The sequence below is a fragment of the Quercus robur genome, chromosome 3 (genome assembly GCF_932294415.1).
Source record: "Quercus robur chromosome 3, dhQueRobu3.1, whole genome shotgun sequence".
Taxonomy (NCBI): Eukaryota; Viridiplantae; Streptophyta; class Magnoliopsida; order Fagales; family Fagaceae; genus Quercus; species Quercus robur.
This window is the reverse complement of record NC_065536.1, coordinates 25,455,148-25,527,236: the sequence shown is the minus strand read 5'-3', so window position 1 is coordinate 25,527,236 and position 72,089 is coordinate 25,455,148. Positions and strand designations below refer to the sequence as shown.

The following is a 72,089-nucleotide window of genomic DNA, read 5'->3' as shown; positions in this document are numbered from 1 at the left end:
TTGGAGGTGGGATGTGGCAATGGCAGTACTGCTCTTCCAATTTTACGGTAACCTCAAGATGGCCTCAAATTGAATTCAATGTATGCTACTGATTTTTAAATCCTTGACATTTAAAGTAGAATAGTCTAATCCATTTAGAAATTTTCCCGAAATGGATTTCAATATATTAGCTTCTTCTTTTTAAACAATACATTGAATGAACCAGGATTCTCTAACTTGAACCCTTGACTGAAATTCAGGTTTAGAATAAGTTTGAAAATTTGAATGTAGAGATAAACTTGAGGTAGAAGTTGGACCTCTTGGAAGCAAAAAGAGGAAAATGATCTAAAGATGCTTGTTCTTGTTGTGATGGTTACTTATTTATAATTATTAGAAAATTGTGTTACGTTACTTTAATGTCCTACTTGTAATGTAATTAATTTATTACATAATGGTGGGGATAGCAGACTGGAGTAACAAAGTAGATAAGCCAGAAATAATAGTTAGATATACTGAGATGATTGGCTCAGTTAGATTTAATATTTAATGAAATTAGTTATTTGCCACTAGCCTGCCCTGGTCACCTAGTTTTGTTGATAGAGGTGGGGTTGTGACGTAGGACAAAATGAGGAATTTATCAATGCCTTCTCATCACACCCATACTGCCTCCAAAATGCCTTCTCTTCATACCCATAACTCCTAAACTCACTAGAAGAGTGGTACTTTAACTCTATAACCAGCCTCCACAATGCCTTCTCTTCACACCCATACTGCCACAGCCTCTGTCCTAACAAAGCCTGATTAAAAAATACTACCTTCTCGATTCCCAAACCCCCAAGGTGAATAGGAGTGCAGCATGTATTCCAATTTACTAAATGAAGTTTGAAGTCATCACCCCTACCACCCCAAAGAAATCTCTTTGCAAAAAGAACATGAAGCAGCCAAAGGAGAACACCAAAGAATATAAAAAAAGAAAAAGAAAAATTTGTACAAGAAATAAGGGAATCTATAAACATCGGGATGGAATACTAGATGTATGTCCCTGAGCTCGAGACTAATCAAATTAAGTCCTTCTGAAAGACGCAAGGAGCTGCTCCCCAAACACTCCATATCCTTGAATGTGTGCCTATTCCACTCCCTCCAAATACACCACATCAAACCCAATGGTGTCAAGTTCCATATGTTAGATGAGTGTTTCCCCAACCAATTCATCCATCCTATCAAAAGATCAATCACTCTCTCAGGAAGCAGGCAACACCAAAGATTTAAATACAATGCTCCACAACTGATGGGCCCCCCCGCAATGGATCAGAAGATGGTCCACTGATTCCCCATTACACTGGCACATGCAGCACCAATCCACAATGGAATAATTCCTTTTCCTCAAATTATTTGCAGTGGGAATCTTCTCCCATGCTGCTGTCCAAGCAAAGAAGGAAAGTCGGAAACTCTCTAGGGAGCCTAAACCTCCCAAATAGATTTCCAAGGAAAGAAAACAGAAGAAGGCTGCACACTATAAAAAGACCGAATCTTAAAATCCCTGCTCTTCCTAAACTTCCACCTCATCCGGTCCTCACCCTGACTAGGTGGAATATTAGATTCCAAAATATGAGTAAAAGCTGCCACCAATTCCATTTCCCATTCATTAAAATCACAATAGAACCACACATCCCAATTCCTCCTCTCCACTCCTCCCCCTTTTGATAGATAATGAGATAAATTATTTTCCACCCTGATAGTCTCCTAAACGTTCTCTCAACAATGGGGATCCCAAATTGGTTTCGCCTTAAAGGGCACTCCTAACAAGCCCAGATACTTCATTGGAAGAGATGTAATTTGACACCCAAGATTATCCACCAAAATACTTCATAGAACTCCTACTTTGACAAGTAAGCCAAATCCTAATTTAGTTGGACCAAAGCTCACATGCGTAAACCCATAAACAAAATAAAACATACCTATAAATAAAATAAAATTAAGGTCCACAACTATGACTCACCAATGACAATTTTAGATTTATGAGAGTACCCTTGACCCTAGAAAAACCAAATAATGATATTATAAAATACTAAAAACCTAATTAATTACCATGGACTCTTATTGTTTAATATTTTCCTTAATCTTAGGCTTCCAAAGAGGATATTTCTTTCCTTCTTGCCATGCAGTATTTGTGTTATCAGGTTGAGCTGTTGAAGCATTGATACTGTAGAAAAGCCTAATAGTCATTTCACTATAAAGGATGATGAACTATTCAAAGAACTATGCAGGGTGCTGAAAATTTGATTGAAGATATTTGATCATAACTTAATTATACCCATAAAAGAACTTGAAAAATCTTTTGGAATTTAAAAATCAGTGACCAAAGGTTCTCTTTGGTTCAACTTCTTGGGTTTGATTTTGACTAGCAGTTTTATTTTTAAAGTTACTATTCTAGATTTTTTAGGGCTAAGAAAAATTATGCTTGGTAACCCCGGAAAATATTGCCAAAACTCTTAGATTGAGCAGAAATGTTCAGGAATGGCATCTAGAAACAATCCTAAGAACAAGTTTGAAAACTTAGCATGTTTTTTTACTGAGCCTTATGGTTGTATAATTTTTTTAGTTGCTCAAAAGCAAAATTTTTCTTTATTTGCTTTTAAAATTGTACTTTTTCAGCACAGAACTGAGCAGTACTTTTCCCCCGCTGCATTTTTGCTTTCAAATGGAGGAAAGTAATTTCTGCTGACCAAACCGGTGCCTAATTAATTTCCTTGTCCTCAAACTATAGATTTTTATGAGTTTGGCTTCTTGGAAAGTACCATTCTTCATCACTTTGTCAACTTTTCAATATAATGGGTACTGAGATGCAATTTGATAATACCTGCATTTCCTCTAGTGGGGGAACCTACAACCATTTTTTTTCTTCTACAATATGTATGGTAAAACTTGAGAGCTAAAATGGACATTGGGTATTTTAAATAGTAGTTATTTTGAAATTTTATACATGGTACTTTCTTTATATTGATTTTTAAATTGTGAAGATTTTGAAGTGCATGAGTATGCTACACATGATATTATTCATAGATGGGATTGTATATCTGATTATATTGACAGTTGTGCTGTCATGCCTGAAGCCCCAAAGAGGTTCCCCCGTTTTTTAAAAATTTCTCATTTCAAATGGCAAGTTTCAACTCAATGTTTATATGCTACATGGGAAGAATTTCGTCCTGAAGAGATGGTATGATAGAACCTAAAAAAGCATGTTAACATATAAAATGGAAAGGATGCATTTCTTTGAGATACCCCTATTTCAACCCAAATCAATTCTGACTAGTTGCATCTCTAAAATGTACTTCAAATAATTTCTGTTCCTTTGGTTTCCGTGTTCTTGCAGATATTCTGTAATTTATTATTTTTAAATCTTTGCAATGCAACAATTTTTTAAATGGTTAATTACTTGTTTCTTATTATAAAGTTTATGTAGCATCATAAGAACTTTGAATTTTAAGTTTCATCATAAATTAGGGTGGACTATGCAAAGTATTCAGGATTCGGCTGTAAAGTCACTGTTTTAAATAAAACTATTGTTTGAAATATTTTTGGGTCTCTTTATGGAGTTATTTTTGCAATGTCATCATAGAGTATGTCCGGAACAAAGGGAGTTGGGGGGAGGAGAGAAGGTGGAGGGGTGGCTGGGATATACAATTAGTTTATTCTTGTCTCCTTTCCCTCTTCTCTCCTTTCTTTCCCCCATCCATATGTTTAGCTTTCAAAAAACCTGCCAATATTGTTGAAACAGGTAGGAAAGTTCAAAATAGTCATATCCCACAATAAAATTTGCACTATATTTTGTTGATTGGTGAATTGAAAATAAATCTCATTAATTTAATCAAGTTCTTGATCTTTTTCGTATGCTTCGAGCTTTCTACCTGAATCTTAAAGACTGAAACTGAATATTTTTTTGGTGTGTTAATACCTGAGACTATGATTTCTTGTGTAGTGGCAATGAACACATCATTGTTTATGCGTGCGATTGTAGTAGTGAGATTCTTGAGAGGGCTGAAGAGATTATAGATGCCGCTACTGTAGTGTCTGTTAGACATCGTTTCCGTACATTCTGTTGTGATTTCTCTGTCACTGGTCTTCCAAAGTGGTTGGCCTGCCATACTTGCCGTGAAGTTTTCCTTCAAAAGCAGCAAAATTGCCTGTCAGGTTTTGAGCTTACCGTCTCCCCTGCTCTGTACTATTGTTGTTCCCTTATGCAATATGTACTCAAGATTTCTTTTTGGTTCTCCAGATGTTAAAGAGAGTCATGAAAGGCATTATAATGATTCAAATTCATTGAAAGAAAGTACCTGTTGCATTGGCGGTATGGATTTTGTGACCTTGGTATGCATTTTTATTTCTCATTATCCTTCTAAGTTCACATAGCTGTGAGGCCTCTGGATTTACCTTGGAAATGTCAAAAGATAAATGAGTGCCTGGTATCTTAAGACTAGTTGTCTAATAGTTATGACAACTTTTTTTTTTTTTTGAAAACAAGTTATATCAACATTTAAGTGAGTTAAGTTGTTTTTAGCTCACTTGAATGATTATGCATTTCAAATTTCAATACAGCTTCTTTTTATTTTCATTTGATGACTGCAATGATGTCACCACATCTTCCTACCAAATCTTGTGTTCTTATACCATGTAATTTGAAATAGATTAATCTGATATCCATGGACAGAAATATGCCCTTGGTTTTTTGGTTGCAAAAATTTTTTCAATGAAAAACTTCACGTAAACTGCCTTATACTCTGCAGTTCGTTATGTTCAACATAGTAACACATGGAATCTGACGTTTGCATTAAGTTCTTTAAGTGTCATTCTTTTGGGTTTTTGGCTTGTAATTACCCTTCAACTCCAAGGTGTAGCAAAAGTTGGCTGAGGACCGTGCCTTAACACATGCACAAAGATTTATATCAATATCATGCTTGTTTGTGGGCAACAGAATTTCTAATGTAAGGACGAAGATCCTATTGCTAAAGCAAGTGAGCTCTAGCTCAAAGGCACCTCCTCCCATAAAAATGGGGTGGAGGATGGGATCAAGACACTTTGACACTTTGGGTGCATCTGTAACTTTTCAATCTAAGAAAAAAAGAATTAACCTATTGTTAATGGAAAAAAAAGAGTATACTTGTTTATTAGCAAATGTGGATACAACCTATGCTTCTTGTGTTATGAATGTCTTTTATGACTTCAGCAAGGAAGCAATAACTAGAACTATTGATATTGAATGTTAATTGCTATCCATACCTGTTCAGGTTTGTAATGTTAGAAAGAAGGATGCTGGTGATTGTATTGTTCTGTAATATCTTTAGTAATGAAGCTTTATTATGCTTCTTTCTGTTCTGCATAGCTTTCATGATCCACTACCATATCAATCTGTTATCTTGATTGAGACTCATTACTTCTAGTGACAGAGTGGTAATGTACTTTGCATTATGAGCTCATAGTGCAAGGTGATGCTTTGATGATTCATTTTTTGTGTATATGGCCTAACTTATAGATAATTTCCATCATTTTTTCAATTTGTGGATTTTGTAATTATTCTTCAAGTATTGTCTCCCCCCCCCCCCCTCTCTCCCCTTGAGTCTCATCTACTGATGGATTTAACCAATAAATTAAGCTTTCATTTGTTTTGATGTAAAACATTTTCAGGGAAAATGGTTTATTTTGTGTTGTTGGTCAAGTCCCTTAACCCACAAAACTTGGTAGGAAGTGGTGATGGTGGTGGGAGTGAGGGTGATACTTGCCAAGTTGCTAGTTACTACATACATGGGTGATGGTTTTTGGAGGAGTGACACAACATCTATGGGTTATTGAGTGGCTGGATCAGGTACATGCAGGTGTCTATTTGTGTTCATTGTGAATATGTAAAATAATGTGGGAGTGACTGTGTTTAGGAGTCTATTTGTTAGTGGGTTGTTAACATGTAATGGGTCATGTAGTCAGTCCATTTGCCCATGTAAACCACTTAGAAGTTGTTTGAGGTTTTTAGCATTTTGTTATGGAGTTGGTTATGCAGTCCATGTTTATATATTGGTTGTTTATCTATCAATGAACTGAGCAAGTAGTTTGGTCCCTCATATTCCTTTCCCTCAAAGTAAGCCCCTCTTAACAAATATTGTGTGTAAAAGAAGTCACATAATAGAAGGGGAAGTGAGGTTGTGGTGTTGACACTGGATTTTTTTTTTTTTTTTGGGGGGGGGGAGGGGGGGGTGGGGGAGGGATTCGTGGAGAGGTGGAGAGATTTGAAAAATGGCTTTCGTTTCAGAAAAGTATAACCCCTTTGTGATATAGGAAAATATAGAAAACATTTCCCAGAAAATATTTTGTATTGAAACAATATGGAGCCTCAATCAGAAATAAATTTTGTGATATCTACATAATCATCTTTTGTCTGACAGTTCTTTTGGTTAATGCATCCTGCATATGGTTCCATGACAATACCTGCTTCTTTTCTTGATTAAGAATGTCTTTAATCCTGCTTGAATCATTTTCCCTAATCAACACCCTGAACCCTGCATTTTGCATGTCCTACCATTGTATCACATGATTCGGAATTAAAGAAATAATGTCTGAGTTGCTTCTTTTGTTGTGTAATATGTCAGATATTTACACTATCAGCTGTAACATTCCAGAGGATGCCAGCATCCATTAAGGAGTGCTTTTCTGTTTTAAAGCCAGGAGGCATGCTCTTATTTAGGGATTACGGTAATAGATTAAAGAATATGAGATTGCTTTTTGAATTTAGCGTACTCTATTTTTAAATTGGAAGTTTTGGAATCTTTTGTCTTATACCTGCTGACTAACGTTAAGCTGAGGAATTCAGGCCTCTATGATATGACCATGCTTCGATTTGAGCCCAACCAAAGAGTAGGGTTCATGGAGTACATGCGATCAGATGGAACCCGTTCTTATTTCTTCTCTTTAGATACTGTCAGAGATCTCTTTGTGGGTGCAGGCTTCATTGAGGTACACCCTTTTCTGACTTTTGGGTTGACCTAAACTGGTAACAATTGCAGTCTAAAGTTTCATATTGCACTGATTGCTGCTGATTTACAATATCTGAAAGAAAGGAATCTAATTTTTCATATGATTTTTTACTTGTTATTCCATGTACCTTAAATATTTATTTTTACTCCCCAATGTCCCCATAGTTTCCTTCCATTTGTAGTTTCAATCTCCAAATAAACTTTTTCTTTTTAGCTCTGATTATTTTGGATCTCTAATGAACCTGCAGCTTGAGCTTGAATATTGTTGTGTTAAATCTGTGAATCGCCGAAATGAGAAGACCATGCAGAGGGTGTGGGTTCATGGGAAGTTTCAGAAGCCCATGTGAATTATTTATCAAGATACCTTTCTTTTTGAGGTACTATTTGAAGAGATAATGATTTTTTTTAACCCTACAGTTTGCTCCGAAAAACTGTTCTTTAATATTTGGAATTCTAAGGATAGATACCTACATCATTTCAATTGATGCAAATTGCAGGTAAAGTTAAAATGAGGGAAAGATTTATTTTTATAGAATAAAAATGAAGTCCAAATTATAATGCCCCTTGACACGATCTAACTTAATGCATCTTCAAATTGTAGCAAAGATTACATACTGTGTCATCACATGGCGAAGTGGAGATGGAATGGAGTTTGGAAATGTGATTTCATTCCACATTCTTGAATGTGGAATATGTAAGGCGATTATTATTAGTATTTATTTATTTTTGGAATTTGGGTGAAAGCCTTGGCCATTAATTTGTTTCAAATTTCGGATAAGTGCCTTATTTTTGGGGCTGAGATGAATGGGTTCCCTTATTGTAGCAACTCTCTCTCTCTCTCTCACAAAGCTTAGACAAACCTTAGACACCCAAAGCTTGTACTTGCAACCTTTTGTATGGTTGATACTTATGTGTCTTCATTTCATGTGTGGCTTGTAGATGGTTGTTTTAAATCGACTTTGTTGTGCGACAAGATTTTAGTTTTAACCAGTCATAGACTCACGCAATGCGTGGGAAATAAATATTATGTAATAAGGTGTAATATATAAAAAGTAACAATTACTTTAAGTATTGTTTATTTTTTTCAAAAGATTTTTACAAGTAATTATTTTTTAATCTTTTTATCTCTACAAATGTATCATTTTATTATTTTTTGTGTATTTGATTAATATGTTTTAAAGGTGAACCATATTATTCTAACTTCTATTGTGGTATATTATATTTGTCTAATATACAACTAAATTTTATAAAGGGGAAAGAGAAGAGTTTTTAATGAAAAACACACACACACATACAATACCACAACACATATTAAAGAAGAAAGAAAAAAGAACCATCAACTTTAATTAGAGGTATAAGAAAGAACAAAAATTCACCAAGAGTGAGAGAGAGTACTCAGTTTTGTGGGAGAAAAGTATGGACTATATGAAGAAAATGATATCAAATTTATACAAAATGAAATGGAGAGAAGAAGAGTTAAAATATATGAATGAGGAAGAAAGTGTTATTGTAAAGTTGAGAGTAGTGGGGAGATAAAGAGACAAAAAGGAAGAGAAAAGGTTGGAAAAAATGTATAAGTAGGTGTGAATTAATAGGGAGAAGAAGAGTTTATTTTTGTTTATTTATTTTTTGATAATAAGGGAGAAGAAAAGTTTAAATAAAGAAAAGAAAATATAGAAAATAAGTAGATAATGTGGCTGCTGATGTGACTCAACAGGAGCGTAGCAACAATAAATACTACGCTTCAGCTTATATATATATATATATATAAATTCTTTGTACTAATTTGAACGCAGTGTTTCATTTTTGGCTATATACTTTGTTTTGTCTACAAAGTACACATTTTCTTTCAAATCATGGAACAATCAAAGGATTGGAAAAATAGGGAACACCAACACACCCGTGACCGCGAGTGTACAAAACAAGATTATGGAAAATCTAATCTGAATTGTGTCCAATCTTTGCCAACCTATCATGTATTGATCTCAATTATCTACCTTTTATTTTATTATATTTTTTGGTATAACCTAGGGGAACCATTTGACTATATGATGTGAACACATTATTATTATTATTTTTTCTTTTTGAGGGGGCACATTTGTTTTTTTTAATCAATCATTTTGTCAGCAGCCGGATTAGTACTGATATATTATTGTAATAAAATACTCTAAACGCTGAAATAATTATGTTAGGGAAATTTCTCTCATTCATTCATTCTCTCTCTCTCTCTCTCTCTCTCTCTCTCTCTCTCTCTCTCTCTCTCTCTCTCATTTGATTTGCTAGAATATAAAACACAATTGTAAGAAAACCTTTCCCCCAATTCTACAACTTGTATCCACCATTTGGATGGGGATAGCCAAGGCCGACAAGGGTGTTAGCTTCTATCTAGTGCTTCAGAGCATTGGATGCAAGCTATACCCTAACACCGTTACTCACTTTTTTACCGGTTAAGGGAAAAGATTAGATTTGTAAATGATTAAGAGAAGACCCAAGTCACCAACTCCTTCAATATTGCTACATCCACAACATTTTTATAATAAATCACAAGTGGTATGTAATTATTGATTCTAACTAGTAAGTTACCCATGCGATATACAGATAATTTGGTAATATTTTATAGAAGACAATTTTGGATAGTGTTGTATATATATTATAAAGAAAAAGTAAACTAAATTAGAATAAAGAAGCATATACATTTTGAAATATTAAAAATTAGTTTAGTAGTTTCTTTGCATATTTATAGCCTTTTCAAGGTAAGATTATTATTATTTTTTTAAGATCATGAAACCAAAAATAAATGCAAAAGATCGAGTAATGGGACTATGAAAATCAATTAATTTGTGTTGTGTTCACATATTTCATACTATGAAATGAAAATATGTACAATTCTCTCACTATTTTTCACTCATCGATAGTGCAGCATCAAAACATGGTGTGGACAAGTGTGTATGCATTTGTCTTATAGATTATTTAAAACTATTGTAGAATATGACTTTACATTTCGTATCAAATATTCTCTCTACTTATATACCCAAAACAAAAACTATCCAATTATATTACCTAAACCTAAATCATATTTAAGCCCCTAATTTAAAAAGAAAAATTGATGGTAGTGGGAGACAATATGACGAAGGCGACGACCCCTCAAATTTCTCTTTCTCTCTCTTTTAAATGTTATGTCAGTCTCAGGTCTTTTATTTTGGTAATATGTAGTGAAACAATGCGTTTTATTTAACAATTCGCAATATTTTTGTGTCTTTTTATCTCTCTTTAAGGCCTTATCTGGTTAGTTATTACTATTAGTCCTTAATTATTATTATTTTGCTTTTTTAAAATATTAAAATGGTAGGTATGCTAAAAGACATGAAGAAGGGAGAAAACTGTGGTGTAAGCTTAGGCAATTAATGAGAGACTAATGAGATAAAAGTAAAATAAGTTAATGTAAATTTTTGGGTAATAGTAATAAAAATTTAATGAAAGAGTTAAGAAAATGCTAGATACAAAATTAGAATGCCACTTGGCAAGATTTTTTGCACTCCCGCATGATGTTTCTACTTTTGTATATATATTGATGATTTGAACTTATAATTAAAATTACTTTTTTTTCCTACTGGTAACAACCAATAACAATTTTTCATTTAGGATTTGTTACAAAAATATTATGAAAATGTTGTGAACATAATATTGCTAATGATTCAAGTTAATGGTGCCAACCTATGACTTGATTGATTAAATGTGCACTTCTTACACTTGTTGTCGACTAGTAAATAAGTTGAAATTGTTTGGCACTTGTTTATGGCTTAGCAATGGAGTGTCAGACAGGTGGTGATTAATCTTAAACGAGTATTTTTCTAAAAAAAATCTCAAAATCTTAGATCTCATTATATCGGCAATGGAGAGGATCTTGGTCTTAATGTGAACAACCTTTGATAGATAAGGTGAGGAGTTGGGGAGGAAGAGTTTGCGATGATGGCTCATATTTACCGCAGATAAAGTCATGCTCACTCTGCTCTCACCTTTTCTCGTATCCGCAGAACTTCAAAATCTTCAAATTCAATCTTATCACCATGGTTTGTAATCAATACCATAGAAAATGTAATCACGTGAAGTTTGGTGACCTACACAGTCCATGGATCATCGTAAGTCACAATGCAAAAGTTTAGAAAGTGAAAAAGTATTATTAGAAAATTTGATTGACTCTGTGATGTGGGTGGGTGTATGTGATAAGTCCCATATTAGACATATACTGGGTTGAGTTGGGTTGGTTTTTTTTTTTTTTTTTTTTTTTTTTTTTTTGAAATAGATGTGTTTTACTTATTGTGACTATCTCATTATGTTAACAAGGTCACCTATGAAGCACAGGTGCAGATTCGAATTCGGGTGTAGGTGTGGATGTGGGTGCGGGACTCAACAATTTTTTAAAAAGTAGGGTGCAGGTGTGGCAATTAAAAAATTATTAAAAATATTTTTATTTATATTTTCTATATATTACTAAGCATATTTTTTTATATAATAGTAAACATATACCAATTTAAGAGTAATGGTAAACATATATTAATAAATTTAAAAGCATATTTTTATATATTATTATAGTATTTACACAACTCCAATTTTAGTCCAATAATATATTTATAATATTAAATTATTTTCCTTAAAAAAAAATTTAATGATGTGATAAAATCAAAGTATTAAAGAATAATAAAAACTGATGGGTAAAGGTGATAAAATCAAAGAATTAAAACCTATATTTTTACTGTTTTCACAAGTTCCAACCTTTTCTATCTTTTTGACTTTTCAAGTCCCTATCTCTTATACCAATGCACCTATTCAAAAATCTATCCACAGTACACAACTATCTCCCTTGCTCTCTTTGTCATAGATCGTAACCTTTACCAGTAAGTGCACATGAATTGTCCATATCTCTTCTTCTTCTTCTTCTCTCTCACTCTCTCTCTCGGCCACATGAAATAGAAGAATGGAGGTCGGCGATGTGATGGCAGCCCATTTCGGCATTTGTTTCGGTCGTATTAGCGCTTGTTTTGGCCGGAATCGGGCTGTATCGGCCGTTTCAATGCTCGTTTCCACCGGAATCAACGCGAATCGGCTCGGTTCGGGGTGAATCGACGTGAATCTTTTTTTTTTTTAAAAGACACAGCACGGATGTGCAATCAGTGACGTCATGCACCACAAACCATGTCGGTGCGTGTCAAGTGCGGGTGCGGGTGTGGGTGCGGCGGCCTTGGAGCCACACCTATGCTTTCTAGAAGGCCACACCATCAAACAACATTTGGCCTTACTACAATCAAGTTTCCAACTCCAAATTCATCGCAATTGCTGCAACTATAGTTAAAATTCAGTCAATCTAATTCATGTTTAGACTGCTATATAAGCCTGAACTCACAATCACTCCTACCACCTCACACACTCCACTGTCACCAATAGGCTCCTAAAGTCTGGGAACTCTTTTCTTATCTGAATTTTGAGGACAAGACCCTAACCTATTCTTGTACCCTCTGCTGAGCTTAACCCTACCTACATTTTCTTTTGAAGGAGGCTAAAGAAATGTTTCCAACTATTGCCAATTAATAGTCTTTCTTTGGAATTATATTGAACTGGTTGATCCTTCCCTCCTGTTTGTTTTAGCAACTTATCCTAAGGTCTCACCAAGAGCTCCCTGGCGATGATAGATAAAGCAACCTACTTGCTGTGGCGGGTGGTTTTTTGTCAGACTTTGAACTGTGTCATTCCCCCTCAAAACCAACTGGTGATGAGGAAGGCACACTCAAATCTTTTATGGCATTCAACATCACACCACGCGGGCTTGTTTTTAGAGTGGTTGTAGAAAGTCAAATTGCGGTCCCCCAACACTTTCCAAAATGTTGTTTACTAAAATCTTACTTTTTTTCAATATGCTATTTTTAAAAATAACCTTTTTTAAAAGGTTGAAAAAAAATAAAATGTACCAAATGAGCATTGGTCCTTTTGTTGTGGCAATAAGCTAGACATGAAATTTTCTCAATACAAGCAAAAAAATTAACAAGGACAACTTATTTCAAAGTATAGATGTTTAAGGTAATATTTGAAAATTTAGAGGTAACTGAGATTGACTCTAACCACAAGGGTATATATTATCTTTGCAAAAACAAAACAACAAAAAAAAATACTAATTCAACCAAGAGTGATTTGAACGAAAATCATATTTTAATATAAAATATTAAAAATACCATGTTTCTTTTTTTTTTGTTTTGTTTTGTTTTTTGTTTTTGGTTGTTTGTTTTTTTTTTTTTTTTTTTTTTTTTTGTTTTGTTTTGTTTTTTGTTTTTTTTTTTTGTTTTTTTTTTTTTTTTGAGAAGACCATGTGTCTTAATCTTATATGAAAAACAAAAGTTCAACTCACGCCTCCAAGATCTGAAATTGTGAATTCAATTCATGATTTTAAGTAAAATTGTGAGTTGAATTCTCAATTTTAGACTAACATGTCATCGGTGATCAATTTGAAATTGTGAGTTTAATGCATGACTTCAATCTAAAATGATGACTTAAATCCATGATTTTAAATCTTTAAAGAATGAGTTTAACTCACATTTTTAAAATGTTATAGTTTTTACATAAGTTTTAGAAATAAAGTATTTTTAATATTTTTTATTCTAATAACTGTCCCAACCCCCTCCCAAAAAAAGAAAAGAAAAAATAAGAAGAGAAAAAAATACCAGTAATTTTAATTAAGCATCTTAATAGTTTTTAATTTCACTGACATCCTTCTCTATATGTGTCCAACTTCTTCTTTTTTATTATTTAAAACTACTTGTGGTTAGCTAGGTCATCTAACTAAAAGGTTAATTATCCACCAAAAAAAAAAAAAAAAAAAACTACAAAGCGTGCTATCTCTAAGCCAAAGAATTGTGACATGCTTTAGTTACCACCATGCAATTTTTTAAGAAGATTGAACTTTCCTAAGGTTTTTTAAATGGCACTTTTCCTTATTAGAATGATTTTAAAGAAGAATATATATGACTATATGTTTATATTATTCAGCTTAGAATAATATATTATATATTATTAACAATTAAGTTGTCGGAGGATATATCTTGGGTGGCTTATCAAAGTACAAGAGATAAGGGGTTTCCAAACCCGAAAAATAAAGAGAGGGACATAAGGAGTTCATGTCACTTGTCCAGTTATCCTGTAGTTGGCTAAAATAAATTAACTGGGGTTATGTTTCTTTTTTACTGAATCGGGGAATATAATATTCATCATAGCAAAAGTTATAAAGTTCACAAATTCACAAAGCAACTATGATTAAAGTAGATTAATGCTTCATTAACTAATATGCATAATTACATGCCATAAGAACGATTGTAAATTACAAATGCAACCTTGAAAAGCTACAATGGGAAATGAAAACCAATTGGAGGGTATATTTGATTTTCATTTCTATTAGAGAGATTGACATAAACCAGCTTGAGGGTAAAAAACATGCAACCAAAGACTGAGACCAAATCATAAAACTAGCTATGAATTTTTGTTCAGGTAAATGAAGAATTCACCCCTTAACCCTAAGAGATATTATAGAATTCATATAAGCCTATGGTTGACAGTTCTTGGGTCAAATAAGCTTGCTGGGAAAAATATACCCAAGATGAGTCCTTCCTGAGGTAGATTTCTAATCCTTAATAAATCCATCTAAACCAAATTTGATTATTACAGAAATTCAAATCAGTCCAGTCTGAAAATTGCAGAGATTTTCTCAAAAATCCTTCCAGGTTTACTTTTAATAGAATAAAATAGAACCTTTCACATCATGACTTTCATCTGAGGCCTTTATGTATAAGAACTTCAAATTAACCTTATAGAATACTAGATCTTAGATTAGTCTGGCATTACTATATTCTGGTTATTAAGAAGTACTAATTATGACTTTGAATAGTCAGGTTAGTTCAATCTGTACTTTTTTAATGGAGCACATCTTTGACTAAGTTGAGAAATAAATTACTCACATCATATCATTTAAAATTATTTCATCTCACTGGCAGTTAGCAAGGAATATCTCAAGCACATTTTGGAGTTAACACAGATACATGTTATTGGTACATTAATTTACTATTAATAAGAAAAAGCAACTATTTTTTAATATATAGAAAATTTTATATGAAGTGGGAAAGTGTGTGCTTCAATACATTTTTTTGCCTAGTTTTCTCATATCAGTACAAAATGTGGCCAGGTTATGTTATATTGGAAACCTCAAGGATCATACTTTTTCGTACATTGAATTAGGTGTCAAGTTTTAGTTAAGAAGCAAGGTTTGTGTAGTGAGTTGTTGGATAATTCACTCCTGTCCTTGGTAGTCCTGCATCCTGAATTGTTAAATGGAGCTTCACAATCTTATTTTCTAACAGTTGCTCAAACCCTAGCACTAAAAAAATGAAAATAAAAGTTTAGGAGACACTACCAAAAAAAAAAAAAAGGGTTATCCCGGTAATTTTTTCCCTGGGTAAGTCACCTATTGTTGCGCTCTTTTGTACTGCAGCTAGAGTTTGTTCATTAAATTGTTCCAAATGTAAGCTCTAAACAATTAGTTACTATTAGTATGCGGACCTTATGGTTAAATATGGTATTGTCCTCATGCCCAAGTAGGTTTGGATTCAAAGATGGAATTTCTTTTGAAGGAATCTTATATGCATGTAATTAAAAAAATACACAAGAAATTTGTTAAAATTTTGTATTATTAGCTAAATGATCAACAAATCATAGGGTACATATATACGGATGCTAGGGAATTGTTCTTTGACTTATTCTTCTAGTAATTAAACTGATCCTCTTGGTTTATCTAACATACCTGTTCACAATAATTCTAAATTAATATTATATGTACCTTTCAAGCTAGTTGTTGGCTAGCTGATAACATTTCTCAGTGCATAATTTTGAGGTATGAATCCATATCACTAGATTTGTGAAATAAGTAGTGAGCACTCTAACATCTTTAGGGCATGCTTTAGAAACCTGATCACATTGGATATGGAGCAATTGTGATTGGCCATTGAATAAAATTGATGGTGCTCTAAGCATATAGGAGATAGCCCTTTATAAAGTTAGGTCAAATAGCACCTAATCCAGCCGGAGACGTGTACTCCACGGCTAGTGCATGCAGCATTATAAAATTTGAAGCATCAAAGGTTTGGAAAGTGAACATGCTCTCAAATTTTCATTGCTGATGCATGATTCCCCATTATCAATGTTTATTAAACTAATACTTTTGTATTGTACAACTTAGGCTTTATGAAGTGGTCCACATTTCCTTAATTCCGGTTCGTGGATTCCCTTTCAAAGTATTAATAGTTAATTGGCTCGTCAGACTTTCAAAGATGACTAGGGCTTGCAAAAATTGTTGGTAAAACTACACCTAGAAAGACAAAATAATGCAGAAAAAGGAGAAGTTTTATAGTCTTGTTAAAGGTTATATTTAATGAAGGCGATTTGATTTTTTAACCTTAGGTGGGCTCCATCGACGCCGATGCTTTACTGGTGGAATGGTTTATTCAAGTAATTAGTGAATAATAAATTAGGGTTCAATAACAATGACATGTGAATCCATGTGAATTGGGTCCTCCTTGTTGCTAGAACTGTAGGATCCTTTGAGTGCCTGGGAAACATCCTTTCAAGACACATTTTAATGATCTTTTGACACAAAGTTGTGTTTAGCACCTTTGTTTTTATGCCTAAGAGCATTTGCAGCAGTGGAACTATAATGCTATAATGCTAAAATTTAGCTCCACAAACACAAAAACTTGGCTGCAGCAGTGGAGCTAAATCTAAAAAATTTAGCTCCATTGCTACAGTGCACATCTATATATAGATGTGCACTGTTCATCAAAGCTAAAAAAAATATTAATTTTTTATTATACGTTCACACCACCTTTTTATTTTTTATTATTTCTGCATTTCATTCTCCGTGTCTCTCTCCTCACTGTCTCTCTCCTCACTGTCTCTCCATCTCTTCTTTCTTCTCCACAGACCTTCCCTCCATCGCCGATCTCACAAGCTCTTCTTTCTTCTCCACAGACCTTCCCTCCATCGCCGATCTCACAAGCCCAGCCGCCGACCCTTTTCTCCATCCCCGATCTCACAAGCCCAACCGCCACAAACCCTTCTCTCCATCGCCGATCTCACAAGCCCAGCCGCCGACCCTTTTCTCCATCGCCGATCTCACAAGCCCAGCCGCCACAGACCCTTCCGTTTCGCTTTGCACTCATTCCGTTTCGATCGAGAAGGACCAAGCCACGCCGTTGGCGGCGAAATCGGGCGGTCAGTATCAGTTAGGGCTCGATTCGTCAGTGAAGGCCGTGAAACCGTGCCCCTTGGCGCAGGTCTCGTCGGCCGGTATCGAAACGGACAGGGTATCGGGCATGGGTTTCAGTTTGGCTGTGTTGATTTTTCTGGGTTTTTGTTTTGTTCTTCTTCACTGGTTTTGATGGACACGGCGTGTTGTGGTTGTTGTGGTTGTGCAGTGATTTTTATGGATTTGGCGGTGGTTGTGGCTGAACGTTGGTGGTTGAAAGAAATATTATTTTATTGTAGTGTTTATATTATTTTATTGTAGTGTTTATATTATTTTATTGTGTTAAAAGCTAAAATAGATCCACTGCTGTAGCATGAATGTAGGTAAAATAGATAAAGTGACTTTTTGTATAGCTAAATAGCTAAAATTTTACATCCACTGCTGTGGATGCTCTAACAGATGACTACTGTGGAAGAGTAATGTGCTTTGAGACTTTTTTTTCCTTTTTTTTCCAGTTCTCTCAATCCTAATATTTGATTTCTTGCATCTTGAGGACATAGAATTAATATCTGATAATTTAAAAAGCCATTATACAAGTCAAGTTTTAATTATGTGGTTACCACACGCTTCCTTTTCACTGTCCAAAATAAGAAAATTATATTCCGTAGGACTTGTACAAATGAAACTGTTTTGGATTCAGCATTTTTAAATGTTTCTTATTTTATAATTGCATAATTTGTCAGATAGAAATATGCTTGTGCGTGCTACTACCATAAGTTCAAGTTCACTCTTATATGTTTATCAAAAGTTCACTCTTATATACTTGATCGTTCTCATCACCTGAAATAAAACCCTAAAGGCAAGCAACGAGATAGTAAAATATCCAGGCCTAAATCATTCACTTTGTATTTTTCATTATGATGCTTTATGTTGATCAATACATATGTATAAGTAACCTAGTGTGCTGATACATTGCACGGAACAGTGAGAAAATTGCCAGAGTTATTCTTTTTAGGTAGAATTTCTTGCATGCGCTAATCAATTTCAAGGAAGAGTACTGCCTTTTCATGGAAATTTGAGTAAACAATAAAGCGCATCTTGGAGCAAACACAGATGCATGTTATTGACACATTATTTTACTTGATCATAAGCAAGATTATACAGCATTGGCCGGATATTGGAGGTCGTTTGTATTTGGCATGGTCTTTGAGTGAATCTAGGAGGGGAAAAAAGAAGATAAATAACAATACAATATTGGTTGAGGAGAAAAACCTATTTTTACCAAACATCTCATCACAACATACCTTTTTCATCTTCTTTTAGTAGCATAGGAAAAAATGTGCAAAGAACCGGATGCAAAGAGTACTAATATGTTTGAAATGGAGAGAGATGGAGGAAGAGGAGAGGAGAGAGTAAAGTGGAATTTGTGTACTCACCACCAAGGCCTCGTTACTGCTTTGATTCGCATTAGATAGTGAGATATATAAAATTTGATCCAAAAGTTCGTTATAAGAGCCTTGATTTTTTTTAAAATCATCATAAATGAGAAAGAAGTAAACAATGTAGAAATTAGGGTGTTCCAAAGGGTACTTGTTCAGCTCAATATTTAATATAAATACAAGGACAGCCACCACCATATTTCTAAGAACTCAAACTTCAAGAATGATGTCCAAGAAAAATTTCCTTAAGTACATTGATTTCATGATTGTTGCCACCACGAAAGCCACCATCACCAGAAGAACCAACCTTTGTCACACTGCTACAATCGTTATGCTTTCTCGGACAATAACCATCATCATGTTTGATAGCCAGTTTGACATTTTCTTTTCTCTTTTCTTCTTTATGCGCATAACATGTGATGCAAGCTATTTTTAGACTTATGGAACCATAGGAGACCGTTGTCAAAATGTTCCGAAAACCTATTTATTTTCTGCAAAATGAAACATTAAATCTTTCTAAGAGTATTATAACTCAATTGCCACATTCTTATATTTTTAACTAAAACATCAAGTGTTAAAATCTCTCATCCGTGTTGTAGGTATTGAATTAATAAAAAAAATTTATATATATACATTAAATCTTGGATCCAAAAAATTGCAACTGTTCACGGTTGACATAAATGGAAAGCTACCCAGCTATAATAACTCCGTCTTTTTTTTTATTCAACATTGATCCCATTTATGCCTTTGTCATTAAAAAAAGGTTAAAATAATATAATTGGGGGCCTCCATGATTTTTCTTGGGTCGGAAATAAAAAAAGGAAAAATTCATTGACAAAATTGAAAACTCAGCTATAGAATGCAATTGTCTTCTAGCATCTTTAGAAAGATAATGATTAACAGTCACTTAGTAGTGGAACAAGCAACCCTAATTAAAATAATTTGCTATTTTCGCTAAACATTGCTAGTCCATTAAGAGGAAGACAGTAGAGATTGTTAGAGTGTAAAGCTGAAGTACAAGACCCTCCAATTCTGTGAAAATTTCTATGAGTAAGATTGAAGAAGCCCATTATTCTATCAGTCTGAAAACCTTCAATATCAGTTGATGAGTTACTAACTCAAAAGTCTATCATATCCTTGTTGAGTAATGTGAGAGGACAGAATTAGTAAGAAAGGAATGAAAAGGAAGCTCAACATCTTGTGTTGCAAAGAACTGAAAGCAATAATAAAGAAAATACTTCCATAGCCAATGAAGGAATAACACAAGAAGAGAATAATAAACAAGAAGTTTTGACTAGAAGATGGACATGAAAAAAAAATAAAAAGAAAAAAGAAAAGAAAAGAAAAAAAGCTGAACACCATGCCCTATACATTTTAGGATAGGAAACTAAATATTAAAAAAGGAACAAAAACATGGAATGTTTTCCTTTATACTAATTATTTTATGTGAATTAATTATCTTGCTAATCCATTAGATAGAAATCTCACAGAAAAAAAAAAATTTCTTTCTTTCCCTATGTCTATTTTCTCGGGAACTAATAAACAAGGCCAAGTCAGTTATGAACATATCCCACCACAGATTATTTATTGATAAAATACATTACCCAAAAACTTTAAAAATGAAATCTGAAAGTTCAAGGAACTATTTTACTATTTTTTTGGATGAATAAATAAACAAAAAAAACTATAGCAGGAACAAAAGTAGTACAGTACCAAACAATAGTATAAGAAGAAGAAAAGAAACAAGCACCTTGTACTAGTATTTGCAAATGAAGTGAAAACATACTCATCATAGAGAAATATACATATATAATCCACATGATTCTCACCTTCATCTCTAATTTTCTCTTTTATCTCTCAAAGTACAACATAATTAAGACAGGATTGCTGAATCTCTCTTCTCTCATCTCTCATCAGTCTTTCACAATCTCTAAAATTGTGGCCGGCCATGAGCCCAAGAATAAGCTTCATGGTTCAACTGTCCACCATTTGGAAGCAAATTGGGAGGCAAATTATAAATAGGCAAAGATGAGGACTCCCCCATCCCACCTTGTTGCTGCCCTCCACCACCGCCAATTCCAGGCGGTGAGCTTCCACTGCCACCACCACCACTACTTGCAACTTGCCCGTGGCCCGGGCCACCACCTTCCTCTTCATCCTCCAAAGGCAATCTTTCATATGTAGCATTGGAAAACGTAGCCGCCATCACCATTACAGGCCCAGATGCCATAAGTGGACCAACCACGCTGCCGCCCACCACTTGTCCTTGCCCCCCGGCTAGATAGATGGTCAATCCTGTCGCCCCAGGTGGCGCCGGTCCAGGGAGAAATGAACCATTCAATGAGAGAATCTCGAACCGGCCATGTAGCGCCATGACTGCACCGGGGGCAGATGGCTGGCGGAGTGTGACGTTAGTCACTGTGCCGGTGCCGCTAAGCACGCAAACACCCCTCTGCCGCCTTCTAGCGAATTGAGCTACACTCTCAGCAATATCAGCACCATTTGATACTTCCATGACATGGCTCCTAAGCGCATTAGGGCTATCTCGAGTGACAAATATAGGCGGTTTTGGCTTGTTTTTGGAGCCGGGTGGACGACCTCTTGGCCTGCGAGTAGCTACTTCAATCGCACCTTCTCTAGGCTCGTCGCTGTTCTCTCTTTCATCATCTTCTTCGTTTCCACCTCCACTGTTTCCGGTTATACTATTATCATTCATGGATATACCCAGATCTGGTTTTTTCATTGGGGATGAGCTAACCGAGGTATCCAATCCCGGTAGACCTACCTGCCCGGTCCACCACCGGTTTGCCATGAATTCAAGTCAAGCACAAAAAAAAAAAAAGAAAAAAGAAAATGATAAAATCAATGATCACCCAGAAGATGATTCTTCTTTAGGTTTTCTTTGCAGGTATATATGATCTCTCTTCTTTTTTTCTTCTTTTTTCTTCTTTTTTTACATATAGGCCACGTTTCCAAATCAAAGCTCACACAAGAGAGACCGATCAAGGTTGTCTTAGGTTGTAAAGTGAAAGAAGGCTTAAATAAGGCAGTATCCAGAAATGACTTGGGGCTTGAGTGATACAAGAGGCGATCTTCTTTAGTCTTCAAAAAAGCAAAGGTAGCACAGATTAAAGCAAAGTGTACATGTAAAGTAGTGACAAAGAACCTAAAAATGTAAAGAACTCAAAAGGATGAACAATAGATAAGAAAAAGAGATAAAATTTAAGGAGTCTGTCTGTATGGAACTAAGCTTGGTAGCTAGCTTTTCTCTTTGGTGTCTTTGATTATGGGGTATCTGTGACAGTGTTGTGTTAAGGTCCAGGGGAGCTGGGGTTCTTGTACCAAAGGCAAAATCTCTCTCTCTCTTTTTTCTTTTCTTTTCTCTCTGTGTGTCTGTGTTTGAAAAATGAGAAATGAATACGAGAGAGAGAGAGGTGTAGATGGATTTGTGAATTAGGGTTTGTTTGTTTGTTTGTGTGGGGTCTTGTGCGCGTGAGAAAGTGGGCTGCACGTCCTTCCCTCGCATACCGACATTTGCTAGAGATTGAGGGAAAATGGGTGAAATCTCATATGCATTCCCTTCTTCTATATTATCTTTTTGTGTAATTGTGTGTTCCATTTCCTAGTTGAACTTTTAAGGTTTCAGAAATTGAAGTCAGCTTCTTTCTTTCTTTCCTTTTAAAAAATAAAATAAATTATTATCTCTTTATTTTTTTTCTCTTTTTTACAAAATATAACTTGTAGGAGGGTAGGCAAATTAATTAAGTGGAAAACTCATATTTCTCACCACTTTTGGTGTATATATATGCTGTGATATCTTATCCCATTACAAGTGGGAATTCAATTATATTACACAAATTGTATCTCTTCCTCTTTAGAAGGGAGATTTGTAAGGGTTGAGTGCTATATATCCATAAAAGAAAGGGATTTGTGAGACAAAAAAACAACTTCCATTACATAGCTTGTAATACTATTTTAATTAAAAAGAAAAAAGAAAGCTTGGAATTACTATATTTATAATAAATAGGTGTTCTTTATATGCTAAATGCAATAATCCCAAGTTTAGAGAATGTCCTTCTAAAGTACAATTAAGATCAATGGTCGATGCCTTATTTGTGATTAGAACATTTAATTTTCTGGTGACACGCTTGTTTGAGATGTGTCCTATTTGATTTTGAATATAAAACTAACAAGAGTTGATTTTCGAAGCTTATGCTATTCAATTCACCTCGATATGAAAGCTGTCGATTTAAAAAATAATAAACATTTTGACTAGTAAAAGAGTGCTTGGAAGACCTAAAGCAACAAATGTTAATAACTGGGGAAGGTTTATGTTTATTAGATAAACAAAACCGTGTACGACGGACTGTTGTGATTCTAAGCTTGAAAGAAGACAAATGTGAAAAAAAAAAAAAAAAAAAAAGCGCTTAATAATTGCATTCAAGTCTTTACATTTTAGCACAGGGTACAATTGAGTAAATATTATATCTACAATATTTTCACAACAATTACGTAATAAATATTATTAATTGTGGAAGGATAATGGTAAGATAAACAAAACCGGGTACTTTGGATTGATGTGATTCTAGGTTTGAAGGAAAACAAACGTGATAATAATAATAATAATAATAATAAGTACACTTAGTCTTTAAATTTTTAATGATACATTCACAATAATTTTACAACAAATCTTGGGAGACAACTTATTTTTGGTAAATAAAAAAAAAATTTTAATGGTAAGTTAAATTAAAACTAATAACAACTTACTATCTAAACACTTATATTAAAAACCAATTGATGCTTTAGGCCCGATGATAAAGATAAATTATCATAAAGTGAACACCATATCTTAAAATTCAATCATATCGGCTAAGTTCAATAACGCGAACTTATAACCTTTGTAGGGGCATTAAGATAGTGGAACTTTGGGTTAAAAAAAAAAAAGTAAATAGTGGTCTAGTTTGAGAGTTTAAATTCAAATTTTTTTGTAATTATTTCACAAAAAAAAAAAAAAAAAAAATCAAATTTTGTTTTTGGTAAAATTGTTGTGGACATAAGATTACTTGATTTACATTAGTCATAGGGTAAATTGCAAAGTACACCCCTAAAGTTTGGAGTTGTTTAGATTTTACATTTTAAAGTTTGAAAATTTGTATTTTACACTCTAAAGTTTGTATCCATTAGCAAAAACAACCCTTCCGTTAGTGGACTCACCTACATGGCTATTAAGTGACATGCTGACGTTTGACATGTAATTTATTTTCCATGTACGCAAGTCAACTAATGGAAGGATTGCTTTACTAACGGAGTTAAACTTCAAGATGTAAAATCTAAGCAGTTGCAAATTTTAGAGGTATACTTTGCGATTTACCCTTATTTTGATTTATAGTTTTGTCTCTGAGTGTGGACTCTAATTTACTGACAAGCCCTACATGTAAGAAACATATTTTGCCTTCTTCCGTTCAATGACTCACTTTATAGGGAAAATGATAAATTCAAGTCACATTTGATGTAATTTTTTAAGACATTAATGTTACATCATTCATTTTTTTAAAGGAATATTTCAACAAATCAACCTTTGAATTACATTATTTTGTTATACTCTTCGTACTTACAAATATCAAGAAGACCTGAGATCAATAAATATTTTATCATAAAGAAATTTAAATTTCAAGTTTTTTTAATTTTAAATTTACGCAACTCAGTAAATTTACATTACACCCAAAGTAATTTTTTGCAACATTACCAACTCAATAAATTTTTATTTTGACAAATTCATGCACGCAAAATTTCAATACTATAATATATCAATAAATTTAAAGTTTTTGTTATTTGAAAAGGTAAGCTGTAAAGTACACTCTTAATGTTTGGGGTTATTTGGATTTTACACCTAAAAGTTTGAAATTTTAAATTTTACATCCTGAAATTTGAAAAATAAAATTCTACACCCTAAAATTTGCTTCTTTTAGCAAAAGTAGCTCCACCTACGTGACGAAAAAATTACAAATTAATCAAATTCCAATGTGTCACTTATAGGCCATGTAGGCGAGTCTATTAACGGATGTGCTACTTTTGCTAATGAAGATAAACTTCATTGTGTAAAATTGAATATTTCAAACTTCATGATGTAAAATCTAAGCAATCCAAAATTTTAGAGGTGTACTTTGCAATTTATCCTTATTCATACTTATAATATGTTAGTATCTCCATATCCTTATGCATACTTTTGTGTGATTTTTTTTTTTTTTCTAAAATTTAAGATTCTTGATAAATTTTAATCCATTAGTTTTCTCGATAATGCATGAAGGCATATCATATTGTATACTATATGCTATGTAATAAAAATCATGTTTTAAAAACAGTGGAATTCGTATCTCATCTCAATAAAAATTAAAAAAAAAAAAATGGACACCTTATTCCCTTTTTATTTATTAATATTTTTTCTTTATCCTCTTTATGTCATGTGATGTGAATGATCTTTTATATTACACATTTAAGACCTTTTATTTTGACTAATAATAGATGAGTGCATATCTTTTTTTTAATGAATATAGAGTACTCATCTTACTATAATTACATTAAAATTATTAAGCTAATATAAGTTTAGGCAAAACTATATTACCATATAAAAAATTTTGAAAATTTTTACTTTCATTAGAATTCTATTATTCAAAGTTTAAAAAGTTTTTTAAAGTTATTAATTAATTTAAAATATTTTCATAATCTAACATAATTTTTAGTTCTGACAAAAGTTCAGCTTCCAATATATTTTATTGTTCGATTTTGATGAAAGTTATGGAATATTTTCGTTAATTTACATATGAATTTATATAAAACCATGTGTCGAATGAGTATGCTACTATTAAATTATTAATATATACAAAACGTCAATAAGAGAAGGCGCATGTGGATGTGGAGGGTATATAATTCCTTTAAAGAAGAATATCAAATTTACCCCGAATAATTATTATATATATTTCTAATATAGTTAACCCTCCATAAAAATAAAAATAAATAGTTAACCCACTTATCATTAATAACGATGGATGTAAATTTTTTATTATTAGAATTATTAAATAAAAATTCTCTAAGAACTTCATCACAAATGAAAATTTTCCAAAATTTACTAGGCTTTGAGTTTAATGGAAGAATTTAAACGATAATCAATTTTGATATGATGTTTATCAAAAGGATGCTGAATGGCGTTGTTCAAATAGTTAACTTTTTTGAGAATTTTAATCGCATGAATAAAAATCCATGTTAAGGTACGTTTCAAGTTGTAAGTCTAATGGAATTTTGTTTGAAAAACTCTTAATTATGAAATGTTAGAATTACTAATTGGACAACATAAACTAAGTTGGTTCCTAAAAGAATTATTTAAAATTTTTATCAACTATATTTAGTGCCGATTGAGACATTTGTTCTTCTTTTTTTTTTTTGCTAAATGAGACATTTGTTCAAATTCCCATGACAACAGTGGCTAATATATATAACTTGATGTAATTTTTTAGGCTCAAAATTAAATTATAATTTATAAGTTTAATTGAATTTTTATTTTATAGGATCATAAAAAACATGCTGTCTAATGGTTGGATTTTCAAAATATATAGCAGTGTTAATTTTTATAAAGAAAGTTTTAATATTAGGCTACAATTAAGTTTGTAGCTAAATTTTGTTCCTTTTATATTACTATAAAGTTTGTCTTTTCGTATATTGTTTACTCTAAATTTGTAAGAATCACAGTATGTGATGTGACATGACATTGTTTATTGAACTAAACAACATTTTTATAATTGGTAATGGACATAATGATTATCACACTAGGACTGTGAAAACTTTAAAAACTAAAATGACAAAAAAATATAGTTTTGAAACAGAATTCACCAAAAATTTAAGGATATAATTTGATGTTTTACCATTATTTTGTACTACCGTTTGACACTAAAATTTTATTTTTATATAATTTGATAGTTATAATAGGGAGAGCAAAAAGATTTGAATTTTGTACGTCTTTATTGGAAATATTGGAATACTAAATTTTCTTATTATAAAAGTTAGGAACACCTAGTGTCTTAGGGTCTGTTTGGTTTTAAAAAGCGGTGTATCTACTTTTCATTTTCTTTATTCTATATTCAAATCCTAAATTTGGATATAGAAAAAATCACTTATTTTCACAATTAGTAGTATTTGGTAAGTTTTTTTGAATACATAATTTAGGTATAGAATACATATACCCAGATTTAGTCATTATTTTCTATTTTTTTTTAAAAAGTAACTTTTTCTCACTCACACACATCACATCACTAAAAAAAAAGTAACTTTGTGTTTGCACAATATTTACGAATATGCCATTGTGTACATATTCATAGAAAACGAAAACGCTGAAAAGTTATATTTATTTTTCGTACTTAAATCCAACTTTTAGGATATTGAAAATAAAAACTGAATACAAATGTTAAAACCAAACCAGTTTTTTTAGTGGTGAAAACCCACTAAAAACTGAAAATAAAAACAAAAAACAGTGTTTTTTCAACTAATCAAACATAACCTTAGGTTTGTCTTCTTAAATTTTCAATATCTATCCCAATACTAAAAGATCAACAAAAATGATTAAAAAAAAAACTTTTCTACATTGCTCGGGGTTTTATAACAGTGTTGTGAGGTTTTTTTTTATTTTTTTTTTAATGTTTAATCTCAATAATATCGCCTTATCAGGTAAATTATATTGCTTAGAAAATTAAAAATGGAAAATTGTTACATCCTCCTAGAGAAATTTAAATGATATCAATGTTATATTTTTTTAGTTTCAACTTTCAAGACATCTTGGTTGTGGGCCTCGTGTCCCTCTAAAATAAGGGAAGAAAATCCTCTTCATTTCACTTGAAATGGAGAGAGTTTATTTTATATTTAAAATTTTATGTCTTGAATCTAATAGTGTACAAAGTGTCATATTATATAGAATTTTAAATGATGTAAATTAGATACAAATTTATATTTTTACAATATAGTATTTAATTTAAACTATAAAATAAATCCCTCTTAAATAAGAATGATGTTAATAAAATAACATTCATATGCTCCACCATAAGTAAAATGATAAAATTAATCATCTTAAATTGGCAGAAGTCACTTCCATTCCATTCATAACCAATTATTAATATAATATTAAAAAAAAAAAACTAATTCCTAAAATTTCGGCCTCAGTGGCAAATATAGACAAATATAGACTAATTCCATTCCATCCACACGAATTATGAGTTTCATGCTGATGGTTTAGATTAGACTTCAGCTCTCAATCTAAACCATCAGCATGAAACTCTATTTTAGTAAGTTCACATATAATGGCATTGTTGGCCAAGTTGTCGGCTACAACTGTGACTAAGGCAACGACCGTCGGTGTTTTGAAGGAGAAAAGAACAAGAAAAAACATGAGAAGGACAAAAGGAAAAAAGTGGTTTAGTTTTTATTTGTTATTTTATTCTTTATTTTATAAAAATAAAAATAAATATGATATGGATTAAATAGGAGTAGTATTCAAAACAACATAGTTTTTTCAATACACAAATTTTTTTTTGGAGCTTACGTGGCATGCATTTACTGCAGCCAAATTGGTCATGAAAATGACATTAAAAATAAAATAAAAAGTTATTGATGACAATCATGTACAGAATCACAGAAGGATCATATTAAAAATATTGTAAAGATCAAAATCATAACGTATAAATTTTTGAGTTATTACAATGATTTCAATTAGTCTCTCTCTCACACACATAGATGCTCAAGTTGAGTTCTCACACAGTGAGGAGACTTGATTGATGAGGAACCTGTATGAAGCAATTTTGAAATTTTCGATGCCCTAGTAATTTGAGTGGAAATTTAATTTTAAAGGTTTGCAATCAAGTAATTGGTAGAACCTGAATCAAGGTACTTATTTGGATCATAAATGGTCTTTGTAGAAGCAGTGAAAGTTGATGGTGTTACGGATTTGTTGTTGTTAATTTGATATTGTAGGTAGGTCCAAAGTGATACTAGCATTAAGCCACTTATTTATACTTAAGGGTCCACCATGACCATGTCCCTTACCGCGATCATTGAATTTATAAGCAGTTATATATTCTACATTGGCTAGAGGCTCAGAAGTAAAGGAAACATGTGTGGAGATCTTCCACGGGGATGTCATCTGTTTGGGTTGTAAGTGAGGTGACAAAGGAGCTATTCTCAGTAGGTAACCTTCCAAGGATGTAAAGGATGAGATTGAGTCTAGGGACCAAATGATTAACAACTTTTAGACCATCAGCTAGTGCATTTATCTTCTGAAAATAATCTGTTATAGACAAATTTTTTCTCAGACAGTTTTGAGGCAAATATTCGATCTAGTGCATGCCGAAATTGAGGCTGAAGTTGATAGACTAGCAACTTGAGTAAGGACTTGTGAGGGATTAAAAAAAAAAATTGTTTTTATTTTTTATTTATATATATATATATATATATATATGGGAGAATTTAAATTTTTGTTTTTATTTTTGGTTTATAGACAGAATTTGAACCTCAGATTTCTTATTTAACTACAAAAGACTTTACTAGTTGAGCTAATTAGAATCATAATGAAGGATGAAAGAATCTATCCGAAATAGGATGTTATCCTATTTGTGCTAGGCAAGGAATTCAAGGTTAGTAGTAGACTCGGTTCGACTCCAAAAAAAATATGGGTTATGAGGTAGTATTTTTATTTGTGTTTCTGTTGGGCTTCTGCTTCCCAATCTGTTGCTCTAAGTCTCTATTTATAGTAGTGCAGATGGGGTGTTGACTCTGCTGAGCAAGGTGAAGATCCGAGGTTTGATGATGGTTGAGTGATGAAGGGTGCGTTAGAGGTTGTGGTGTCTATGTAGAAGGGTGAGCTGTACAAAAATATGGGAAATTGTAGATGCAACTCATCTGGGCAGTGAGAGAGATGATACATGAATATTAAAAAATAGGATACCACCTCCTAGGTTGAGAGTTCATAAGTCATAACTGTCTTACCTAAAAAAAAAGAAAACTATGGCTCTCACACACACGTAAATTTTTAACTAAAATCGTGACTTGAAGTCATGATCATCATCTCACATATGGATAGATCCTACAAACGTGGACCCGTCTCTATGTAAGAGGATAGCTGAACAAATTTATTACACTTTTTATACCATTTCGGTCCTAAATTATGTAACGACCCAAGAAAGAACGACTACATCTGTGTTTAGGGCTATCCAACGGGCCCAAGACCCGATCAAACCGCCCGAATCCGACTGACCCGAAGCCCAACGGGTTGGCTTGAAGCCCTTGGCAGGTCGGATTCGGGTCCTTATCTTAGGAAAACTAACTATTCGGTTCTAGTAGCGGGTTAAGGGTTTAAAACCCCGTATAACCCGACTCGATAGAAGTTTTAAAAGAAAAAAAAAATATCAAATCAAGATCAAATCACGTGTGAACTGAGGACTGTCTGGACTGATAAGACTGAGCACTGCCTAATTGAGAACTACACGGCACCAGAGACTTCCTTCCATGCAAAAACAGACATCAAATCACCAGCAAGCATTAGAACGGCTAAAAGCCTAAAATTGGGACTAAAAGGCTGAAATTTCCCTTCAGCCTCTCTAAGTTCTAACTCTCTTTGCTAAAATTGGGACTAAAAGTCTTCGGCCTCTCTAACTCTCTTCACTCTTCAGCCTTCACTCTCTCTCTCTCTTTCTCTCTCTCTCTCTACCAATCGGTCCAGCCCCAACAGCTAGTCGGCTACCCTTCAAATCAAACTCAGATTTGATCTTTCCCATGCTTCTGTTCATGAATCATGGTTTAGGGTTTCAAGACCCAACTCAGCTACACTTATCAAAATCAAAATCAAAATCAGATTTTCCCTCATATCTCTCTCTTATAAATTGGACTTTTCTCGAGTGTTCTTCGTTTTCTCTGCTCTCTAGTCTTTCTAGTGATTTCAAAATCTCTCTTTTTTATTTTGAAACAAACAAATCCCTTTACTCCTTACACTCAGCCTCTCAAACTCGGCTTCCTAGTCTTAGATCAGGTAAAGTTTCTTCCTATTTCATCCCTTTTTTTTTTTTTTTCTGTATTTTGTGTTTGTGATTGGGCAAAAAAAGAGGAAAGCTTGATGATTTTCAGTCCTTTGTTTGGTATAATCTGTTCTTCACGAGTTGATTAACTTGCTACAACAACTTGATGCTAGAAATTGCTAAGCTTTATTTTATGTTATTTGTTAATGTTGTGACCTGCTACTTAATTGCATTGAAACTCTTGTTTGCAATTAGATTGTTAAATGCATTATAAGGAATCTCATTTTCATTTCAACCTTGTACAAATATGTGTTCTTTATAGGCTATGATACTGAGTCACCATTCTAATAGACTAGAGTCTTTGACATCTCAGACAAAGTTTGTCATAAATTTATTTACTCAAGCCATCTGCTGCTAGTTATTTAGGAGGATGCATCTCATTCTTTATTTACACTATTAACTTTGTATGATAATTGATACATCAAGCTTTCCTCTTTTTTTTGCCCAATCTGGGTTTATCATTTTGTTAGTGCTCTGTGTGTGATTTGTTAGTGCTCCCTGGGTTTATCATTTTCTTCCTTTGATTCATTATGTTAGTGCTCTGATTGTGATTTGTATCTGCCCTGTTTTATTCCTTGTTTTGTTTGTTTTTTAATGATCAATATACTTGTATCTTCATTGTAAAAAAAGAATATGAACCCCTATTTTAACAAGATGAAATCCAAACACATTTTTATTTTCTTATCTGCCTGTTTTATTCTTTGTTTTGTTTTGTTTTCTATGATCAATATACTTGTATTGTCACTGTAAAAAAAAAAAAAAAAAAAAAGATGAACCCCTATTTTAAAAAGATGAAATCCACATTCTTATTTTCTTATTTGATTGTATTTTATTGCTCATTTGTTTGATTTATTTTTCTTTCTTAACTTAAAATTTTGAAATCCTAATTTTATACAAGAGTTGAAATCCTAGGCTTTTTGCTTCCTTCTCAAGGTTGAATCCCTAATAGCTAAGAGTTCTCTAAGGTATCATTTCTTTCTCTTTTAACTTCTTGTTATTGTTTGTGTGTTACTTTTATGGTTGTTTGCTAATGCATAAATTTGATGTCTTTAGGTTATGAAACCCTTAAGTGATGCACCCCCTTCCCAAGCAACACCTACTGCAACAGCTGAACCTGTTGCCCAAGCTGTACCTACTGCCATTCCAACTAATGCTGAGGTTCCCCCACTTCCACCTAAAGGTAATAATCGGAAAAAGTCTATTGCTTGGGACCATTTTGAAAAAGTAGATATTGGTGAGGGTCATTTTAAGGCTGTTTGCAATTATTGTCAAAAAACTTATCTAGCTGATAGTAAAGGGCATGGTACTGCTAATTTATTGAATCATATGCCAATTTGTGTTAAAAACCCTAATAGAAAGACACTTAAAGGGCAACAAACCTTAGCGTTTGAACCCAAAATGGATGGGGAGGAAGGGTTTCAGCTTTTACTGACAGCCTTTACTATTGAGGCTTCTAGAAAGGCACTTACTGAAATGGTTATAATAGATGAGTTGCCTTTTAGGTTTGTTGAAGGTTATGGGTTTCAAAGATATGCAACAACCTTACAACCTAAGTTGCAAATTAGGGATATCCCATCTCATCAAACTGTGGCTAGGGATGTGATTGACATTTATGGTGTTGAGAGAGAGGAACTAAAAGGGGCCTTGAAGGGTCGTAGGGTGTGTCTTACTATGGACACATGGACGAGTATTCAAAATCTGTGTTATATGTCCCTTACAGGTCATTTTATTGATGATGATTGGAAGTTGCATAAGAGAATTTTGAATTTTTGTCAAGTTGAAGACCATAAAGAGGAGACTATAGGTAGAAAGATTGAGTTGTGTTTGCGTGAGTGGGGTATTAGTGGCATATTCACTTTAACAGTGGACAATGCTAGCTCAAATGGTGCCACCATTAAGTTTTTGGAAAATGTAACTAAAGATTGGGAGGGGACTGTTTTAGAACATGAGTTCTTACACATAAGATGCTGTGCACATATCCTAAATCTGATTGTGGGGGATGGTATGAGAGAAATTGATGCATCCATTGCAAAGGTGCGTGAAGTTGTGAGGTATGTGAAGTCCTCACCAAATAGGAATCAAACTTTTGTGGGTTTTGTGGAGAGATTAGGTATTGAGTCTAAGTCTCTTCTTTGTCTAGATGTACCAACTAGGTAGAACTCTACCTACCTCACGTTAGAAATCCCACAAAAATTTGAGAAAGTGTTCATACGAATGGACTTTGAGGATAACAGTTATTCTTCATACTTTATGAACAAGGAGAATAGTGGTGGTATGGGATATCCTAGTAGTATTGATTTTCAAAATTGTAGGACATTTGTGGGTTTTTTGAAGCTTTTTTACAATGCCACGAAAAAGTTTTCAGGTTCTTTGTATGTTACTGCAAACACCTTTTTTGATGAGATGTTTGTCATTCAAGAGAATATTTCCCATTTAAGTAAATTACAAAACCATCTCTTGAAAAACATGGCAACTATAATGGAATCTAAGTTTGATAAGTATTGGGGAAAAGGGGATAAAATGAATCATCTCTTGTATGTGGCTGTGATTCTTGATCCAAGAAAGAAGTTGAGGTTTTTGAAGTTTTGTTTTTCTGAAATTTATAGGAATGAAGTGGCTGATGTGTTGATTGAATTGGTGAGGGATACCTTGGTCAAGTTGTATGATTTTTACTCTCGTGTTGATTCACCAAACGTACAAGTAGCAAGTGGGAGGGAGAGGACACACATAGAAGGTGAGTCAATTGGTTGTAGCAATCCATATGCAATGGTTAATTCTAGGTTTGACCCTTTTTTGGAGGGTGAGCAGTCCATAGGGTATAGCAATGAGATTGACAAATATTTGGCTTAAAATTGTGAAAGTAGAAGGGGGGATGTGAAATTTGAGATATTGGGGTGGTGGAAGACCAATTCAAATAGGTATCAAGTGCTGTCCAAATTGGCTAGGGATGTGCTGGCTGTACCTGTTTCTACTATTGCTTCTGAGTCAATGTTTAGTACCGGAGGACGCATACTTGATCCATTTCGAAGTTCACTCTCCCCACTTATGGTTCAATATCTTTTTTGTGCACAAGACTGGCTTCAAGCCTTGGTTCCAATTTCTTTTCGTAAATCAAAGGATGAGGTAGAGGCCTTGGAAGATGAATTTCATGATTTAGGTAATATGTTAACTTCCAAACTTTTTGTCTATTAAGTGCTATTAAATGTGTCTTATGCAAATGAAATTTAATCTAATAGCCTTCATTTCTTTCTCTTTTCTAGTTATACGTCAAGCAGCAGCAGGTGGTGGAAGTTCAAGCTCAAGCAAAGGTATCTCAATTAGCATTGATGACTAATCACAAACTGTGTAAGTTTCTGCCCTTAGTGTTATTTCTATTGAGTTTGGTTCTGTTTTCTCTATTGTTTTTGGTTATTACTATTCTGTATTTTTTGGTCTTGTCCTTATATTTTTTATTGATAAATATCTTTTTGCCCATTTTCTTGTAGGAGGAAGGACACACATTTTGTATAGGAGGCAGATTTTTGGATGCAATTTGGAAGTTCTTTTGGACAGTGCTTTTCTAACTGATGATTTATAAATCAACTCTTGCTTATAGGAAAGAAAACTTATTAAGTTTATAGGCTTTCTTTTCTATAAGTCATGGACTAAACTATATAGTAGTTGCTCTTTAAATGCTTTAGAAAAGCTATTTTTTGGAAATACTTTAGATATTTCATAATTGTAAGTTTGTAACTAATTATAACTAGCTACTGCCTTGGTAGTTTACTGCCTTACACACTTGCAGTAACTACCTTTCTGCCTTCTTTAACTCTATGGAAATATTGCAAGAGATGTTTTATTATCTTTTGTTGCCATACTTGTGGTGTGGCTGTGATTGAATTATTTGTTAGAATTCGTTTTCTGGCTTGTGTAAATTGTGTTACATGTATGGAATGGTTGGCACAACTTGGCAGGTTTAATAGGTTGCCCAGGTTTACATGTATGGAATTTGTTTGCTCTATCCTCCTGTGCTTTTGTTGCCCAGGTCCTAATGCTAAAGGCATTTTGAAAAATTTTCTTTCTTGTATTGTGTGGTTTTAACAAATGGTTAGAAAGTAATATCATGTGTGTTTTTTATGTGCTTGCAATTACCCAGGTTGTTATGTGTTATGTATTTACTGTATTTTTGTCATTAGATGTGAGCCAGAAAATTAAATTTGGACTGAAGAGCTGGAGGCCCAAAGGGTTCAAAGTTGTGTAATGGGCCAATTTGAAATAAAGGAGGTGAAAAGAGGCCCATTTGATATATATACATGATTTAATGATATAAATCTTTGTTAAAGTAGTAAGCCCATTAATTTGGGCCCAAAAGGCCTGTCAAAAGTTGAATTAAAAAAAATTATGCAAATTCACAATTTTAGCCCAATTTCGACCCAAACCTGCCTAACCGACCAAACCGACCCATTCAACTGTTGACCCAAACCACCGGTTCTGACCCATATATTGGTCGGTTGCAGGTCAAATTTTTTATAACCCGATCCAGTCGGGTTGAGTTCGGGTCAGGCCCAAACTCAAGCCGACCCGACCCGTGGATAGCCCTATCTGTGTTATACCTCAAAAAAACTAGTTACAATTAAAACTCTTTATAGTTATCAATCAATCAATCAATCATCAATCATCAATATATATTAAAAAACAAAAACTTTATGTGGGAGTGCATAAGGTTCTACCAAGTGACATATTCTTCATTTAGGTTTCCACCTTAACAAAGATTACATTTATGTCAAAGTATTAGTTTATTGAATGTGTCATGGGTTAAATGCATATATTAATTATTTATAGGTGTCCATTAATTATATATATAAATAGTTTATTTGGTTATGTTTTTTAAATAAGAAGGCAAAAATCTCATGTGGGAGACCATGAGCTTTTGCCATGTGGTACAATTACACCATATACTAAAGATCAATAATATGGAATGGATTAAAATATTTTTATTATTATTTAAATTACAATATTCCTACATTGTTCTTTAATCCTTTAGTTGCTCTTTACTTTAAGTGAAATTTTTTAATGAACATGTGTGCACAATTTTAAATTTTCACTTTTCATGATTAATTTACTACTTCAACTAATTTCTATGGCATTAGTTCATGTTATTTCTCTAACATATTTTTTGAACATTTTATATAATCTTTCGCATGGTAATTTAAAGTGTTATGCATGCATTGCGCGGGTCCTTTACAAATTTATATCTATATATATCTGTACGGCACCAAGGTCCCAAGACCCAGATGGGCCCTAGGCTCAGGCCCAATGGCACAGCCCCATCACTTTAAGTTCTGCTTGAAACTACCCTCATGAAATACGAGTTTTAAGCCTCGGCCCCTAACCTATGCTCGGTATAAATTTCCCGAACAATCAATGAAACCTTGTCCGGACGTACCATAGGATGCTCGGCAGTTCAGGGAACATCACTACTGAGCATATTCACCTGAGTTGGAACCAAGTTCCAAAGCCATAATCGCTGCATTCCACTCTCACCTAAACATCCACTTACAACAGATAATATTGGACCTTCAATTGCACTAACAATGGCAGTAATCATGATCTCCCCACTAACTTAGAGCTATAAATAAGAGAAGTTGGGGAAGAAGAGGGGGTTCAGAAAAAGGGAGAAAAAACAGTCATTTAGGAAGGGAGGAGGGATATTACTCTGAGTTTTTGTGCCGAGAACGACCCAAAGTAGGAAATCCTAAAGCCCACTCTATAAATAAGTTATGAGCCCAAGTGAGGTTAAGCCCAACAGTCTCATTTCCGGCGCGCACAATATCTAAAACCTGAAGAGTAGCATTTATTGTTGTTACGCTCCTGTTAAGCCACATCAGCAACCACGTCATTATTTCTATTAATAAAAAAATTATTTTATTTTCATTCTTCTTCTATTAGTGTTTTAAAAATTTCCGCTTCAACTTCCATAACACCCATGACTCCCTATCTCCACTGTTTTCAACTTCCCATATAATTTCTTTAATGTTTGAGACTCTCCATCTCCCCATTTCTTGCCTCTTCCTCTCCTCATTGAACCCAACCATTTCATACCTATTTAGTTGCCACTGTCCCTATAAAATTAAAGCGATCATGTATAAACAGTTAGATGTTCTCTATCTCTCTTAACTGGAAGATGAATAGTTTTGGACTTAACTCCAACAAAAAGCATAGGACCAGTGGTATTAGAACAATGGTTAAGATTATTAGCTCTCTGCTTCCTCACTCTAAAACCCAACTCTATATGTCCAATCACATTACACCACCTAGCTAATAGTATCCTACTTTCATTTCAATTTGAGGCTTAGCTTTTATTTGATGGTGATCTATGGTTTTGAAGTTTTTTGGTTGTGACCCACAAAGGTAAACTCTTTTTTCATAGTAGGTTCTTTTTTGGCGGTTTTATGAGGTTTTCTCATGTGAGTTTTTTGAATTAGGTTTATTTATATGGTATGTGTATGCAGGTTTGCTTCAAAGTTGTGCTCTTTGTTGTGATTTTGTGGTTGCATTCTCTTTTTGCACATGTAATATTCAAAATTTTAAGGTTTTGTTATGTGGGTATTTGAACTTTGACCTCTACATGAGGTATTTGTAAATGGGTGCCCTTCAAAAATTTCAAGAGCTGTTTTTTTTTTTTTTTTTTTATATTCTGTTTTGTTGGACTGCTTTGGTTTTGGGGGTTTGGGTTCATAATTTCCTTTGATTTTCATTGAGAGTTTTGGTCTTTTTGCAATTGGGTTCTTTGTTATTGATTTATATTGCTCAATTTTGTTCAACTTATCGAATTTTGGATTCCTTAAGCCAAGTTTGTACGCAATTCAAGTTTCATTAGTTCTTCAAAAAAAAAAAAAAAAAAAAAAAAAATCAGCTTTTGTTAGCTATTAATCTTGGATTACTTTTTGAAAAAGAAGAAGAAGAAGAAGAAAGAGATAGATTACTTACTAACAATGCGTTATAGATAGTGTGTAAAATTAGAATATGTTTTGCTTCCTCACTCTAAGTTTCTATTTGTTCATGAGTATGCAATGTGATAGGAATGAAAGTCCAATGTATATGAAATGTTTTGCCTAAGCCTAATGCGTTATAGGCTTCCTCTCTCAACTGTTATAGGCTTTCACACATTAACACTCTATATGTCCAATGCATTATAGAAACTTAGGTTTAGAAATATTTTTGCCTTCGCTAAGTTCTCTCAACTATCTTATGTGAAATAGGGAAAATGTTTTATACAAAAAATATTGTTAATGCTCAATTTAATTTCTTCCCATTCTTGGTGTATTGTTTTTGACAATTTAGGTGAGTTCATTTTGTAAACGCACGGGCTTACCACTCTTTTGGGAAATTATTGCAGCATTTTTATTTTCATTATCCACGTCATATTTGATAAACTATCTAAATATTTTGTGACTCTAATGCATTATAATAATGATAATCAAAGTCTTTTCTAAAATGGTTCATTAAATATAAAAGTTATCAAATATTATAAGAATGACTCTTTGTTTGCCTAGGTAATAATTCAAACGTATGACTATATGAGTATATTCTCTATTGGTTTAATTAAATTAAATGACAATCAACTGCCTCCACCATTATATCAGGGAAAAAAATGTTCTATATTTTAATTTATTATTATTAATTATTATCAATAAATCACAGTAATTATTCAAATAATAGTTACATTCTTACTATATATGAAAATATATAGTCCATAAGTATGAGAGTAATATTCAACAACACACAAATTTACATCATGATTTGTCTTCTTTTCATTTTTCTACTTTTATTATTATTATTTTTATTATGTCAATTTGAATTCATAGTTTAATTTTTGTAAAATCCATGTTTACTCTACACTATATTTAATTATTAATTTTCTAGGGTATGCTAATTCAAATGATTTCTTCACAAAATTTTGTTTGAATAATTTGATAAGTTGTGTTACATTTCTTTGATTTTTTTTAGTAATGGTAGTTTATTAATTTAAGCAGTAAAAAATTTCTTTTGACAATTCACAAAATAATCCTTAAAAGAACTATTATTATAAATTTTTTACTTTTAAATAAGTTTATCCACAAATGATCATTAATGATATTCTCAGGCATCGCGTGGGTCTACAGCTAGTTGTTAATAAAACTCATATCTGTTTAGTAAATGTCCAATATGAAACTCATCAAACACTTAAAAAATATCCAAATCAGATCTCCAAGGGTCACACATTGTATCCCCTAGACAAGCATAAGAGTCTGCTCATTTCATTACACGGTCTGTTAGGCCGCTTTGTGTAAGATGGCAGGAACCATTTCCATGTGTTCTCTACAGAATTGATTGAGTCCGCGGATGGGGTAGATGAGAAAGGTAATGACATTTCACGTGTTAATGATATTCACCTCATTATTAGATAAAATTAGCAGATGAAATATAAAATTATTTTGAGATATGGTATATGTACGGCACCTAGCGTCCAAGTTCATTTGGGCCTTGGGCCATAAATTAATGATATGGGCTGGGGGTCCAACCTTCTCACCAACAGAAGCCTCAACCCAAGCCCACAATAACTACTAGTCTAAACTGGGTGTTGTCCGGGTACTTGGAAAGCGGACAGCGGACGCCTCGCTCGCATGCTGCCCGGGAAACCATTTCCGAGCTCTATACACGTGCCCAGTCACATCGCCATTTAAGTACTCGACAGAACCTTAGGAAACTCCGCTGCCGAACACATTTGCTACAGTGGGAACCGTTCCCAAAGCCACTCGTACCAAAAAATTCATTTAAATTTATTGACGTTGGACCTTTCTTGGCACTAAAGGAGAAGATAATGATGATCACCCCATTAACAAGGGCTATAAATAGGAGAAATGTATGAATGGGAAGGGGATGGAATTTTGGGAAAGGAAAGGAGAGAGAAAGAGAGGATTTGAGAAGAAGAAAACATAGAGAAAGAGAGGGTAGTGCTCCCATTGGGTCCTTAAGCCTAGAACAACCCAAAGTAGGATACCTAGACCTACCACACAAATAGATTGTGAGCCCAAACAACGATTTGGCCTAGCAAGCTCGTCTTTGGAGCCTACAATTGGCGCCCACCGTGGGGCTCTCCTACGACGCCATGGTTTTAGAGGGACTCGAGCTCGGGGAAAATGTTTGAAAGACATTCAGGGGACCATGCGAAAACCGGATCCGTAGGGTCTTCTCAGGGGTCAAGTTGGCGAGAGAGCAGATAGAAAGAACGAGAAGATAGGGAGTACGACCAACGAGAAGAAATGTCTGGCACAGGAGAAGGGTCGTACCAAACCCAACGGACGGTTTCTAGTGCTACGGGACGTAGGCAAAGAGAGGAATGGGATGAAGAGCTTGAATGGTTGCGAAGACTAGTCAGGGGTTTGGAGTTGGAGGTGAGAGGTAGGCGCCGGAGAAGAGACAGAAATGACCGTCAATAGGAGGTCGGAATTGGGGGAAATAGATACAGAGAGGAATCTAATCAGTTTGGACCTCGACTACTGCGAAGTCGTTCACATTCCCGAGAATCCCATCGGTATCGAGACCGTTCGCATTCGAAAGGGTCTTGACGAAATAGGAACCGGTCTCCCTCCTGGGAATCGGGGCAACGTCGAGACCGTTCACATTCTCGGGAAAATCAAGTTAAAGACTCGCTCTCCCCAGAAGAAAGGCGACCTCGGAATTCTGCCATGGATGCCATGAGTTGCGCTCTGCAAAAAGCAGCTCAGTCCCCGTTTTCGAACGAAATCGAGAAAGCCAAGATGCCAGACAGGTTTGCCCGTCCACCATTCAACTGCTATGCCAGGAAGACTGATCCGGTAGAACACGTCAGCCATTATATTCAAATGATGTCTTTGCATACTCATAACGATGTGCTGATGTGCAAGGTATTTTCTTCGAGTTTGGGACTAACTGCTTTGAGGTGGTTTAACGGGTTACGGAAAGGGTCCATACATAGTTTCTCCAAGCTAATTCAAGAGTTTGGCGTTCGGTTTGTGATGTGCAACCGAGTACCTCAGCCAGTAGATGCGCTTCTCTCAATGAAAATGAGGGCGGGAAAGACCCTCCGTAGTTACCCCAGCCGGTATTGGGAGCTATACAATGAGATAGGTGGGGATAATGAAAGGGTCACAGCAAGCACTTTTAGGATGGGGTTGCCCGAGGATTCTGGACTACGAGAGTCATTGGCCAAGAAGCCTCCCAAAGGCATGCAGTAGCTTATGAGATGCATCGAGGAATATAAACGATTAGAGGATGACCGGCTGTAGAGCAAAGGTAAGGCACCAATGATGAATCGTCCCCGGCAGACTAGTTTCCCGTTCAGGCCTCGGGGAGGTCTGATGATTCAAGAGCCGGCTGCACAAATGGGAGAAGTGAATGTAACGTTTAAGGGACCGGTACACAGGATTCTTGACTGAATCAAACACGAGTCGTATTTTCGATGGCCGAATAAGATGGTTGGGGACCTATCCAGGAGGAATCAGAATTTGTACTGCACTTATCACCGGGACAAAGGTCATACTACCGAAAAATGCTGGGTATTAAAGGATCACCTCGGGCAATTAGTCAAAGCCGGGCACTTAAAGGATTTCGTGCTAGACTCGAGGGACAGAGTCATAGGGCAAGATACTCGGCAAAAGGGGAACCCTTTCCCACCCCCTGTAGGGGTGATTGAAGTAATATGTTGCCTCGGAGAAGCTCATTGCAGGAAGGAGGAAAGAAGTGTTGACAGTAGTACCGGTAGAGGGTAACCCGGATCTACAGTCGCCGGGTAAGAAGATGAAGTTTGCACGGGAGCCCATCTCATTCGACAATGACGATTTGGAGGGGACGATCCAACCAAATGATGACGCATTAGTGGTCACGGCCCGGATAAGCGGCTTCTTGGTAAAAAGGGTGATAATAGACCAGGGAAGCGGGGCCGATGTAATGTAAGGCTTATGTTGGGGTTAACTGAACCCAAAGAAAGCCTAAAAGAATCCCTATATTCCAGCTTAATAAGGTTAGTGTAATATGCTCGACTAAGGGGACCTGATCTGTTCAAGGGACTCAGGCTAAGGAAGGAGGACTTGATGAAGCACACTTCACCTTTGGTTGGGTTCGACGGCAAAGTAGTGATTCCTAAGGGGAAAATTTCTCTACCCGTGATTATGGGAGGGAAAGAGGTGGCAGTGACATTCACAATAGTAAGTTCATTTTCCCTGTATATTGCCATTCTGGGAAGACCGTGGATCCATTCAATGAGGGCTATCCCATTAGCACTACATGTAAAGATTAAGTTCCCAACTGAACAAGGTGTCACCGTGATAAGAGGAGACCAACAAGCGGCCAGACAGTGTCTTACCACCGTAGTGAATTGGAAGCAGGGGAATCAGGTCAGTCAGAGAGAAATCACCGGACAACTGGTAAAAGACGAGGGGACTGGGCGGTTCAATTAGGAGTATGTTGAACGGGAAGATGCGTCCCGGAAAAACCCTTTATAGCAATCAAAGGGGTCCTGAGAAGGAGTGGGGGTTGGCTGCATTGAGGAGTTAGTAAAGGTAAAAATACTGCCGGACACTAATAAATATTTTTAGGTTGGAGCAAGCATGAGTAATGAGGAAAGAGTCCAAGTATTGTTGTTTCTAATTCAAAACATGGATGTTTTCACTTGGAACCCTTATGAAGTTCCCGGGGTTGATCCCGAGTTTATTGTCCACAAGCTTAACGTAGACTCCTCATATCCCACAAAGAAGCAGAAGTCGAGAAGGTCAGCCAAAGACCATGTTGAGGCGGTAAGGCAAAAGGTAGAGAAGCTGAAGGAGGCAGGAGCAATAAAGGAGACCTTTTTCCCGGAATGGTTGGCCAATACCGTGGTTGTCCGAAAGAAGAACGGCAAGTGGAGGGTATGTGTAGATTTCACTGATTTGAACCGAGCATGCCCAAAGGACTCGTTCCCCATGCCAAAGATTGATCAATTAGTGGACACCACTTACGGGCACCCGAGAATGAGTTTCCTAGATGCTTTTCAAGGGTACCATCAGATTGCCCTGGCCGGTGAAGACCAAGAGAAAACGGCGTTCATATCCCCTGATGCTAATTATCATTACACCGTGATGCCTTTTAGGCTAAAGAATGCCGGGGCGACATACCAGTGAATGATGACGAGGATGTTTTGGGATAAAATTGGGCATACGGTCGAAGTGTATATCGACGACATGGTGGTAAAAAGCAAGCAAGAGGCACGGCACGTAGAGGATCTCTGAGGGGTGTTTGAGGTGTTACAGGAGCATAGATTGTGTCTTAATGCAGAAAAATGTGCCTTTAGAGTAGGGGCTAGCAAATTTTTGGGGTACTTGATCACCAGCCGGGGGATAGAGGTCAATCCTGACCAGATAGAGGCCGAGCAAGCGTCTCCGACCGCCGAGCAATCCGAAAGAAGTACAAGTGTTGACTGGGATGCTGGCCGCTCTTAACTGGTTCATCTCAAAATTTTCATATCGTTGCCGTCCATTTTATCAACTTTTGAAGAAGTGGAAGGGATTTCGGTGGGATGATGAATGTGAAAAGGCTTTCCAGAGCCTCAAGGAGTACTTAGTGCGGGCGACAATGTTGAGTGCACCAGAGCCCGGAGAGGAACTGTTCATGTACCTCTCGATATTCAACCATGCTGTGAGTGCTGTGCTTTTAAGAGACCGGGGAGTACAATAGCTCGTGTATTATATAAGCAAGACCCTAGTGGATGCTGAGACCAGGTATTTGCCCTTAGAGAAATTGGTGTTGGCCCTAGTGCATGCCACCAGGAAATTGCCTCAGTATTTTTAGGCTCATACCATATATGTGCTGACCGAACATCGCCTACAGTCGTTATTGAAAAGATCTGATTTCACGGGGTGAATAGCTAAATGGGGGACACGGCTTGGGGCATTCGATGTGAGGTATAAGCCGAAAAGTTCAGTAAAGGGGTAGGTATTAGTTGATTTTGTAACAGAATTCTCTCTTAAAGGGGAGATGGTCTGTCAGTTGAAACACTGCCTATGGAAGGTACATGTGGATGGGGCTTCTAGCGCCAAAGGGTCTGGAGCCGAGATAGTCATAATTACCCCGGAGGGAATTCTCTTAGAGCATTCGTTTAGATTGGGATTTAATGCCTCCAACAACGAGGCAGAATATGAAGCTTTACTTGCTGGACTGAGAGCAGTCTCAAGGTTAGAAGTCGGGATGTAGAAGTTTATTCGGACTCAAGGCTCATAGTCAACCAGGTGTAGGGGAGTTTTGAGGCTCGAGATCCTTGGATGAAAGCATACTTAGACTTGGTGAAGCAGGTTATAGGCAGCTTCTGTACGGTGAAGGTGATTCAAGTGGCCCGAGCACAAAATAGGCATGTCGACTCTCTCACCACTCTAGCATCGTCAATTGCCAAGGATATCCCCCGACTTATCAGAGTAGAACTAGTCCCCGAGCCCAACATTAAGGTGGCGGGAGATGAAGGGGCTGCGAGAGTCGAAGTCACAGCAGTCGCAACACTTGGACTGAGCTGGATGGATCCCATCATAGATTTCTTAGACGATGACCAAATTCCGGACAATGAGAAGGAGGCCAACAAGATCCGCTGGGTAGCTGCCCGATATTGGTTGTCCAAAGATCAGAAACTCTATTGTAGGTCATTCGGAGGACCACATCTTTTGTGCTTACACCCAGAGAAAGTAGGACAACTCCTGGCCGAGTTACATGAAGGGGTATGCGGCAGTCATGTAGGGGGATGGTCATTGGCACATCGGGCAATGACTCAGGGATTCTGGTGGCCCCAGATGCAGAAGGATGCCGCAGAATACGTTCGAAATTGTGAGCAGTGTCAGAAGCACGTCCCTCTGATACACCAGCCTGCCGGGCATTTGAACCCAATTAGCAGTCCTTGGCCCTTCGCGCAATGGGGGCTAGACATATTCAGGTCTTTTCCCCGAGCAATGGGCAATCGAAGATTCATTTTGGTATCCGTCGATTACTTCACCAAATGGGCAGAGGCAGAGGCTCTGGCCAATATTCGAGATGTAGATGTGAAGAAATTCGTATGAAAGAATATAATCACCAAGTTCGGGGTTCCGGACTCCCTTATATCGGATAACGGGCTGCAATTTGATAGCCAAGCTTTCCGCGAATTTTGCAACAATCTCGGTATCAGGAACAGGTATTCTACTCCAGTGAATCCCCAGGGCAATGGCCAGGCTGAGGTCGTGAATAAGGTAATCATGAACGACTTGAAGGGAAGGCTGGAAGGAGCGAAGGGCAACTGGGCCGAGGAACTACCCAATGTTTTGTAAGCATACCGGACAACTCCTCAGAGGTCCACGGGCGAGACCCCATTCTCTCTCACATACAGGGCTGAAGCCATGATACCAGCCGAGGTCAACTTATGTAGTGCACGAGTTTTAGGATTCAATACGTCCCAGAATGATGGTCAGCTGATGGAGCGCCTAGATTTACTTGAAGAATATCGAGACGCAGCGGCTATAAGACTAGTGGAGTATCAACAAAAGCTTGCCCGGCGTTACAACCGAGATGTGAGGGTGAGAGAATTCAACGCCGGAGACCTGGTACTGAGGAGGGCAGTAGGAAGCATGCGAGATACAAACGCCGAGAAGCTAGCCCAAACTTGGGAAGGACCGTACAGAATTACAACCATTGCAGGTGTAGGGGCATATTATCTGGAAGACATGAACGAAATACTGTTGCCCCGACCTTGGAATGCTTATAATCTTAAGAAGTTTCATCATTGACCGTCCACGCACGGAAAAATGTACGTTGTACTAATTCATATGATAACGATGCAACTAGTTCGTACCAGCCCAGTCATTTCTTTTTATTCATTATGTTCGGTTGATAGACACGGGGGAAGCTAAGGAAATTCAAGCAGTTAAAATTTTTTTTAAGGACAGAAGCCTGCTTCTCGATTCAATCCCTATCACCGAGCAGGTGGAAACTTTACTAAAAATTTTTTAAGGATAGAAGCCTACCTCTCGGTTCAATCCCTATCACCGAGTAGGTGGAAACCTTACTCAAAATTTTCTAAGGATAGAAGCCTGCCTTTCGATCCGATCCCTATCACCGAGTAGGTGGAAACCTTACTCAAAATTTTCTAAGGACAGAAGCTTGCTTCTCGGTTTGATCCCTATCATCGAGCAGGTGGAAACCTTACTAAAAATTTTCTAAGGACAGAAGCCTGCCTCTCGGTTCGATCCCTATCACCAAGCAGGTGGAAACTTTACTCAAAATTTTCTAGGGACAATAGCCTACTTCTCGGTTCGATCTCTATCACCGAACAAGTGGAAACCTTACTCAAAATTTTCTAGGGACAAAAGTCTGCTTCTCAATTCGATCCCTATCACCGAGCAGGTGGAAACCTTACTCAAAATTTTCTAGGGACAAAAGCCTGCTTCTCGGTTCGATCCCTATCACCGAGCAAGTAGAAACCTTACTCAAAATTTTATAAGGACAAAAGCCTGCTTCTCGGTTTGATCTCTATCGCCGAGCAGGTGGAGACCTTACTCAAAATTGCCTAAGGACAGAAGCCAACTTCCCGGTTCGATCCCTATCACCGAGCAGGTGGAAACCTTACTCAGAATTTCCAAAAAGCATAATCCAACTTCTCGGTTCGATCCCTATCACCAAACGAGGGAAAACCTTATTCGAAACTCTCTTAAGGGCAGAAGTATTACAAAAATGTGTTATATTTCAAGTCGAAAACACACCCTATACATTAGTGATACATGCATGTCCGGAAACTTTAAAGCATGCACAAGAAGGTTAAAATAAACATGCATAGTCATAAAAACGATTAAGGTAATTGATCGGCAAATAGACCTAGATCAAAACTAAGCATATTAAATCAATTACTTCATCACCAAAACCCGGTGACACTAAGTTCAAATCTAGAAATTAAGTAGTTGTTTAGTGAAAAAACCAGAAAATAACCGTTTAGTCGCCACAGCCCGACAACATGGGCAAACCAACTTAAAATAAAAACCTGTTAAATAAAAGCAAATAAAGGTAAAGTAGAACAGGTTCGGCAGTCAGGAGGAAAGATCCACAGGTTGCGTCTCGGAGGTCATCTCGGCAGAGTGGTGCTCGGGTATAGAAGGCTGGGGATGAACATCTTCACCATGACGGCCGTCAGTTAAAGGGTTGCTGGTTGCTTCTGTCCCGATCATCTCCACGTGGGCATCAATCTGCTCCACCAGCTCCCTTAAGCTATCCGTCTCCTCCTCATCGTTTGGACTGATTGGGTTCTGAGCGGTAGGGGCAGAATCCGGAATGGGGATTTGGCCAGGGTCCCTAAGAGGAGAGTCCTCGGGCACCCCTAAGGCCTGTAAAGTAGCCATCCAGCCCTTCCGGAAATATAGTTGCCGAGCTTGCATCACTACTGGCTCCACGCCTTTCTCTGCGTCAACGAACCCCTCGTCATACCATTTACTCTCACAAGCTTCAAGGGCCGCCCGCATGCAAATTAGCAACTTCTTCGGACAGGGTAGAGTTCAAGCTTGCTGCCTCGGCTAGCTTCACTTCCGTTTCATTATGCTGCGCAACCAGCTCCACTGTTCTCTTCTTTGCCGAGGCTCGGGATTTCTCCGCAGCAGCGACCCTCTTCTCGGCTGAGTCAGCAGTTTTTGTTTTCTCCTTAGTTGTTTTTATGGCCTCTTCCCTGCCAGCTTTCTCCCAATCAACCTCCTTGGCAAGGTCCTTCACCCTCTCATTCAGGATATGGGCTAACTGAGCGGCCTGTTAAAGACAACATTATTCACGCATGGTAACTTGAAGGAAAACGAGCACGGAAAAAAAAAAAAAGAATGTGCGCAAAAGAAAAAATAAGAGTGCAAAGGAAGAGAACTTACCGCAATAGTGTGCCATTGGATTCTCCTCCCCATGGACCCATCGGTCCCATCAGCAAATGCACTCACATCCTTGGGTAAAAGGAGACCGTGGACCAAGCTTTGGGCAACACGGCCCCCTTCACCTTTCTCCCATGCCCGGACGCTTGCACTAGCCGGAAAGGGCATGCCATCTAGTTTGAATGTTGGTTGCCACAACTGCGCTGGTCTAGAGGATGAGGCCACATTTGTTCCAACCTGGGCCAGGGATTCCCGAATAGTGATGCCCCAAGAAGGTTGGTGGGAAATTTGGACTTGACCCTATCCCGGGTCGGTGGAGGATAGATTGGCAACCCTTTGTCTCTTACGTTGCTGCCCGGAAGGGGGAGAAGGTGGAGGATGAACATGAGGAGCCGGGACGCACCCTTGAGGTGGCTGCTACTGCTGAGTGGCCTGGCTTGCCCCAAGAATGAAACGGCTGACGGTCAGGGTCTTTCTGGTCACCATGTCTTTAGGAACGGAGTGCGTCTGGGAAGAGTCACTAGATTCTGCGGCTTCTTGTGCGGCTACTTGAACTAGATTCTCAGGTTCGGCTAGTACAACTTCACGCTAAACGACCTCGTGAGCACGTTCCTTGAGATATCTGGATGCTGCTTCGGCTGATTCGTCCCTTATAGGTGCAAGTTCATCTGAACAGGTATACCGCGGGTCGAGGTCTCGGGCTTCGCCTACAATAAAGTTGGGGGGAAGGAAGTTCGCGTGCCAAAAGACTATGTAAGAAAGGAGTGGACTATCAACGATGAGGGCTTGGCTGAAAGGTTGCCAAGTGGAGTATACTGGATCAACTCCGAGAATAAGATAAGACACACAGAGTTGTGCGTCCCGGTGCACAAAGATTTTGGACCTTAACACAAAATTCAGGTCCCGAACATGAACAGTTTTTATATCCTGGGTGAACTCTGAACCGTCTACAGCAAAAGAGAATGAGTCAGAGTTAGAGTAAATAAAGTAGTTACGAATGGAAGGGATATGAAAAATTAAAGGTTAGAATGAACCAACTTCGCGCCATGACAAAGGGGGAGGGACGTCACCGGCAAACCAATTGTTGCGCACTCAGATATATTACCCGACGGAATTCCTATTAGAGTCCGGCAAACATGAAATCAGCCGTACCCTTGTATCTCTAGTCTTTAAGTAGTAATTTGATTTCTTCTTTCCACAAAGGCTATACATGTGGTTTACGTCGTGGTGGTCTAGTTGCAAACCAAACGTTTGGTTTAGCCTACCCACACAACTCACTGCCCAATAAAAGTTTGGGGGAAGTTGGTCAGGACTCAATCCGTAATATCTAAGGGTGTCAAGTAAAAGCAGGTCTATGGGAAACCTAACCCCGCCCTCTAGGACTGACATCAATGGGAAAAAGGCCGTGCCTGCCCCTCTATGGAGGGCGATCTCACTTTCATGGTAGTACGCCATCTCCACATCATCAGGGACGCCAAAGCTTTGCCTAAAAGCGGTTAAGGGGGCTCCGACATTTAAAAGATAAGCAAAACCCATCCTAAGCCTAGCAATTAGAAAGAGCTCTGGGGAGGGAAATAAAAGCAAAGGAAAGGGGAAGAAGACTTACTTCTAGCTCTAAGGGAGAGGAGGACTGGGTTAGTGGACTGGAACGCAGGTGAATGCTCGGCAGAGAGAAATTTCAAAAGAACAGAGAATGAAAAGTGAGAAAATGTATTAAGATGAACTATTTATAAGAGCTAAGGAAAAACATCGGTTAGTGAGCAATAATTAACATTAATTAGCAATGATGAAGTAAAAGGGAGTGACCTTAGAGATACTCAGAGCAATCAACATGCGCGCCTCGGTTTGCAAACCGCCAGGTAATAATGATGGCAGAACCAAAGGGTCTGAAACAACGCGCCTTTTGAGGAGCGCATTTATGGACCGCTGTAACCACCCAAAATGCATCTGTTGGATTTCTTGGGCAAATCACTGCCTCTCTGACTCCTTGATTCGTCCCCGGGAGCCGAGGACAAATCAAGGGGGGGCTATTGTACGGCACCTAGCGTCCAGGTTCATTTGGGCCTTGGGCCATAAATTAATGATATGGGCCGGGGGTCCAACCTTCTCACCAACAGAAGCCCCGGCCTAAGCCCACAATAACTACTAGTCTAAACTGGGTGTTGTCCAGGTACTTGGAAAGCAGACAGTGAACGCCCCACTTGTGTGCTGCTCAGGAAACCATTTCCGAGCTCTATACACGTGCCCAGTCACATCGCCATTTAAGTGCTCGGCAGAACCTTAGGAAACTTCGCTGACGAACACATTTGCTGCAGTGGGAACCGTTCCCAAAGCCACTCGTACCTAAAAATCCACTTAAGTTTATCGACATTGGACCTTTCTTGGCACTAAAGGAGAAGATAATGATGATCACCCCATTAACAAGGGCTATAAATAGGAGAAACGTATGAATGGGAAGGGGATGGAATTTTGGGAAAGGAAAGGAGAGAGAAAGAGAGGATTTGAGAAGAAGAAAACGTAGAGAAAGAGAGGGTAGTGTTCCCATTGGGTCCCTAAGCCTAGAACAACCCAAAGTAGGATACCCAGACCCACCACACAAATAGATTGTGAGCCCAAACAGCGGTTTGGCCCAACAAGCCCGTCTTTGGAGCCTACAGTATAATATATAATTTATTTTCTAAAATTTGTTGTAAATAATATTTTTTTTCCTTAAAAATTAATCAATTTTTAAAGGTAATTTCTATTTCTCTTTTTTTATAAATATATAATTTTATAATTTTTTTGTATTTTTTTATTGATATTATTCTTTTTTGAAGTGGTCCATATTCTTTTAACTATTATTATTATGCATTATAAATATATATATATATATATATATATATATTTGATAAACAATTTTCCTAATTTCTTTTAGTACAACTAAAACTTTTAAGTTTCAAATTTATTATTCAAATTCCTCATTCTTTTAAGGAGATTATTATGATAATCAAAATTTATCATATAATTACAATAGATATTACTCAAATAATTGATAAAACTCTCAATCCAAACATGTTTTTTCCCATTCTTAAATAAGTGTATCAAAATGGACCAAAATTAACTAAAATGGACTGAAACAGACTAAATTGGACTGTAATGGACTGAATTGGACCAAAATGGACCAAATTGCATACACTAATATTTATATACGTATAATTTTTTTTTTTAAAGAAATAATGGCATGACTATTAATGTGGCTCAATAAAAGTATATAAACTATAAATATTAAGCTAAATGGAGTGCTTTCCATTGACTATAATTATTAAACCACTTGTTCCAAAACATTAACAGTCACAACGTGCCCATGTCATCGCACATACTGAACAAATGCTTATGATATTTCTACCAAAAAAAAAAATTGCTTATGATATTGAGATTCCCAAGACACGAGCAGAATTACAAAATCAAACTCTGGTTTGAGGAGGTGATAATTTGGTGTAATTTAAAATAAAAATTGGGCAGCTTTGTTGCTTTTTTATTATTATTATTATTTTTATCATCTAATCAAGTGTTGAAGAAAATTTGTATATACTTGTAAAAGTTAACTTTTTGCTCAGTAATCTCTGACTTGCATCTTATGGAAATTTCTTTTTTGTTTTCCAGTGTCAATCAAGCTCACTGCCTCTTCCCCTGTCATTGGCACCCCCAAAACCTATTACACACTGGTACATGTAAATCATATGAATTATTTCTAACTGAAGATACTTTTTTCGTGTGACTAAAGGGTGCAATTATCACAACCTTATCAGGCATCTTCAAAACTAAATATGCAAAATAAGTAACTTTGAAGTTTGAAATAACTGCTCATGTCATTTAATCCAATCCAAATATTTGAGAATTTAGTTAAAAGAAGCAGAATTTAGTTAAAAGAAAGGTGTTAAATGATGACTGCTGTGATCACTGTAAGATGCAGCAAGAAGACACACTCCATGCTCTATACTTCTGTCCGAAGTTGGAGGAAATTTGGCTCTCGGTACAAGCTTGGAACCAGCACAGTCTAAGGCAAATAAAGAGCTTTGTTGATCTTATGGGATGCATTTTGGCAGAGAACAGGGATCCGGAACTATTTGCTATGGTTGTATGGGCTGTATGGAAGAGACGGAATGATATGAGGGTTGGGAAAAGAGGTGAAAATCTACCAAACTTGGTGCAATTAGCTCGAAACAAGTTACAGGAATTTTTGCTGCATAATTATGCAGAAACAGCAGCTATGGACAGACCCTCAATGCAGTGGCAGCCACCAGCGCACCAACAGTACAAGATTAATTTTGATGGGGCACTTTTCAAGGATGAAAACCAGGCCGGAATAGGGGTGGTGATTAGGGACAGCAAGGGGGAGGTGATGGTCTCCTTGGCTCAGCGACTTCCACTACCTAGTACAGCTATTGAAGTTGAGGCCTTAGCAGCCAAGCGTGCAATGGAGTTGGCGTTGGAAACTGGTCTCAATAAGGGGGTGCTGAAAGGTGATTCACAGATCCTCATGAACGCTTTGAAGTCAAACTCTCATAGCCTTGCACAGTTTGGTCATATTATCAAGTATATACAGTACTTAGCCTCTAGTTTCTCCATTATTTCTTTTTCTCATGTAAGGAGGCATTGTAATACTGTAGCTCACTCGATTGCGAGGCGGGCACTTTCTTTTTCGTTATTACAAGTCTGGATGGAAAATGTACCACCAGAGATTGCAGATGTTCTTCAGGTTGATTTTCATAGCCTTAGCTGAATAAAATCTTTTGATGTGGATTCTCAAAAAAAAAAAAAAACAAATATTTGAGATATCACAAAAATAATAGAAAAAGGAAGAGCATGTTATACAAGGAGAAAAAAATGAGAGATAATTAATAGCCCAATTAACTTATTTGTATTCATATAATTTTTTTGAGAAGGTATTCATTAATTAATTTTTTTTTTTTTTTTTTTAGAAACAAGTATTTATATAATTAAATACACAACTTAAATATCACAAAATATAATAAAGTTTTAAACCTAAACGAACTTCCTTATATCCATCATAACATGATGGGACAACATCATATCTCATTAGCCTCAAATCTAGCCTCAACATCATAAACATCTGCTCTTTTGCCATTCAATTGAATAGATGCCATTCCTTCTTCAAAATCCAACTCCCTTACGCCCATGAACTGCATAAAAATGACAAAAAACAAACAAGGTTAATGTTTCATACTTAAACTATTAAACCAAAGAAAAAATGAAAAATTGTTATACCGTGTTGCCAATCCAGCCATTTCCAAAAACAAAATCTAAGGGCTGGAGGCCCATACATTTGAATCGCATAAGGGGTACAAAGCGCTTTGCATCACTGTCTTCTTCTGTATAAGGACGGCCATAACCGCTCAACATTATAATATTCCCTATCCCATGACAAAATTCACACTGCATCGAACAAATATTTAGTAAATAAAAAAGGCTAAAAAAATGTGGTCAGGCTATTGACATAATATATGACCAACCAACTAACATTATGAATCGTTATAACATAGTTCATGCTTAATTTAAGGCATATATTTTGGGTGCTGATCTTTCCGCAGTTGTTGTTGCATCTTGTCTATAGAAAAACAACGAAGAGTTGCTTCATAAAATCTTAAAAAAAAATACTATAAAAAAATACCAAAATATATATATATATATATATATATATACATATATATAAGTACATATGTGTGTGTGATACCTTGAAAAAATATGAGAATTCTTCCCCTTGGGCTTCAACTCACTCACTTCGTCCAAAGTGGCTTTGATTTGTAAAATAAAAATTATGGACGGGGCAAGCTCCATTTCAAAAAATAGAAAGGTTAGAGTTGTTTTTAGATTTTGGCTTTAGGGTACGAGGAGGGGATTTGAGCAAGAGTGTCCATCATATAATGTTTATAATCATCATATCATTTACATGCTTCCATGTAAATGTTATGACAAAATCAGAAAAATCCTGTTGAATTTATGTGTATGTTCGTATTAGTTTGATATAATTCTCTCATATTAATGAAAATAGGTTTAATCCGTAATTTTCATTAATAGTGTTTTTTGTTTTGCTGGTTGTTGTTGTACGAAATCCATGAAGGTTGTTCACAATCATATTATTTTCATTTTTATTTTTGCTAGGCTTGTTTATGATAATATCATTCACATGCTTTCATGGTAAGTATAATATGCATGAGTAAATCATAAAAATGTAATTTTTTAGCTAGGTTTGTTTATCATGAAAGCATAGTTTATCATGTCATTTAGATGCTTTCATGATAAACATTGATAAGTTTGTGAAACTATACGTGCGTGCGTGTGTGTGTGTGTGTGTGTGTGTGTGTGTGTGGGGGGGGGGGGGGGGGGGGGGAGGGGAGGGAATAAGCTCAAAAGTCTGTGTACTGCTTACTGGATATATTGTACTTGTTTTTTAACCTAGCTTTGGTATTTTTAGCTAATATATATACTCAAGCTTTTTACCAATCGAACAAAATTATATGTTCATTTTTTTTTGGTCAAACAAGTTTGAGTTCATTTACAGACTACTTTGATTAACTAATTCTTTTCTCATATATAGTAAAACCATAACTAAAATTTTTTTACATCTTCACAAATCAATGAATTTTACCACGAATGACCTATTTACATTATCAATAATCTGCAAATTCAAATTTGATATTAAATGAACCTAATGAAAATTTTGTAAAATCCATTCTGAATTCTATATAAGTATAGTTTTGGACAAATATGCATATAAAAATATAATATTATAACATATAGTTAAATTGAGTATACATGTTCACGAACATCATCATGTTTAAAATTGACTTATTTAATAGTCAAGCTTAACCTTGTGCTTGAATTTGGCTTATTTTCTAAACAAATGAGTATGAACAAATTTTTAAGCAACTGGATTCATTTACAATCCTAGCCAAGAGCCTTCAAGTAGCACCTCCCCATCTTTCTAATGAAGATATCCAGAGTTGAATCTAGCTCCAACTATCTAATTATGAAAAAATAAATACATAGTTCATATAGTTCATACTTCAATTGTATAAACTTTAATGAGCAAACCATGCAACTAATTAATTTCATTAACTTATCCAATCAATATTGGAATATTGAAATTAAATCATCTAAAAAACTAGAAATATAAAATTAATTAATTATTGAAATAATAATCATATTTAAATTAGTACAACCATCTAAAAATATGAGCTTTTTTTAATAATTTCGAAAATCTAGCGGTGGAAGAAAACTTAAAGACTAAAATATTGTTTTTGTCCTAAATTTTTTCAAAAGTTTGGTTTCGTCCCTAAATTTTTTAAAAAGTTTGTTTTTCAACACAAAACTTTTGCAAACAATCTATTTTATTTCTAATTAATATCCATTAGTTTATATCCTATGTGGCCTAATAGAATATTGATGCAATAAAACATTTCATTAGACTTAGACCAAACCATGTTCTTTTTAAAAAGGTTGGACATATGGCATTCAATTATTGGTTACACGGGGAAATAACATTATCAAAGACCAAATTACACCCCAGTGTCTTAGATAGAACCAAAATCCTCAATTTGGCTGAGTTAGAGTTGAGAGCACAGAAACCTTAACCTGTTGACACCAATCAGCCCCATCTCTCTCAGTCGAAACTCGAATCCATTGGGGTTTTATTGCTGGAGCTGTGATTCTACTTGCTGCACTAGCATATTTCATGTGAGTTAAGCTAAGGCAAAACAATCTCGATAGTCCATTGAAGCCTAATTCTTGGTTCCCGAAGTCGTATAATGTATTAGCTTTAAAGAAAGAGAGAGAGAGAATCAGATTGGCAATTTGGAAATGATGGTCAAGAAATGTGTAAAAGATTGTATTGATTGATGGTAAAGAACTTGTTGTATATGTTGATATCGTATTTTTTCGGGCCCCGATTAATGCATCAAAATAATGTTTTAAAACTAAAAAAAAAGGTTGAAAACCATGATTTTTAAAGCCAAAAAGTTGGGAAAAAATTGCAATAGACCAATCTACCCTAATTGGATGGCGGACCAAAAATCCAAAGCCAATTTTGCCATTTCTAGCAAAAATTAGACCAAAAACTTTAATCGAGGATGGTAAAAAAAATTGACTTTTTGATCCAACCGTCCAATGAGGATAAATTCTGAACCATATTCTAGGTCAAATTTTGCCCTTCAAAAAGATAGTTTATGGGCCAAAATCGAAGGTAAAACGGATGAGATATTAATAAAATACCGAAATCCTAATAAAATGTTTCACTATTTTCAGGTCAAAAAGAGTTGTTTCTGGGCTGTTTTTGGGCAAAAAACTGTACCAATTGAGCAGCAGTTGGAGCAATCTGCCTGAACAAGATTGAAGTATGATGTCTTGACTACTTCTCATAAAAAGGGTTTGACAATAACTGCCATGGATTGAGAGAAATGAATTTTTCAAGAAAAATGTTGCAGAATTTCCTACACTGCGTCACCTTCCTTCCAGAAGCGATATCTCAACAACCATAACTCCAAATTGAGCAAGGTCAGAACCTATAGAAACCTAACATCCAGATATTTCCAGGGATACTAAATTCAAAGAAATCGAAGATTAGAAAGGCCTCCAAAAAGCAGCACAAAAATTGAACCAGAACCGAGAAAAAGATGAAATGGGACAACTTGGAGAGAAAGCATGAGACACTATGTGGGGAGTTGTGCAACACACCCCAAATAGCCGCATGGTGACATGTGGCTATGTGGGGGTGTTGCAACAAACACCCCCCACTCGGTCCCTCCATTACTATATATACCCCTCCCTTTTTTCGAAAAAGACAAAAAGAAAATTACAAAATTTCTATAGGGTAGGAAATTCTCTCTCTCTCTCTCTCTCTCTCTCTCTCTCTCTCTCTCTCTCGTTTTTCCTTAGGAAACCTTTCTCAAAATTTCCAGCCACTCCCTCTTCTCATAAAAAATAAAAATAAATAAAAACCCTTGGGGTAAGTGGGTAAGTTGTACAAAATGGGTTAGCTTCTTTATAGCTATACCCATTTTCCCTTTTTCTTGTAACATCACAACATTTCATATATAAAATGGCCCTATTATTTATTTTTCTCTTTATATTCTTGCACTTTAATTCCTTGATCTATCTTTTATATTCCTTGCTCTATTTATCTTTTGCTCTTTACATATTGTTCTAATTGTATAATGCTTTTTTGCTTCATTTGCTTGTTGGATATATATATATATATATATATATATATATGTGTGTGTTCTTATGGGTTTCATACCCTTTTCCTTAGACTCTATGTGAGAAGTACCCCTAGGGTTACTCATCAAGTCTAGATTTAGGAGAAACAATCTATTGTTTTATTTGTTGTTTTATATACTAGTTCTTCTATTGCTCTTTTTATTTGCTCATATATCTATTTACTTGTTCATCTAGTGCTTCATATACTTGTTTCTATATATATATATCTATTGTTTTGTTTGATTATTTATTGTTCCTTCTATTTATTTGTTGCTCCTTATATTGTTGCATTCATCGCTTTATATATTATGCTATTGTTGTGTTATTATCTTGCTCTCTCACTAAATCTAAAAAATATTTTCTACCCCTTTTTTCTTTTGGTTGCCTTCTCACTTGAGAAAGCAACCCTAACATCAATGATAAATCTTTACATTCCTAAGTAGGGGGTATGCGATGGCTTAAGCCGTGTGCGCGACCATTCTTAGTTAGGAAAATAAAGCCTCATCATAAATGGATTCTCTAAATGGGTTCTCTAAACCTTGTTCCTAAAACACAATATTGGTATGTTGCCTAGAGAATGGTGATGACTTGCATCCCATTTCTCATATTGGTAAAGAACCCATAAGACTTGGATGTGGCAAGATTAGAACTTATTTAGGAGAAATTTCTTAAAAATGATTTTCCAATAAATTTTTCTTTAATTTCTTGTCTTTACTTTCCTTTAATTTCCAAGCAATTTACATTTAATGTCTTGTTGTTACTTTTCTTTAAATTCCAAATAATTTAATTTATTGTCTTTTCTTTACACTCCTTTCAATTCCAAGCAATTTACTTTAATGTCTTGTCTTCACATTCCTTTAAATTCTAAGTTCTTTATTTTTATGTCTTGTATTTATACTCCTTTACTTTTAAAGCACTTTACTTTTTTGTCTTTAAATTTCTAGTATTTTTATTCATGTACTATCTTATTGTTCTCTATCCTTTCTCATGTGTAATATTGCCATAAAATAAAAGGCTTGAAATAAGAAAACCTTTAAAAGGTGTTTTTCTGAAGTAAAGAAATTTTTTTTCAATAACTACTCTTTTCTTCCCAAAAAAAAAAAAAAAAAAAAAAAAATTCAAAAGGTCTTCCCTTTAAAACCCTAAAAAACTTATAAAAAGTTTTCTTAGAAAATCCTTTTTCTTTTCCCTTCTTTTTGAAAAATCATTAGGAATAGATAAAGTTTTTGATAAAAAAATAATTTTTCTACACCATGTTTTCTACAAGAATAATAAAGCCATGGGATTTTTGGATCAAAACCCTTTTCTTTAAAAGTAAAACCCATGGATACTTTCTTTCCTTAAATCAGTTCTCTTTTAAATTTCTTTTATTTGAAATTGTTGTTTTCACAGAAAGATCTTCAAAAACATCACTTGCTTTTCATAAAACTTTTATTATCTCAACATAAACCATGGAATTTTTTTCTTTAAACCCCCTCTTTAAAATAAAAACCCATGGAAACTTTTTCTTTAAATCAATTCTCTTGTTAAATTCCTTTTGTTCAAGATTCTATTTTTCAAAAAAAGAAAAATATTTTCAAAGCAAACTTTGTTTTCTCAAATTTTTGCCACTTCAATAAAAAAAATAAAATAAATAAAATAAAATAAAAAACCCATGGGATTTTTGGATCCAAAACTTTTCTTAAAAAAAAAAAACCCATGAGAATCATTTTTCTCTTGCAAAACCTTATTTCTTTCAAAAATTAATTTTTTCACAAGAAAAAAAAAATTCAAACAAACTTTGTTTCTTCAAAACTTGGATCGTTTCAATAAGAACCATGGGAGTATTGGGATCCAAGATCTCCTTCTTTAAAAAAAAAATAATAATAAAAAAAAAAAAAAAAAAAAAAAGCCATGGAAATCATTTTCTTTAAAACAACTCTTTTTCCAAAAAGTCTTGTGTTTTCTAAAAATTGTTCTTTTCACAAAAAGTTTCCAACACCTAAACTTTGTCTCTTCAAAATCATTTTGTCATCTTTTACAAAACTATGAGTTGAAACTTCTTCTTGAAAATTGAATAAAACCATAAAAAACCTTTTTTTATAAATGATTTTTGAAAACCCTATCTCCAATCCTTCCATTTTAAAAACAAAGAAAAATGCTTTTCCAATCTTACTTCTTTAAAATCAACACTTTTTCTTCACTTTTTTTCAAGAAAAAAAATCATTTTTATAAAAATCCAACCAAAAAAGAAAGAAAACCTTTTTTAAAGTCTTTTACTAAAAAATAGGCAAATTTTTTTTTTTCAAACAATCTTTTTCTCAAAATATTTGTGCATCTTCATTCAGGTAAGTTTTAAATTCTTTATGCATGGTTGTTTTGAATCTTCTTTTCTTAGAATTGCATCTTTAGAGGTTTGTGCCTATGGTTCAATTTTATTGAACAAATAGGCACCAATCAAGCTAACATGTTCCCCTCCCCCTTTCTTGGCATTAATGTTCTTTCTATTGTGTTTTTGCATGATAAATGAGAAAAACATGGTGAATGACAATAAGGTGCTATCTTTTTTACTCTCCCTCTTTTATTTTTACGTTGTAAACATTCACATGCTAAATATATAGTAATAAATATTCACATGATATTGTATATATTATTTCTTGCAACGTGGTAAAATGCCCCTCACATGCTATGTATAAATAAACTCCACATGCCTTGTTTGTAAATAATTATTTGAAATAAATATTCACATACTATGTTATAAATAAATAAATACTCACATGTGTGTGTATATTGTTTGTACAAAACTTTTTCAAAAAAAAAAAAATGCCAAGTATCTAATTTTTTCACCAAAAAGATAACGTTAGAAATAAATTAAAACGGGGCATTATCTTTTGGAAATGCACTGTGGAGTACCTAACACCTTCCCCACACATAACCAACTTTCGAGTCTAAAATCTTTGGTTCAAGGCTTTTGGTTTACCTTAATTAATTAACCCTTAAAATTAGTTTCGTTAATTAGGTAACTTAAAAAGAATTAGACAAATAGGTGACCAATCACACCTAATACAAAACTAATGGTTAGTGGCAACTCCTAAAGTAAAAATAATAAAAAGGGACTCATACACACACACCCACCCTAGAAACACATGCACACAAAAAGTCATGACACTAAAGATCCATTGTGTGATAAACCAAGAGAAAATAGAAGAAGAAGCTCTAAACAAGCTCTTTTTTTTTCTTTTTTCTTTTTATCCCTGTTATTTTTTGGGGGCGTCCACGGTATAGCACATTTAGATATTAGATTCGGGTGACCAAAAAAATTTGGCAAAGCTAAGGTGGTTACATTGAGCTTTGTGTGGCATTAAATTGCATTGGGTGCTGCTTGGTGGTCATATGGATTGGGGTTTTTGTGTTCACAGCCCTAACTCAGCCTAATTGGGGGTTTTGGTCCTATTGGGAGATATCGAGTTATCGAGGGTAATTTGGTCTTGAACAATATTATTGTCATGTGTGACCAGTAATTGCATGCCATGTGTTTAGCTTATTTAAAAATAAGATAGTTTGGTCCAAGTTAGATAGATAATGCTAAAAAAAATCACATTAGCATTTCGTTAAGTCATGTAAAATCTAAATTTACTAATACTGACAAAATGACAAAGTATAGCATTTGCAAAAGTTTAAGGATGAATATTTTTTTTAAAGTTTAGGGAGAAAATCCAACTTTTGGTAAAATTTATTGACAAATTATTTTAGCCAATTATTAAAATTAAAAAAAAAAAAAAAAAAAAAAAAAAAAAAAAAAAACATAACATCAAAGCTACCACATCAATATATTACTAAAAGCTGAAGCGTAGCATTTAATGTTGCTACGTTCCCATTAAGCCATGTCAGCAGTCATGTCATTATCAATTTTTTTCCAATTTTTTTATACAATTTTTTAACATTTAAAGTGAATTAAAAACTCTATTATATTACAATCAAAATATCATATTTAATTTATCTTATTTTTAATTATTCTTATTTATTATTAAATTTTCAATTCCATTTTAACTTTTCATATCCCCACTACTCTCAATATTAATATTATTCTATCTTTTTATCTTCCTTTATTTTTTACTCTTCTTATTCTTATCCTCATGCTATAAAATTGTCATTCTCCCTCTTATTCCATGCATAATTTCTATTTTTCCACACACAAAAGCCCCTCTCTCTCTCTCTCTCTCTCTCTCTCTCTCTCTCTCTCTATATATATATATATATATATTTATTTATTTTTTCCTTCAATTTTTGGTATATATATATTTTTTAATTTTAGTGTAACAGGTTGACCATCAAAACATACTAATGCAGTATTGAAAGCTCCATCAAATGCATCGTAGAAATCGCATTTAATGTTGCTACGCTCCCATTAAGCCACGTCAGTAGCCATGTTATTATCAATTTTTTTCCAATTTTTTTATACAATTTTTCAACATTTAAAGTGAATTAAAAACTCTATTATATTACAATCAAAATATCATATTTAATTTATCTTATTTTTAATTATTCTTATTTATTATTAAATTTTCAATTCCATTTTAACTTTTCATATCCCCACTACTCTCTACCTTAACTTTCTTCAACCTTTCTCATTCAATTTCAACTTTTCATATCCCCACTACTCTCAATATTAATATTATTCTATCTTTTTATCTTCCTTTATTTTTTACTCTTCTTATTCTTATCCTCATGCTATAAAATTGTCATTCTCCCTCTTATTCAATGCATAATTTCTATTTTTCCACACACAAAAGCCCCTCTCTCTCTCTCTATATATATATATATATATATATATATATATTTTTTTTTTTTTCTTTCCTTCAATTTTTGGTATATATATATTTTTTAATTTTAGTGTAATAGGTTGACCATCAAAACATAATGATGCAATATTGAAAGCTCCACCAAATGTATCGCAGAAATCAGTTTTAGACTACTAGAAGTCAGTTAGTTGGCTAAAATTGGAATTGACAGGTAATCGAGCTTGATACGATTTAGTTTTATATTTTATGTTGTTATCTTTTTTATTTTCATTGGTTGTTAAATGTTATATTATTGCATTATAAAGATAGTATATAAAAATATAATATTATTTTATTACCTAGCATAACTAAAATAATATGGTGTTTATTGCTATACATTTCATTTTTATTATTTTATTCTCATCTTATTTTATTCAACATTTAAATTTAGCAACATCCTCCATATCATAATTATTTATATTTTGTCTCATTTTTTAAAAAAATTAAACGTATAATATTTTATTCAATAAATAAAAATTGTTCTTATAAAGTCTTCCCATGAAATGTTACAATGCATCAATGGAAAAATGAAATACAAAACAAATATCAATTTAGAAACACTCAATTTAAAAAAAAAAACAAAAGAATAAACAATTTTCTTATAAAGTATTCCCATAAAATGTTACAATGCATTAATAGAAAAAGAGAATACAAAACACATACTATTTTAGAAACACTAAATTTATAATAATAATAATAATAATAATAATAATAATAATAATAATAATAATATCAAACCAAACATATCATAAAATAATAAACTAATAGTTATGGATGTACTAACTTCATGGCAGCAAAATGGAGTAAAATAAAAATAAAAATAAACATTACAATATGCATATTTAGTACATTAGAATTATCATCAAATTTGGGAAAACAATAGGATGTTAACAAAGAGGGAGAGAAAGAGATTAGTAAAAGAAATCAAACGTCAATTAAATAAATTAATTAGTAACCGTTAATTGGAAAACAAAGAGACCGATGGCTAAAGGAGTAAAAAATTAATTAAAGATGACCCTAAGAATGTTGTTATAAACTTTACAATGCAAATAAATAAATCGTTAAATTCACTTAATTAAATCATATAATCAACAATTAAATAAAATCATACAAAATTTAAACTTGAAACTAATCAAACTTTAATCTAGAAAATCATATTTATTATCAAAACTAAAAGGAAAACGTTCTTCAGTAATAATAGAAATATATAAGAAATAAAGATGAAAATTTTCAAAATCTTTTTTTTTTTTTTTTGACATTTCATTTAAAGGTATATGTAAAGATTCATGTTAAAAAAATATGTAAAGGTTTTTTGAAAAAAAAAAAATAGATGTAAGGTTTTTATTAACTTAAAAGACAATGAAAAACCAATTTTAAATTACTACAACCGTTGCTACTCTATAAATCACACACAACACTATATTCAATATCCTAAATAACATAGTTAGGCCCTTTTGGATATACACCACCATATTCAACTTATAAATTACAACCCAAATCAATCATACAATTACACAATCAAAGCATGAACATGTAACATGTATTACCTTCTGAATTATTGCTTGGAATTTTCACAATTATTGAAAGAGAATCTCCAAATTTAATTTTTAGAAAACATCAAGACAAGGTGAATTTTATTCTTTTTAACTTCCATAGAAAAAAAATATTACACACATTATTTCAACCCTTATGGAAAAGAAGGTTTACATGTAGCATGCAAAACGTGTTTAATTGACTTAGAGATGTAAAAATTAGTCAACCAACTATAGTAGAATTAAGGTTTCAAATTTTAAATAAAACAATTCTACAATAATAAAAAATTATTTTGTGATAAATATGATTATGAAATGCATTACTTTTCATTAAATTAGTTCAAATTACAAAATAATAATAATAATAATGAGATCACCATAAAAAATAATCACGCGCAACGCGCGGGTCTGTGACTAGTTTATTATAAAAGGTAATTATTTAGGTTGATTTTCAAAGAGGCCAATAAATGGTTCCATCAACTTAATTGGGTTCAAAATAAAAGAAAGTCAAGCTCATAACTTACTTTAGTATTAAATAAAGGCTAGTGGTGCAAGGCAAATAAGAACATGCAATGACTAAATGGTACAAATAAATGTCTCTGAGGGAGTCTAAAATCCCCAAGGACTACTCTTAAGTAACTGATGGCTCTTTTGGTTTCTGGTAATTTTGAGCCGTGACCATGAGTTTAATAGGGAAGTGAAATTGGTTTGGCTTAGTGTAGATTTTGGGTGTTGTGATCAGTAGAGGTTGCGTGCTAATTTTTCTTGAAGAATCTCAACCTAATGATGTTGCTGAATATGGGGAATTACACCGATTAGTATTTGGTGAAACCAACTTGAAATAGGGAGTGAAACAAGTAAAGAGCGTGAAATGAGAAATTAGTAGCAGAGATTCATTTCTTAGCTTTTACTTAGATGTGAGACACTTATGGGCTTATAAAAATGCGTGTGCTCCAAGCTCACATGTTTTTTTTAGGGATTGAAAGTTTATCGAATTTCTCTCTCAAATCCTCCAAACCACATCTCTATAAAATCCTCAGAAGAGATCACTCCAAGAGGGCTTAGACCACTTGGGATGATAATGAGATAGAATAGAAAAGAGCCTAATCTTGCTTGAATTGTTTTGTTGACTTGGCCTCTTCACGAGCCTTTGCAAAAAATTGGTACTCAATAGCCTTCTTAGATAGTTTGGTTTCTATGCATCCATATGATTCAAAGGGTGGTGAAGAGGATTTGAAAAATATGCATATGGTCCTCAGTATGGGGCTGCCTATTCAATAATAAAAAATAATAAAAAATCACTATTTTTGGAATATTTAATAATTGAGGATGGGGGATTTGAATCTTTGATGTTTCAACTGGATATAATAGAATATGTGAATTGAGTTACAAGACTCTTGGCAACAGTTGATCACCACTGTTGAATATGTTGTTGTGCAAACGTGGTTTTGAGGCTAAGATCATATCTTAACCATATAGCTCTTGAGAAAGGGAATTTGAGAAAAAAATCTGGTCAAGAGTTTCCTAATCTTCATGGCAAAAGGAACACTGAGATGGAGTAGAGATGCCTATTTGAATAAGGGCAACTTTGATTGGTGAACTTCATGTAACAACTTCCATACAAAAGTGAGAATCTTTGAAGTCAATTTAACCCTAACTTCTTTTGGAATAGTAGGTTGCCTATCATTTTTATTTCTGGTTTCCTAGTGAACTTCGTTGTGTAAAAATATTTAATCAATGACTGACTTCACACAATCAACCTTTTTGATTGTTGAAGATGTTGGTGTAGGTGTCATTGCAGCAAAAATGTACTTAATGGTGAACTAGAAGTAGTTCTGTACAAAACCCTAGGCACACAAGGTTGCAACAACATCTCAAGCATGTGTGTTTTTTTTCTCTATGATGATGGCTTTTAAAAATATGCTTTAATAAATTTGGAAATCCTGGTGCACAAATTCCCAAGCCAGCAAGTCATCATGGGCCAAAACCGAAAAACGGAACCAATGGGCCCGAAGCTTGATATTTTGTGAGGAGTCGAGCTTTAATGAAGCTTGAATAATCGCATGGTATCGAAGCTGGAGTCGAGGCAACCGTTCTTACATGCTCTTGAGCAATTTTCTTGTATTTTCAAAGTACTCTTTCAATACAACTCTAGACACTAAAAATTAAGGACTCAATTCCATCAAAAATGCATTTTGATTCAGATTTGCCAACACATACAAATTTTGACCCTCACAATGTTGAGTCTTAAGTACTTCCCTGGTTTTGGACCAATTTTACACCTAACCCTACGGATTTGGTTTGATGGGTTACAGGTGTGTTGGGTGAAGAAAGAAGCTCAGATTTATTGTAGTTTATACATTGACCTGAGAAATTACAATACCAGTCAAGACTAAAACACCAGGACAAATAGTGATAGTTGCTAACATTAGAACATCTAGAAATATTCGCTAAATGTCAGAAAAGTTATATGTCAAAATATTTGTACATCTAGAATATTCATTCATCTAGACTGAAAAAGAACACAAATTATGATGTATTCAACAATGTTCTACAAGACAAGCCAGAAGTCACAGGCCATGAGTGCATTTCCAAATTTTTTATTCAAAGAAAGATATTTGCTCAATTTTTTTGTCCACTGACATTTGAAGCAATGCCACCAGAAAGGAATTGGAAGCTCTCCAAGTTTTCTGTGTTCTCGTGAAAATATTTCTCTAGACTTTCTTCATCTGCCTTTTGAGTTTCTTCATCTGCAGACATTCTAAAGTTCTCAATCATTACGGACTTTAGGCAATGCCTCCAACATGGAATTGGAAGGAATTTGCAACAACTAGGCTTCTCCCCTTCAAGAATAGGCTTTTTACAGGAGAACTGAAATAAAGCAAAGCAGTAGTAACACTATCAAAATACTAAAAATTTAAAAGATTAAGCGGAGTTGAATTAGTCTACTTTAGGGGGAAATTGAAAAAAGTCAAATTATGATAGTTGTGACAATTATTGGGAAATTATTTTTAATAAATACACTGGTATAGAACTACCATGATTATAAATTTTAGCATTTACTACTAGGAACTAACAAATTATTTCCATATTAGATGTATAGGACATAGACAAACTCCCAAGAAAATAAGGAAAATAATAAAAATCTCACAGCCTTCTTTGCCTTAGATATAAGCTAGTATTATTTTTCTCCGGCCAACAAAACAAAATTTATTACAATAAAGGAAATATAGGAGCTATATTAGACTAAGATCAAGAAATTTCTTCATAACTGTTATTTCTGGAAAAAACAAAAGAATGTAGTTCCTTTTTTCTTTCATCTATGAAATGATTTCTTCTAGCAATGCATATAAGCTTACCTAATAAGCTCCTATAGTTGTTGTTTTTTTTTTTTTTTTTTAAGTGCTTTTTCGCTTGCCAAAATCCAGCAGGTTTCTAGTGTTTATGATAATTCACCATCATTTTTTCTCTCTATATATACCTCCTATAGGAGATTTAGCTAGGTGTGAAACATCTGAAGAATCTTTCCCAGCTGCAAAGGAGGTAAAGTAACTTACTCGTAGCAACAAGAAGATTAAGCAGAAAGTTGGTGACCCCTCTCTCCTCTTGACCAACAGAGGTGTTAATCACAAGTTTGAAAATACAAAGAATAAAAAATTTTTGGAGCAATAAATGTCCTTCTTTCTCTTGGCATATGCTATTCTACACTCTCTACAAAACACTAACAAATGATCCAGCTAGGGGATCTGATTCAGCTATTTAGCAAGGAGAAGATCAGGAAAACTTCACTTCTACGTCCTCTCTTTCATCATCAACAGAGGTGGTGATACTAAACCACACCCAATTAAGGTGTGTTCAGAGTACTATGCCTCTGCAAGGGCCATGGCAACAGAAGGAGCTATAGCTCTTACTAAGCCAAGCTGTAGCTGTTGAAGATATGACAAAGAATTTGTGACCAAAGGCAGATATTTTACTTGAATGGAGGAACCATTCCCTAATGCTTTTTTTGATTGGTAAGTTACACACACACGATGGATCTTTAGCCCAAGACTTCACCTTCTGCCTAAAACTTATAATAAACCGAGGTGGTACCAATTGACCTATAGCTTATTGGCCCCTTAATGCTATATTATCTACGCCATGATATTCTCAGCTTTACAATTTAATTTGTCCAAATTCCATCATTCTCTATCTAAACCGCCTTTTACATGTGTTTTTCTTACCCATGCATACTTAAACGATTCATAATTCCTACCCCACCCCCCAAGTAAGCAAAAATTAAAAAAGAAAAAGGGAAAAGAAAGAAGAAACTACTTAAACTGCCTTTCATGCGGTTTCTTTTACTCATCCATTCTTAAAACAATTCATAATTTCTATCCCACCACCCCCAAAATAAAGAAAAAGAAAAAGAAACACTTGAGGGATGTAATCTTTACCTGTTTTTTTAAAACATATTTTTTATCATTTAGTTCTGCATGTATAAAAATCTGTTCACAACTACTACTATATTTTTCTATTATGTCTTTTCAAAACAGATTTCTAATTTATCTGAAAACATTGTGATGAACTATGGTTTTTAGCCTGAATGTACAAATAAATATGAATCAATATGTTGTTAAAGAGTGCCTCTGTAGCTTGGAACATATGCTTTCAAAATATATAGGATCATGGACAAAGTAAAAAAAAAAACATTTTTTGCATTATGCCATGAAACTCTGTCCTTAGAATCCATTAAACTTCTGTGAAAAAACCATAGTTTGTTGCGAGAGAAGTGCAACTCAAACTTCAAGATTGATTTAAGAACAAATTAGAAACATGTTAATTCAACAAAAACCTGAAAGAAGTTTCAACACATAGTTTGTATTGTAGGCTCATTTTGATTCTCTTTGTTTTTTTGGCCTATGGTTATATATTCTTAATGTATATACATGCATATTTTTTAATCTCTACAAATATTGTATACTCAAAACCTTAAACTTAATCTTTCCATTTCTTCTTTCAATATAAATAAATTTAAGTTTTTGTATATTGACCAAAAAATTTCAGATAAAACACGTTCGTCATAATTGATTACACCAAAAAACTTCACTAATAGATTATAAACATATATAGGATCCTTCACACCAAAAGTAACCTTACTCAGCATGAGAAGCAGAAAGTTTAACATAAATTATTATATGTTAAGAGATTTGTTATAAGAATCAAAACACTATCTAGCATCCTCACGTCACAATATGCAACAAGATTCTAAATTTAGGAAATGAATGTTTGGTATACCTTGAAAGTCATCCAGGGTTCTATGTTGATCCTACGCTGTATGATTAGAATCTCTGGAAAAGGAGAAATCCAGAGCAAGCTATCCACAGGTTCAACAATTTCTTGTCCAGTACGTGGCTGAGATGTTTCTACCTTCAATTGCTTGACATTATACGATGGGGATGGTAGGGAATCTCTCAATTTCTTCGGTATAACCAAATCCTTTTTTAAAAAATTCCGATTACAGCTATATAACATATGTGAATAAATGATGTACAAAAATGATGAAGAGAAGAGAAAATATATCAAATGAAAGAAAGCAAAAATACCTTGGCTGAGGTACTTGTCAAAGTCAATTGTTTGGATTTACCCAGCTTTGTAAAAAATTCAATCTTTTCAACATTCCAAGGAGCAATGTCCAGTGGTGGCTTTTGCATCTGGTAGGTAACTTCCGACAGAGCCAAAGCATTTGACGAGAAGGGTATTACATTACGTCCACAATATGCGAATTTACACAAGTTAGGAGTGTCAATGTCGACTTCAATTAGACTGCCCCAATGCATTAAGTACAATGTCTTAAGACTATGACTTGAAATCTTAAGTCTTTCCAGCGTACGACTATATATGCTCAAGTACTCAATTAGTGGAAGTTGAGAAAAATTAATGATTGTGTAACCACTTGTCTGTTAGGTTTGGTGCACTTAATGTTAGCATCCTCACATTATTAGAAGAGAGCAGATTGATCTCACATTGTTTAGTCTGAGATATAACTACATGACAAAGATTTGACGCTTCCAACTCAACTCTCTCAAGATCATCATTGCGTTCCACCTCAAGCGACTTGGCTTTAATGAGACTGGAGAACTTTATACTTTTCAATCCGTGGCACTTCAAAAATTTCATGTCTTCTATCACAGGACTCCCAGCAACTAGTTTTTGAATAGTTTTATCATCTGCATCAACGTAAGATAAAGACAGTTTTTTCAAAAAGGGCAAGTTTATATCACCACAGTTTGCATCCAACTTACACTGCCTTAAAATCAACACGGTTATGGATTTTGCAACCAAAACGCTAGGTAAGTCATAATATCCTGCTGCAAAATGAAGGCTCAATTTCTTGACATCACTCTTAACCACATAGTTAATCCAACAGTCAACACGAGAATTCAAACTCCATTTGTCCAAGCCGTGAGTAAGTATAAATTCCCTTATAGTCAGCCTTTGCTTATGACGGCTTTCTAAAGATTTTTCCACAAAAATATAGAAGTCCTGTAACTTTCTCTGAATATCCAGATTTTTCTTGTTGTCTGTAGAACCAAACAAGATTGTGTTAAATCCCAGGACTGGAACTGCAGTCCATACATGTTTCCATCTCTTAGAAAGTACAGAGGATTGAACAACTTCGTTGATGGAAAGGTAAGACAGAATATGTTGTTGAAGATAGTCTGGCAATTCAGATATCCTGTCCGCAGCTATGTAGTTTTTGTGATCCATAACATGGAAACCTTCCTTTATATCTGTTAGGTTCTAAGACTTTAGGATCTAAATGTATTAGAACTTCAATGTGTAATGTTGGCAAACCATGATTAAAACTTAGAGTCTAGATTTAGGCTGCTCAAAGTGTGTTTATGTATAAAGTTGGAATCGAGTAATTGCAGGAAATTACTATTCAATTTTTGTAAGGCTCGATTGATCAAACCTCATGCAGATTGTTTTTTCTATAGAATTTTCAACTCAGCCCAAGCCCATATGACGTGTAAGGTTTTATGTTTTGCTTCAATTATAAAAAGAAAAACCCTAGTCACGTTTTAGAGGTTGTTGATATGCTGTGTGTGTGAATATCATGTGAGATCTAGAGGTGTTTGCCTTTATACACACTTAGGGTTATCAAGATCAAGATTGATGTCGAGAGCTTGGTGATCACTTTAGTTACTGTTTCAAGAGCTTAAAGAAAAACACAAGTGGGAGTACTTGTGGTTGCTGTGGATCAAGGAAAGAAGTAGTTCGTGGACTCGGAGCTATCACATGATCGTGGTAGTAAGTTTTCTACTTGAGGTAGCAATAGGAAGTTAGTGGTCTAAATCGCTATTGTACAAATTTCAATTCTTTCATAGTAGATCTGTTTTTACCTTGAGGATAACTAGGTTAAATCCTCCTCAAGTTTTTTACCTATTTGGTTTTCCTAGGTTATCATATCATTGTGATCTTTATATTTCCGCATTATTTACATGATATGATTTACTTGTGTTAACCTAGATCTGAATAATTTATCTAAGTAATCACTTGGCTAAATAACTAGGTTAAACAACTTGTGTTTTAAGGGGTCAAAAAACCTACAGTATCAACAAAGAATACAAGGTTTTATATTATAAATGCATTGTGTATTTCCTATGAGTCAGTAAACAAGAAGTACTACATGGGAGATGAGACATACATCAAATAGAATTGTGAGAACCGACTGGCCAGGTACCACACACTTTGTCACACACATGAATTTTAATAAAGAATCGCCGAATTTTTATGTTCTGATTGGTGTTAAACTAAACTGATGCTCCAATAATAATTTGTCACATTGTGATAATCTCTATTTTAAACAATAATAATAATAATAATAATTAAAAAAATGAACAAAGAGGAAATCTTGGCCAAATAGGAATAGGATATTAGGATTCGTGTACAACAAATAAAATAGGTTTTGGTAGTGGGTATTTGTTTGTGAAAAGTCTTGTAGCTAGGGGTGTTCACGAAACCACTTGGACCGCACTTAAACTTACCAAAACTGCTCGCAAAAAATGGTGTAACCACTTTGCACTCACACACACACATATATATATACATATATATAATTTTATGTTATATATATATATATATATATAGGGAGGATAGGCCCAGAAATGTATATTGGGCCATAGGCTCTGTCCGAGGACACTTAGTAGTCCGAGGACAAGAGAACATTGATATAAGAGTATAGGCTAGAGAATGGAGGAAGGTTGTTGGTCATAAGGGTTCGGGAAGGTGGTCTGAGGACAAATGCCTCCTCGGCTTAATAGAGCAGAGGTCAAAAGGGCTAATGTGTCATCGACGGCAACACTCTGGGCAGTTCTAATGGAAAGGACAAGCATCAGGAAGGGATAAGGTAAGAAGAAAGTGAGAAATATTTGAGAAAAAACTGCTACCACCGCATTAAATGCTCTGTAGCTAACTCTTTGGCCGCATTAATATGGAAGTGATGCCTGAACAATGATGTTCAGCCTTACAGCTATCACTAAAAGTTTCAGGAATGTGCTAATGGGACAAGGACAAAAGCCAACCATTTGATCTACACGTGGAGGACTGAGATAGAAGAAAGGGGGGTAATATAAAGGAGAAGGATCCCATTGCAGAGGGGCATCTGATAATTGAAAGGAAGAAAACACTATAGCACTAAGAACTGTAATTGTAACCAAGTCTAAGAGAAATATAGATATCCAAGCATTACTTTCCTCAGACATTGCCGAGAAAGAATTTCTTTTCACAAACT

At 34.7% G+C, this 72,089-nt stretch overlaps 5 protein-coding genes across 7 annotated transcripts in view; 3 read left to right on the top strand and 2 right to left on the bottom strand.

Moving 5' to 3' along the window:
- LOC126717595 (uncharacterized) overlaps positions 1-7,988 on the top strand; it is a 9,900-nt gene extending 1,912 nt beyond the window's left edge. Inside the window, exons 2-8 of one of the 3 annotated variants that reach the window (XR_007652660.1) lie at positions 1-47; positions 3,959-4,170; positions 4,256-4,347; positions 6,615-6,717; positions 6,836-6,978; positions 7,247-7,495; positions 7,600-7,988. The exon at positions 1-47 is cut by the window's left edge and continues 63 nt beyond it. Coding sequence is in view for 2 of the 3 variants with exons in the window: in XM_050419413.1 (XP_050275370.1) it covers positions 1-47; positions 3,959-4,170; positions 4,256-4,347; positions 6,615-6,717; positions 6,836-6,978; positions 7,247-7,345 (696 nt within the window). In the remaining variant the exon portion in view is untranslated. The remainder of the gene's footprint in view (positions 48-3,958; positions 4,171-4,255; positions 4,348-6,614; positions 6,718-6,835; positions 6,979-7,246; positions 7,496-7,599) is intronic. The other 2 variants (XM_050419413.1, XM_050419412.1) reach the window with 2 other exon arrangements.
- A 12,450-nt stretch (positions 7,989-20,438) lies between these two features.
- Positions 20,439-22,296, bottom strand: LOC126717594 (AT-hook motif nuclear-localized protein 20-like). Its single transcript, XM_050419411.1, has one exon. The coding sequence runs from the start codon at positions 21,523-21,525 to the stop codon at positions 20,644-20,646; it is 882 nt and encodes a 293-aa protein (XP_050275368.1). The 5' UTR covers positions 21,526-22,296; the 3' UTR covers positions 20,439-20,643.
- Positions 22,297-31,876: 9,580 nt separating this feature from the next.
- Positions 31,877-32,977, top strand: LOC126719444 (zinc finger BED domain-containing protein RICESLEEPER 2-like). The gene has a single exon (XM_050421996.1). It carries the CDS (start codon positions 31,877-31,879, stop codon positions 32,975-32,977), a length of 1,101 nt encoding a protein of 366 aa, XP_050277953.1.
- A 7,562-nt stretch (positions 32,978-40,539) lies between these two features.
- LOC126719443 (uncharacterized) lies at positions 40,540-41,058 on the top strand. The gene has a single exon (XM_050421995.1). The coding sequence runs from the start codon at positions 40,540-40,542 to the stop codon at positions 41,056-41,058; it is 519 nt and encodes a 172-aa protein (XP_050277952.1).
- An 11,717-nt stretch (positions 41,059-52,775) lies between these two features.
- LOC126719442 (putative F-box protein At1g49610) lies at positions 52,776-70,063 on the bottom strand. The gene is made up of 7 exons (XM_050421993.1): positions 69,246-70,063; positions 68,899-69,118; positions 68,591-68,791; positions 65,957-66,184; positions 65,680-65,763; positions 52,975-53,142; positions 52,776-52,889 (listed from the first exon to the last, which is right to left on the bottom strand). The coding sequence occupies exons 1-7, from the start codon at positions 70,061-70,063 to the stop codon at positions 52,776-52,778; spliced, it is 1,833 nt and encodes a 610-aa protein (XP_050277950.1).
- Positions 70,064-72,089: the final 2,026 nt, after the last annotated feature.

What these genes read in the sequence shown, in the direction of transcription:
- LOC126717594 (XM_050419411.1), bottom strand. Translation starts at nt 21,525, where the DNA reads ATGGCAAACCGGTGGTGGACCGGGCAGGTAGGTCTACCGGGATTGGAT.
- LOC126719444 (XM_050421996.1), top strand. Translation starts at nt 31,877, where the DNA reads ATGAAACCCTTAAGTGATGCACCCCCTTCCCAAGCAACACCTACTGCA.
- LOC126719443 (XM_050421995.1), top strand. Translation starts at nt 40,540, where the DNA reads ATGAGTTGCGCTCTGCAAAAAGCAGCTCAGTCCCCGTTTTCGAACGAA.
- LOC126719442 (XM_050421993.1), bottom strand. Translation starts at nt 70,063, where the DNA reads ATGGATCACAAAAACTACATAGCTGCGGACAGGATATCTGAATTGCCA. An exon ending in TGACAAGTACCTCAGCCAAG is followed by an intron (nt 68,792 to 68,898) that starts GTATTTTTGCTT and finishes TTTTTAAAAAAG; the next exon opens with GATTTGGTTATACCGAAGAA. An exon ending in AACCCTGGATGACTTTCAAG is followed by an intron (nt 66,185 to 68,590) that starts GTATACCAAACA and finishes GCTTTATTTCAG; the next exon opens with TTCTCCTGTAAAAAGCCTAT.